At 46.7% G+C, this 72,089-nt stretch overlaps 1 protein-coding gene across 1 annotated transcript; it reads right to left on the bottom strand.

Annotated features, from left to right (window-relative positions):
- Nucleotides 1–33,614: 33,614 nt before the first annotated feature.
- On the bottom strand, nt 33,615–64,903 carry LOC119375209 (homeobox protein Nkx-6.2). Its single transcript, XM_037645397.2, has 3 exons — nt 64,379–64,903; nt 39,817–39,986; nt 33,615–34,292 (listed from the first exon to the last, which is right to left on the bottom strand). Exons 1-3 carry the CDS (start codon nt 64,854–64,856, stop codon nt 34,071–34,073), a joined length of 870 nt encoding a protein of 289 aa, XP_037501325.1. The 5' UTR covers nt 64,857–64,903; the 3' UTR covers nt 33,615–34,070.
- Nucleotides 64,904–72,089: the final 7,186 nt, after the last annotated feature.

The following is a 72,089-nucleotide window of genomic DNA, read 5'->3' as shown; positions in this document are numbered from 1 at the left end:
TAGCTTGTAAAGAAATAAGAGATCAGAACAATTTCGTCGGCAGTGAAGTGATGGCAGTGATAATAACTCAGCAGTTTTCTTTCTTTTTTTGAACGAGATCCAGAGTCATTTTTAGCAAAGCGATGGTTATATATGCTGAGGAATTTTTTTCTGGACGCGTTCAGTGGTGTTACCGCTGGATTGAGCAATGCCATTCCATATCACGGACGCATACTCAAGTTGTGGAAGACATATTGCCGCGTACAATATGTGGAGGGCCATGGGAGACCTGAATTCTCGAGATATTCTACAAACACATCCGAGAGAACGAAGGCCCCGCATAGCAGCACGCTTAACGTGAGCAGAAAAGTTTAACGCGCTGTCAACAACAACACCAAGATCACTGATCTCATAAACCTTGCATAAGGATACAGAATTGACAGAGTATTGAAATGACACGCTATGTGTTTTGCGAGTGATAGACATGAATTTTGTCTTCGAGGTATTCAGAGAAAGGTTGTTACCGTTGCACCATTCGGAAAAAGAGCGCAAGTCTGACTGCAGCAAGCGACAGTCGTTAGCTGAATGAATTTCCTTAAAAATCTTGATGTCATCGGCATACAAGAGGAAAGAAGAATTACAAATGGCAAAAGAAACATCATTAACGTAAATTAAAAATAGGAGTGGGCCTAATAGCGACCCTTGAGGGACCCCACTAGTCACTTTATACAAAGAAGACGTTTGGCCATTTACGGCTACATAACAATATCTATTGAGCAGATAGCTCTGCAGGAGATTCACAACCGGCAAGTCAACATCAAAGTGCGCAAGTTTAACCATAATCAGTGTGCGGCTGACTACGTCAAAAGCCTTGCTCAGTACACAGTAAATTACGTCAACCTGTCCTCTCTGAGAAATAGGTGTGGAGATCTGCATCATGAAACTAGCAAGGTTTGTGGTAGTTGAGCGGCCAGCGAGAAAACCATGTTGATTAGGAATCAATGAGTTTTTCACACTAAAAGACAATATGTTGTGAAGAGCTAGCTCGAAGATCTTTGATGTGGCACATAGTAGAGAAATCGGGCGATAATTAGAAGGATCTGTTTTAGAGCCCGACTTAAATACTGGAAAAACACCAGCACTTTTCCACATGCTACGAAATGTGGAAGTGTCCGGGCAGTTATTAAATATCGTAGTCAGTACTGGGACAAATATACTACCATTAGCTTTTAGTATGGTGGCGGGGATGCCATCTGGGCCACATGATAATGATGGTTTTAAGCGCTTAATGCATTCGCAGATAAGATTTTCATCCAGCGACAAAGCACTGGATGAGCTAACTGCCTTGGGCTGTTGTCTGATAATAATAATAATAATAATAATAATAATAATAATAATAATAATAATAATAATAATAATAATAATAATAATAATAATAATAATATAATAATAACAATAATAATAATAATAATAATAATAATATAATAATAATAATAATAATAATAATAATAATAATAATAATAATAATAATAATAATAATAATAATAATAATAATAATAAATTGTTGGGGTTTAACGTCCCAACATTCCATAACGTTCCATAAACAGCTTTTAGCCAGTGAACCTCTCCGGCGGCAAAGAAAGTGTTTCTTTCTGAAAAAATAACATGATTTGATTTGATTTGATTTGATTTGAAAACGACGATATGATTATAAGAGAGGCCATATTGGAGGGCTCCGGAAATTTCGACCACCTGGGGTTCTTTACCGTGCACCTAAATCTAACACACGAGCCTGAAGCATTTTCGGCACCACCGGAAATGCGGCCGCCGCGGCCGGGATTCGATCCTGCGACCTGTGGTAGCGCACCCACGGTCGAATGTAACACATGCACGGGAACAGCATTTTTTTCAGTTTCATGCGAAAGATGCCCCACACAAGCATCTGTTAACATTTCATGGCACACAGGGGTGGATACAGGATGTTTCCGAAGGGGGATCAGCGTCAGCTGAGAGAACCTCATATGTGTTCTTCTTGGGCTACAAATAAAAAAGAAAATGTGTGTGTGTGTGTGTGTGGGGGGGGGGGGGGGGGCTCAGGCCATCCGGGCCACCCCTCCGAATTTGGCGGTAATAGCACATGAAATGCTTGAAAAATACGCATAGGTATGCAGTACGCGCAAAGCATCCCACCAAATGCTACCTTGATAAACTTCACAATCCAAAACGAACTACGAACAACACGCTCCAGCACAGTCGGTCCGTTCGGTGAGAATCGATGACGCGCACGAGCTACCTAACATGTAACTGTTATCGTAATGTGATAAACAAAGTAATGGTGCCACCAACTGCGCAGGCAGGCGCGGGTAGCCGCGTGCAGTTTTGGAGCTCGTATACACGAAACCGGTTTGTCTGTGCCTGCAAGTACACGGCGCGAAAACTGTCTCGTTCCGGCATGACACGAAAGAGCGTTCTCTGATGAGTGCCAGTGCTCTCACATACCGAATCTAATTTTATTAAAAACGGCGAACGGAAACACGGCGTTAGTCGTAAGCAGTCTGGAGCAACGGAACGATCTGCCGCTTCTCGTCGGCCGCAACGAACTCTAACACATGGAAGCTAGTTTCCTGCAAAGCTTTTTTCAGTATCCTAATTTCTTCAATCTCAGCAACACGGCACACGAAAATTTGTCGGCATTGCCGTTCCTTTCAGCCGCCACACTAGCCACACGTCGATACGTACGCTCCGTGTGTGCACACGCGGAGCGCGCTTAGCCTTGAACATGGCGGAAATGCGCACGGCGGCCACTAGATGGCAGCAGATTTTGCATAAGGTCTATAGTGCATAGCCTGGCTGCGTACTCCCGAGGAGGAGGCGGTGCATCTCGAAGCTAGACATGTCGGTCGACGTGGAGTACAAGCGGCGACGGGCCCGTGCTTCGCTGTGCGAAGCTTTGCGCGACTTAGTGCAAACTTTCCGCAATTTTTTTCTAACGTTAAGTAAGGTTAGGTTTGTAGTCACTAAGTGAAGGAAAAGTTTGCTTACTTGTGCATTAACAAGCACGCTTTTACACGCGCGCCAGAAAACAAAAGCGTATTTCACTCGATGACTGCGAACACTTGCTGCCACAAAGCTTGCGCGATCAGGAACGCAATCCTTGGGAAATACATGTCCTACACTTGAGGTTACATGATCTCCACACTATAGGTACGCAGGAAGACTGCGCATGCACGTGAAGCAGGCAGTGATCACGGCTTGCCCAGGCCCCAGCCTGTGCCACAGATTACCTCCAAGGTGACGTTATGGGCTGTGTGTGCGCTCAGCCGTCCTCAGAGCCGCAGCCGGGCTTGAGTATAAGAACGTCTCAAATCGTCAGCACTTCCGAGGTAATCGATTGTTTTGGTAAAAGCCGTCTCCGTTTTGATTTCGTCACTTAACTTTTCGAAGTACATTGTAATTTTGTCTCTGTATGCCTAATCATGGGCGCCGGCATGAGGTTCAAAAAGGGCACTCGCCCCCCCCCCCCCCCAAGCCACAACAGCCCTTTCCCCTACGCAAGCCACACAAGTGTTCCCCCCCCCCCCCCCCCCCCACCGCGACACAACACGAGTTTGCACCCCCCAAGACAAAAATCCTTCAGATGCGCATGTGCCTAATACGAAAATATATAATTTTTACATCCCAAAAGCACGATATGATTATGAGAGACGCCGTAGTGGAGGGCTCCGGAAATTTTGACCATCTGGTGTTCTTTAAGGTGCACTGAATACGAACATATACGTACATGTTCTCTACGTTAGCATTCTATTCCGTCCTTTATTATGTTTATTATAGTACAAAGTCTAATAACATGACGGAGCTTGTCAGTGTACAGTATTTCGTTCAGTGAACTATCAAACACTGATATGTCTACTTGCCTATACCGACATCGCAAGTCAATGATTTTACTGCCGTTCAATAATATTTGCGCTATGAAAAGCACTGCTTTCTCCCCATCATGCATTGCCTTCACATGAACAAAACATTCCAATTCCCATGGTTGCGGAGGTTTGCTTTTTTGGCAGTGCTCCGTTGATCAATTGCCACCCTTTCTGGTTCGAATCAGCGTCTTATCTTTGCAGAGCGGCGAGTTTGCTGACGACATGTATGTTCGACAAAGCAACTAGAAATAAAACGAAAGAAATGTGCAACAACGTCAGCACTCAACAGTAGTGCAATACAGGTGCTCCGCTGAGTGTACTTAATCAAGTTTCGAGCAGAGAAACCTGACAAAGGCGATTGCTTGGAGAAGATTGCGTTTCCTTGCTTAAGTGCCATTTTATATGTATGATAGCGCAAGTGCGTTGTACCTGTATAGAAAACGACGCGCAAGAATACAAAGGGAAGAAGGGAAAAGCAAGAGCTGACATACATTGCGGAATCTCCGACGTTATGAAAATTCTCACTTCCGTGTCACATGCTGCAGCGCAGCGCGGTTGAACAGCCGAAAGCATGCAGTGTCTAATCTGTTAGGCACGAACTGAACTTTTTGTCACCTAAATCTCAAATTTATCGGCATTGCAACACGGGGACGCTAGGACTTTACTCATAATGTATCTACTCTGCAGCCATGGACCATAATGCGTATACCATGCATGTAATGCGAAAGTGCCGCATCACTTAGCGCCTTCCTGGAAGTAATTGGTGTCTTATCTTCCTATAGGCATACTTGAAAGCGGATTGTGTCTCAAAAGAAGCATGCACATGAGCTTCGCGCTTCTCTTGCGACGGTGCATTACGGTGATTGTGACCCGGCGCTCACGTGCCCTTCGAAAACAAAACCGCACCACAATCACACTGGTTGTCGAGTTGTGTAAAGAACCGGTGGTCTGTCCAGCACCACCAATACGACATGTTGACGCAAAATCCTCGCAGGCTTGGCCGTGACATAAAAGCAGGATCGATTGCCGTTCCTTTCTTTTCTTGTCCCGCTCTCTCTCTTAGTGCTTCGACCAACCACCCCTAAACGGCGTCCTCCTGTCTCGTCGGGCACGAGGATTACCGCGATGACATTGACGTCCATCGTTGAAAACAGCTCGTCTTGTAGTGGCGAAAAGAAAGAAGGAGTGAAATGAAGGTTCTTCGGCCTCGGAGCGACGCGAACGGACGTTACCCTTAGATACCCTCAGCGCCGATTCGATGAGGCCTGTCTTAATTTCCAAGATTGCGTCCACCGTCCCATCTCGGCGCGCACTCGGCGGCTGCGCGCTCAGCCGCGCGGCACGCGGGCGGCTGCAAGCGTTTCCCGGTCTTTCGATCACCATCTTGTCAAAACTCGATTTCGGGAGATTTAGTGAATAGAACAACAACTTTAATGCCCCCCGGAGAGACAGTTTGTTCCGAGATAAAACTTGCCTAACTCGATTTGCGACCCATCAAAAGAACTTTGGCCGGGCTCCCGTCGATGGCGGAATGAAAGTCGACTGATGGGTCGCTCGCTGCATGCCGGAGTCTCGGCTGTCGATGAAATTGCATTAGCAGAAGATGTATCGCGCCTCTGCTTTTGCTCTTGTTTCTTTATCTCCTTCGCCCTTACCTTCCTCCTCTTTGCGGCCCCTCTCGTGGCCTTCCCCGCGACCCTTCTCTCTGCTGATATACCCTCGATATGGAGCCGCTCTGCTCCCGCTCTCGGAAACGCATAGGTTTCGCCGCCGTGACCGCCGTTCCACTTCCTTTAATTTGACCCTCCTTCTCGTGCAGCGCTCGGTCGCGCGAAATTTTTGAGCCGCAGATCGATGCACGGCGAGCTTAGCGCACGCACGCTGGCGCGCGTGTGAATTCATCATCGAGCTCTAGATGTGACGTCTCGAGTTTTCGAATATATTATCTGAAACTTAAAGCAGTACTCCGCTCGGTTCCGAGGGAGCGAAGGAGAGCTGGGAAAGGGAGAGGCAGCTGTGTCTGCGCGCGATCCCGCGACTCGTTCGTCTGGCCCGATGCGCGCGCTCTTCTTTCGCGCCGCTTTTAATTTTAAAGCAACGCTTTATCCTCCCTTTTTGTTTTCTCAAAGGATAATAATGATTGCAGCCGAGTGGGCGAGAGCGGAGAAAGAAAAGAATAAACGCCAGGACTCGGCTGAAAATGAAGAGCGAAGGGCGCGTTAATGAGCTTAATGACCGCGCTTTCCTCTCAGGTACACCTTTCTGTTTCGCTATATATACAGCACGCGCTTTTCTTCGCTCATCGTTATCGATGCTGCGTTAGAAAACAAACGTGAGCTGCTCGTATTAAAACCGATAAGAAAGAGAGAGGAATGATAAAATATATTTTATTGCATGAACAACTTTCAGCAGTTACGCATCATGGACAGCGAATAGCTGCTATAGTGCGTACTGCAGCGATGACACAACGCTAATTATGCCAACAGCAAAACGTTCTGAACCCTAGAAGAACGTCGCAAGCTTATATAGACTGTTGGGTTTTCTCAGGCCGACACTTCGCTGCAGTTCCTCCGTGGCAACCGTGGCTATAGACGACGCTTATTCCTTCGCTTCCCTTTTATCATCTCGCTGATGGATTGTTGCTGTCTTGTGCATTGTGGAACGAGGAAGAACGGGTGGCTCATGAGCCAAATGCTGCTTCTACAGCGCTTGCGCTTCGACGATGCTGACACATATAGCGCATGCATGGATAATAGCTTGAGGTCAACTACAGTTAAATTTTTTGCACATATCTCACAATATACTTTACATGTAATATTCATCAATACCCGTGTCTCTGCCGCTTAGCGTCGTCAGAGCTTTGGGAACGAGAAAAGTATGGGCTTCATTAAAATGTCGATGGAGGAGATCAGACGCGAGACATTCGCAGGGGCAGCATACATCTATATATTCGTTCCATTCTTAATTGCTCTTTTTCTGAGAGCTTTCGTGAGTCATATCGCAATCATAAACAGATTCGGCTAGATGTCTGATAAAGTTAATCATTATGAAGATTTCGAACAGCCGAACTGCAGCTTAGTTCTCGCACTTCGTGTTCAATTTAAAAATAGGAATAAAATATGCGGCGTTCATGTGTCGACATATTTTGAACTCCATCGTCTCCGTTTACATGTTCTCTCAAGTAAATTTCTGTCTCAAAGCTATTTCTTGGAGTACTGTAACGGGCTTTAATTATAGTCGTTCATTGGTTAATGTGCTCGCTTATGCATACGATGTTAGCTTATAATGATGTGACAAGAAAAGCGTCTACAAAGTAATACGTTCAGCGAAGGCTTTTCGCTCAACCACTTGTGTTTCTACTATTTTATAACTAAAGCACTGTGGTCGCGCTGCTTGGTGCGGATACATAGCTGTGGATAGCGCAAAAGAGGCGAACCGTGAAGAGTTTATTGCGTTTTTTAGTTCGTATTTCGTCCCCCTTGCGCTATCAGAAGTTTCGAACCGAATATGACCAGGATTTGGGGACATGTGCACGTATAGCGCCATTTCTCGCCGGTGGCGGCGGCGGCCTGCTGTAACTGAACGGAAAACAGGCGAAAAAAATCATATCTGACGAAAAAAAGCAGTTATCAAAAAGGACTCCCGGTTCTGCACAGCAGGGACCCACTCGAACATTTTGGTAAAATTGCAGTGTCGCACTAAATATCGTGTGGCTTCCCAGAATACTTCATCATTCTCAGCCGGCCTTAGTCCAAGGCAGGACGAAGGCCTCTCCCAGTTATCATCCAGTTTACCATATATCCTGTGCGAGCTGATTACATTTTATCCCTGCAAACTTCTTAATTTCGTCACTCCGTCTAACTCTCTGCCTTCCTCTACTGCGTATCCCATCCCTTGGTAACCATCCCGTTGCTCTTACTCTCCATCGGTTGTTAGTTCTTTGCATTACAGCCCAGGTCCATTTCTTTCGCTCGATGTCAACTAGGATATCTGCAACCCCCGTTTGTTCCCTGACCCATTTTACCGTCTTCCGATCTCTTGGTGTTATTCCTATAAATTTAATATCTTGCAATTAGGCCCCATGTGTTTCTACTGGGTGGTGTAAACTGTTCTGGGAAGCCGTGCGCTTTGTATTGCAATACTGTAGTTTTACCAGAATGTTCATGTGGGTATCTGCTGTATAGAACCGGGAGTCCTTTTTCATAACTGCTCGGTTTCGCCAGATGTGATTTTTTTCGCCTATTTCCCATTCAGTTACGGCAGGGCGCAATTGCCGCCACCGAGAGATGGCGTCAGGCACAGATGTCCTCAAATCCCGGCAATGGGCGCGAGGATTCAGATTTGGTCAGTGAGTGCTCGGTATACCCCATTTCAGTTTTTCTGGTATTTGGTACGTAGTTCGCGCATCGTGCGCAACGTTGAAGTTCCTTTTGACTAATTTCACATCAGCAATTACGCATTAGTCTGGTTGTGATACAAGCCCAACAGCTGAGACTCGCAGTTTTCTATTTTTTATTTTTATTTTTTTACAAGAGCAACACTTTGCACTATGGTTTTAGATCTCAAGCTTGTTGGCGTGCTTCGAGTGCAGCACCATGCCCAATAAAATATTCAACTCTACTACGGTGTCACTACCCGCTTCGTGTAGTGCCCATGCAAGACGCTTGGGCGTAACTTGTGTCTTTCTAACTTGCGGCTTTCGGCATTAACCCAGTGAATATCAAGCAGCAATCAGAGGTAAAACCTTGCCGTATGGATTTATTTTTCATCTTACCTTCCGATTCCTCCTTAGATATACACTCTTTGTAAAACAATAAAAATTAGAGGATGCTTAAACATCGATTTAAGAGCGGAACGTGATATAGCGTTATACCGCGCTCCGTGTGTGTAGCGTACCATTAGTACGTGTCCGGCCAGTATACGTGCACCTGCCCAATGGCACGCGTTGTTGATGCTGTGGCTGATGACGACGGTGATGAATTATATGGCTGGGCTCTTTGTAATCGGCAGGCAGCTTTGAACCACCCGCTCGTTACGCAATTCACATCTATAGTGTCACACCTGGTGGGACTCTGCGTTTCTGCCTCTCAATATTACATCCATAGAGTTAATATACTGACTCTATGATAACATCTGTTAATGTGACTCTTCGCCCGAGATGACGCCTCTTAATTGCCCGAAGCTTTAAACTGCTTCGGTCTTTTTCCGAAGCAGTTTAATGCACTGGCGTGGTTATGACCATTTAGAAAACTGCCACGCAGAATGCCTGGGTTCGATTCCGGCACGAGCCTTGATTTTTGTTCTTATCATCCATCGGGGTTTTTCGCACACGACAACGCCGCCAACGCCGACACCACATTTTCCGAGGCACGGACTCTTTAACCATATCGCGTTCATAAGTTGCAGGAAGGCGAAACACCACGAACCACCAAGAGTATTTTTCGTGGAGCTCACATACACACCATGCGCAAGCTCCTTCGTAATGTTCTTAAACTGTTTTAAAGGGAAACTGTACCTCATTGTCCGTGAAAACAGCCACTCTTGTGACCACTGACTTGTACGAGAGGCACTAACGCATGTACAGTCGAGCGCGATTTGAAGGTTATCGCGCGAGCGTCGACCAAGAACTACAACAGCGCCACGTCCCACAATGCTCTTTCGGGGAGAGGGAGGTATCAGGAAAGCTTCACTTTCTTTTTGCTGTTCCTTAAGCTGCGATCGCTCCCGTCTGAGGAAGACACATTTTCATTTTTTTTTATGACAAGGCGATATACTTTGTTCATCTTAGCAAGGCGTTCAAACGAAGAAGTGCGAAGCACCAGCTTTACCAGATTTTTCCCAGCAATTTTATTACCATCCGAAAAGATAAGAGCCAATGAAGAATACACTTGATCGCAAAGAATGGAAAGCTTAAAATAGAGAGAGAGGGTGAACAGTTGATCGTATACGGACGATTGTTGTAGCATGGAACAGCCAACGAGGGCGAGAAAAATGTGTAATCTTGATTTTCACTATTCCGAAACGTGCCGCTAGGCCCCTGGGACGCTAGGCTGGTCAACGCTCGCGCGATAACCTTCGTATCGCGCTCGACTATACTTTATGTCTTCCCAGCACGCAGACAGAAGCGACAGATGCCAGGCCATTTTCGGAGGGTTTCATTCATGGGTTCTTGGTACCACCCGAGATACATACCACACGAGACTATACAACAAGTGTACGGGCCAAGCTACAATTTTTGCACGACGAGGCTTGCTGCTTTGTTGAGGACTAGCGTCATCGCACCACCATTCCAGTCCATGCATGTCTAATGAACCTGCTTCATCCTCTCCTGGAATTTAGGTACAAGTTTAGCACCGAGTATACTGAAAGTTGTGCGACAAAGTAGTCAGTGGAACCACCTGTGTTTTACGCAATCAAGCAATAAATCACGACGTAAGGCACGCGATATGATGTCGGCTCAGGGGTATCTATGACTTGTGCTCTGGAGGTGTGAGCAGCGTTTTTCATTTAAGGCTGGTGTTTAAATGAGCCCGACCGTGGATTTTATGATATGCTTACGCCATATCGCCTGCACGTTTCTGTTGCTAATAAATAAATAAATAAATAAATAAATAAATAAATAAATAAATAAATAAATAAATAGATAAGTAAATAAATAAATAAATAAATAAATAAATAAATAAATAAATAAATAAATAAATAAAATGCTGTTGCGGTGCACTTGGCCAGAACGTTCCCAATAAATCAATGAATGTACTTAAATTTCTGAGCGGAAGGACCCTCGGTCGATATTGTTTGGGACATGATTGTCCGAACTTTTACATTTCAGTTCACTGTCGTCATGCAAACCTGTTTAGAATAAGGAAAGTAGCAGCGCGAATAGAACAAGGACGACAAAGGAACGAAGACCACTGGACAAGCGCTGACTGCCAACTGAATGTTTATTTCAGGAAAACCAGCCTTTTATACATTCTCAGAATGAACATGCGCACGGCAAACACTCGCTAATCACACTCACAATCTCAGTTCTATTAAGAAGTTTATTTCTCTCTCCGAGAGTAGAAGAGAGGGCGAACTGATATAATTGTCACCTTCGTTATGGATCCGAAAGGCCTCTAAAATTTCTCTTTCCTTCTTAGAAGGATATGGCAGTCATTTAGTTGACCATTGTAAGAAGTGCGCATGTGTTCCCATGTTTGAAAAAGCGAAATTTATAGGAAAAGGAAAATCTATAGAAGGTAAGAGACGCAGACATTCGTATATAGTTTTTTTTTTTTCGAAACAGTTTCAAGCACTGGCGTGGCTCGTGGAAGAACACCTGCTTGCCAAGTAGAAGACATGGGTTCGATTCTTACTCAAACCGAATATTTTTATCATTTATTTGTTTGCCTCTCGAATTTTCGCTCACGGACGACGCTGATTTTTCCTTCCCAACCAGCGACGCCGACACTGACACCGGAATATGCGCGAAACGAGCTCTTTAACGCCATCGCGTTAATATTCCTCCGTATTTTTCATGCGTGTTGAGTACTGAGCGTAATAGAATTGGAAGCGGCTGAAAATCCGAGCGTCAACACAACCGAGGAGGATACACTGATCAGGCATAGGAACCCCCGTGCAGCGTATGTGTTATCTGTGTTTTGCTCTGCACACGTGCATACTCGTATACTCGTATACTCGTATACACGTATACCTCCTACGAGCGGTTATTCTGCTTACTACTTGCCGCGTAGGGAAATGGCGCTCGGCAGTTCCAGGAGAGCGGGCCCGCTGTCACCGAATTGTGTATCACCAGCAAGCCTGGCGATATAAAGCCTCGCGTCGCGTATACTTACATACGTCGACGGGCGGCGCCGTAACCGAGCCGCGACAGCGGGCGAGCCGGGGAAGAGCAACAGAGCGGTCGCTCGTGTTTCTCCCAAGAGTAGCCATAACTTGCCGCGGAGAAGTCGGGCCTCTCCACACATCCCGGGCTCGCACACTTGTCGATGTGGATTTATACGGGCAGCACGGTGTTGTTTCTCGCCGGCCCTCCGAGGACCACCCGATCATAACTTACGCCGATGGTCGACGCTGGGCAGGCCAGAATCTTCTCGCTCGTATGGGGCGGCTCAACGTCGTGCGTGCGTGCGTGGAGTTGTCTTTTTTTTTTTTTTTCTCGGTTACGTTGAGGCGCCGGTCTGTGGGCGATGTAGCCGCACCACGATGTTCTTTTCCAACCCCCGCGCTCGAGAGGACGCGGTGGCTCTTGTTTTTCTTTCTTACTTTTCTCCCCATTGTTTCTTACCCGAGACCGACGTGTCCGCGCAGTCTCCTTCGTTCCTCCTTCCGTGTCCCGAACGCAGTGCATCTGCAGACTCGTGCGTGCGTGTCCGCTCGCGCGTCGGCAATACCGGCCTCTGCGTTGGCAGAGCGCGCGTCGCTATAGGCGGCCGGAATCCCCCTCTCGGGAGTAGTTCCCCAACGAGGGTGTTATTTTAGAACCAAAAGCTTATGTTTCCGCCGGGCCAATTCGGCGGCAGAAGGCCGCTGCGGCTGTACGGGGCGTCTGAGAGACATCTAATATCGCACCCTGCAGCGTGAGCCTCAGTGCACGATGCTCGCACGGCTGTGTCCTATCCCGGTTCTTTTTACGCTCTCGCTTTTTTTTTTTTCACTCGTCTTTTTTTCGAAGGGCCTAGCGCGGACAAAAAGAAAAGGAAGAAATAGTCTGGTGACACTCTTCGTTGCTTTCCTGGGAACGCGTCATCTTGACGGGAGCCTCGCGCGAGTGTCCTCATCCACGGCCAGAGTTCCAAGCTAACGAGGTCTCTTCCCTGATGGAGAGGCGAGCGTTCGGGGACAAGAAAAGGCATACTCTCTTGTATATTTGATAAAGTGGGATTTTGAAGACTCAGCACGGGAGATAAACGAAAAAGAAGACAAGCGACTCACCGATAGATGTTGCCCCTTTTGAAGACGCAGCACGGCAGATAAACGAAAAAGAAGACAAGCGACTCACCGATAGATGTTGCCCCTCTTCAAAAGTAGAATAAGGCAAGGAAATAAGGAAACGGCGATGTAGTCATTGAAATTAGATGCGAAAAAAAGGGAGTTACTGGTGCTGTGCAGATTTAGTGAGCGCGTGGTAATGAGCCTTGTATGACGTTTGAAAACACTTGCGCCGAAAGCAGCGAAGACCCGAAGCCCGCAGACTCTACACTTATCCTCTTTAAGAATATATTTATATGCAAGTTAATGAAGTGATCCACTCTTACGATTTGGCAGCACAACCCATTCATTCCTGTCGTTGAAATAACACGCTAATTATCCATCCTGTTGTTTTCTTTAAACGGCTGCAGGTTTTATGACTTTTGAATGAGACACCCTGAAACGTTTCTCGAAGTAGAAAGACTTATTTTTATGAAGGCTTTACTAAATTTTATGTGGACACTATCCATCAGCACCATTAACCAGAGTTGTGTACTTATTTTTTCTTTATCACTATCGGCTAAAGCGTAAAATTAAAGATTTGCTTTATAAAGAAGTTCTTCACGTTTCTCTTTCCATATATATAAATATAAATAGCACCAACAATCACCCTTTCTTTTCGCAGTCATCTATAATTTTTACCGCATTAAAAAAAAAACAAAAACTTACTACAAGTCTGATCAAAATGACAAAAAAGAAAAACGACGTTTAGTATTGTATAAAACTGTAATATTGTATCAAAATAGCAACGATATTTTCAGCACAACGGCACATTGCTTGAACACTGGCGAAGTACATGTCGTTGATAGGCAAGCATTTTACGTTTCGACCTCCGGTTAACATCCCTGCCTTTCCACATTACATTTATCTCTCTCTCTCTCTACGTTTCAACTCGTGACGGTGAGAACGGCGCGAACGTAAAAAGCGCGGGACGACGAAGGAACACACACGACGACTCGGGCGCTATCAACTCTTTATTTCATTGGTTTGCCACGTATAAATATATACACGAGCCATCAGAGAGAAACAGAAATATAAAAGGAGATTAGGCGATATCCATTGATACAACTCAGCCTTTTGCTGATTGCCAACGATCTAAAGACGCAAGCTCTTTGTTTGATATAGTGCCAGTGATGCCACGCTCACACATTTCTTTCCCACTCGAGCAATGTTCATCGCCTCGATAATTCCCTAACACGCTTGTCTTCGTGACGATTGATTATTTGACTACATTCAAACAACAGGAAAGTTGGCCCTTGAAGAAGAAATAAACTGAATCAAAACGGCAAGTTGGGCGAATTGGTAGTTGACCATCGTTTGCTGAGGGCAGCGCGACCCGGACTGAGGACTGAGAGACACGTACACAAACAAGCGCTGACCGACAACTGATTTATTTCATCACACATGCAGTAAATAAGTACACACAAAAAAATGAACACGTGGCGCGTGTCTGTCGTGATAGGGATTCATTTGATTACATGTTTCAAAAACTGCACTTCTTTATTATGCAGAGCAACCGAAGTTTGGCTGACGCATGCGCTCTGATTTATATGTATGTGATATGCTTCCACAGTTTCGCGAAAGGTTTGGTTAAAATTTCTGTATATTACCCGTGTTTCATAAAGCATTGGCTCACAATGGCACGTTCTACAATGTATAGCTAAGTTCGTGCTGGCGTGATTTTTGACGGCTGTGTGGTGCTCCCTGAGACGAACATTAATGCACCGTCCATCTACGCACAGGTGAACTTCAATCATGCACAGCGTTCAGTGTCGATGTTAAGGATTTATATTATTCTCTTCCGCAAGATCAACTGATGAACGTTGTGAAAGAATGTATCATGGATAACGATGAGCTAGAGTTTAGAAATGCGAGCGGAATTTCTGTTGAAAGCTTTCTCGAACTGTTGTTTTTTTTTTTACCTACGCTCTACTTTTATTGTCTGGGAGGGGGACGTCATGGTTCAGAAACAGGGGGTTTGCATAGGTTCTCAGGTCGCCCCAACACTTAGTGAGATTTTTCTTGGCCGGGTTGACCGAGCACTCGAGAGAACTTTGGCAACAACCGTGGTTAAGTGCTTCAGGTGTGTTGACGACTACCTGATAGTCATCAGGTCGCAGGTAGGGGTGTGCGAATATTCGAAAGTTTCGAATAATCGTCGAATATTACATTCGAAATATTCGTATTCGATTCGAAAATCGTGTATTCGAAAAGTTTCGAATATTCGATAACTTCGATTATTCGAAAAATTCGAATATGCGATTCGATTATCATGCATAAAATAACTCGTCTTCCACATTTCTGCTGCGTTCATATTGCTAAAAACGCTGCCGAGAGGAGCGATAAACATCGTAAGTACACGGAGGCACGATATCTGCCTTCGACGAGCGCCCCAATACGTATGATTTATTGCTGGTGCATCTCCGACGTGCAGCGCTGTTGGCGATCATGTAACCGTACATTTTCAATATTATGCGGCCGTAACGTGCCGCACTACCACTCGTTCACTATGCGGGACCACTTCTGAAGAAAGACAGGGACCCATGTGACTGGTGGCGGACTGTAGGCACCTTCAGATACCCCAGTCTGCCAAAGCTTTGCCCCATGTACCTCCCTATACCAGCCACTTCTGTTCCAAGCGAGCGTGACTTTTCAGAGGCAGGGGGGGGGGGGTGTCTCTGTTAGAAAGGAGCGCCTGCTACCTGATCATGTGGAGCAACTCATATTTCTTCATGATAACATGTAGTCATTACTTTCATTGTGCCGTGTTATTTGCTTGTGTTGTGATGTGCATTGTGCTAGCCTGGACATTGTGTTTGGAGATAGCAGTGTATGTTGTGTTGCCAGTCAGGCTGTTAATGTTTTTTTTTTTTTTTTCAAATAGCTACATGTTAAATAAAATATTGTTACTGTGGAGGCATTTTTCCTTTGATATTCGATTCGATATTCGAAGGTGGATATTCGTATTCGAAAAAATTGATATTCGCACACCCCTAGTCGCAGGCAATCCTTAGGAAGGTTACCGATATCCTCGCCTCGTTCGAAAAGGAAGCAATGGGTCTCAGCTTCACCCATGAGATGCCGACTAACCAAAGAATACAGTTTTTAGACTTGCTGTTAACCTTCACAAATCATCACATATGCTGGCAACATCAACCCAGATCGAACAAACCGGTTTTGAATTACGCTTCGGCGCATTCGAAGCTAGTGAAAAGAGGCATAGCTACGACATGTTTAGGATCCGCTATCAAAAAGTCCTGCCCCCACCTTGCCAGTCTGAGCTTTTCGCAACAGCTCGACCGTCTTAAGAACGCCGGCTTTCCGCAAACCACCCTTATCTCAGTATGCGAACAGCTTGTAAAAAAGATTAAGAAAGTAGTAATTCATCAGCCACAGAATCAAACAGAAAATAAGTTTGCAGTAATCCTACGTTCATCAGGTCGCCCATGGGATAAAAAAGGCAGCAGGGCGATACGGCGTGCGGGTGGTCTTTTCCGCAAACAACTCGTTGAATAAGATGTGTAATCTAGTAAATAAACCTAGATCGGCGGGCAAAGATACATGCACTATGAAGCACAAAATGCAGTTCGTGCCATGCACGATGGGGGTGGTTTATGCAATCACACTGTCATGTGGAAAGAAGTATTTTGGCCAGACGGGACGGTGCATTAATGTTCGTCTCAGGGAGCACCACACAGCCGTCAAAAATCACGCCAGCACGAACTTAGCTATACATTGTAGAACGTGCCATTGTGAGCCAATGCTTTATGAAACACGGGTAATATACAGAAATTTTAACCAAACCTTTCGCGAAATTGTGGAAGCATATCACATACATATAAATCAGAGCGCATGCGTCAGCCAAACTTCGGTTGCTCTGCATAATAAAGAAGTGCAGTTTTTGAAACATGTAATCAAATGAATCCCTATCACGACAGACACGCGCCACGTGATCATTTTTTTTGCGTGTACTTATTTACTGCATGTGTGATGAAATAAATCAGTTGTCAGTCAGCGCTTGTTTGTGTACGTGTCTCTCAGTCCTCAGTCCGGGTCGCGCTGCCCTCAGCAAACGATGGTCATCTACCAACTCGCCCAACTTGCCGTTTACATTCAAACAATGGCTCGCATGGCCCGGATCGGTTCCGTGGCAAAGACGGAGTTCCACACTCTCGACAATGCATGCTTAGGTGGCCCTGTTTGGTTTCACTTACATTGTAGTATAGTATTCCCTTAAGCTGCTGTTGACACATGCCTTTCTGCCCAATATACCCATGGCCACAAGAAAATGGTACACCGTAAGTAACACTTTCACCACGAGCGACAAATTGTCTCACTTGGTCAATGTTGCATTGTTTCCCTTCCTTGTGCGCGCACGGACTGATATCGGGAGGACGGAAGAATACGTTGCGCGGATACCATCACTGCGCGTTCCCTGGAAAACAAAAGCGCCTTCCTTGATCGGGAGTGACCGCAGCTTAAGAAGCAGCAAAAAAGGGCGAGGGAAGCTGCCCGATACCTCCCTATCCTCTAAAGAGGATGCTGGGTCGTACGTGGCGCTGTTCTTTTGTCGACGCTCGCACAACAACCCTCAAATTGCTTTATAGACTGTATACGCTCGCCATAAACTGTGACGTGACCAAGCCAGCAGTCCTTGTGCTGGCCGTGCCATCAGGTGAACTCGGATCAGAAACTAGACACTTCGCAGCTGCATCTTTGCTATCGTGCGCGAAGAGCCAACCGAGTCTATACGTTTGATCGCAACGAATGGAAAGATTAAAATAGAGAGAGAGGGCGACGAGTTCGTCGTGAGGATGATTGTTGTAGCATGGAACAGCCAACGAGGGAGAGAAGAATGCGAAATCTTGATTTTTACTGTTCCGAAACGGGCCGGTGGGCCGCTCGACGCTCTCGCGATAAGCTCCAAATCGCAGTACATATACTGTACACAGGCGGCAAGCATGCGGAAAGGACAGGCCGGACGCTATCGTGGCCGTTCGTCCCGCCTGATCCGCAGTCCCCAATGAGAGATGGCTGCCCACTACAAGCGATGGAAATTCTGGTCTCTACACCATGTGTATTTTTCGCCAAAGTAGGTACGTACCCAGCGCTTTCGTCTCGCTGCACGCCCCATGCAACGCCTAACAAAATAAACCCGGCTCGTCAAAGCCACGTGCACGGCCGCGGCTCCGCCACACGGGAGCCAATAAAGTGTCCCCGCGTTCCTCCGCCCTCTTAAAACAAGTGCCGCCGCTGCAAGCGCGGAAACATGGGTCACGTCGTTTTTCCTTGTTCGACAAGGTAATGAGCACCTTCATGCCCTGGCCCCGAACATGACGTTGTCGTAACCGAGCCGAAATCTGGGGTGTGAGCATGTCGGCTGTGGTCTCACGATCGCGGACGACCTCTTGCGTGTGTGAGCCCGTACGTATTTGTGTAGGTGCGTTTAAATCCGCGCTACCTCTATACATTGACAGCCCGCCACGGTGGTCTAGTGGTTATGGCACTCGACTGCTGATCCGAAGGTCGCGGGACCGAATTCCTGCCGCGGCGGCCACATGTTCGATGGAGTCGAGAATGCCAGAGGGCCGTGTGCCTAGATTTAGGTGCACGTTAAAGAACACCAGATGGTCAAAATTTCTCGAGGCCTCCACTACGGCGTCCCTCATAATCATATCGTGGTTTGGGACGTAAAACCCTAACAATTATTATTATACATTTAGTTCAGTATTTCCTTCACTTGAATTTCGCTGTATATAGTATGCAAACTTAGACGTGAACCTACTGGTGGAAAAAGCCTGTCGTTGCCGTGACGCGAAAAAAAAAAAGGCAGAACTGAAAATGAAGAAATGGAAAAACTCGCAGGGTCTCTTATGCATTCGCCTAAGACGACTGGAAGGCGAAACCCATCTTCTTGTTCTTTTTCTTCTCCGTCGATGTATTGATCCTTTCCCGCCCCCCTCCGCAAGCTTTTTGCTCCTAACGTGCTTTTGCACTGCCTCCGTGATCGGCCCCCCTTTGGCCAAGTGACTGACATGGGCGATGGCTCCAACGCCGAGGACGCGGGACATAAGGACACTCCAACCACACACAACGAGATTACCAAGTATTGTTACATGGAGAGGCGGGCTTTCCCGGTCCCACATTAAAAACTCAATCGAGCTTACTTCAAACCCATTCGTACCCATCGTTAGCATACTTAAATGAAATTTAACCACAGAAATTTCCCGACGCCGCCTGCCCCGCTTGCGGGCAGGCCGCTACATTAGCTCACGTGCTTTGGGAGTGCGGGTCGCTCGGCCCGGCTTACAGCAAGGCCGAGTGGGATGCGCTTTTGCGCAGCCCAAACCCTACAGGACCAAATCCTGGCAGTCCAGTGCGCCCGCGACAGGGCCGGTCCCAATGTGGGAGTAGCCGGGTGGCGCGGGGCAACCTCAGCGTCTGCACTGGACTCTTAATAAAGTTGTACCAAGGTAAATGTAAATGGTAGCGAAGCTTCCATAGAAGCCCATACGTTCAGAAAATGGCTGCTCATCAGCTGCTCATGGGGCTTAGCGCCATCTGTGTGAGGAGGGAACACTTCCGGCGGAACAAAAAATAAAGAGGATGTGACGCAATATCCGGTAAAAAGTGACGTCATTTTGTTGGCACTAGCGCAGAATTTGACCTCAAAATATTTTTCTTAGGCCCCTGATCGCTAAGGACTCGCGCTGCGGCGAGCCGGCAAGCCCTTGGCGAATGCGCTTGAAGCCAACGCTAGCTAAACTAATATCGACTCTTGACTAAACAGCGGTGTTTAAGTGTACCGTCGTGCAATTCGCCTTGGTTTTACCAGGAAACTTTATTCTCTGAGCTTTTGTTCTGCGTTCGTGTCATCTTCCACGGCGTGAATAAAGTAGGCAACAGCGTACCTTTCATGTTTGCAGCGTTGCTTATTCGCTTCGCACCAGGGGCGTAGCCAGAAATTTTTTTCGGGGGGGGGGGGTTCAACCATACTTTATGTATGTTCGTGCGTGCGTTTGTGTGTGTGCATGCCTATATACGCAAGCAAAACTGAAATTTCGGGGGGGGGGGGGGGGTTTGAAACCCCCAACCCCCCCTTGGCTACGCCCCTGCTTCGCACATGCGCAGGGGACTTAAAAGAGCGAATTGCATCTGTCCTTCAGTTCTAACGAGAATAAATGACGCCCGGTCATGCCAAAATGATATTTCAGTTTTATTCAATTATCCCAATAACGTAGTTTAACACACCCTACACAATGAGCAACAAATGTCATAATAAGTACAAAAAGTGCGTACACTACGTGCACCATGTTTTGCCTTTTGCTCCGATAAATTAACCTTACGTGTAACGTGTCAAGACATGCGAAATGTAGTGATTATAGCGCGACAGATAACTTAGCGATCTGCTCACCGATAACAGGAAATACAGTAGGCACCGCGTGTTCGCGAAGGAAACCGGGCAGCAGGAATACTGATCCATGAAAATCCAGCAAGCACACTACTCCGAACCGTTGCCCCAGTGTCTTATCTAGAAGAGAGGACTCGCCAGGCGTACGTGTGTTGCTATTGCATCCTTGGAACACCACATCGTTTCCGCGAGTACCGAGGGAAGCGTTCGGCGGGAAATGTTAGCCGCCTCGTGCCGTTGTCCGTTGAACACCGTAGCCAACACGTTCACCAACGATGAAACGCACCTCGCAACTTCGCGCACACCAAAATCAAATTCTCACCACAATAATTCACAGAACTCACGCAAGTGCGAAACACCAGAACATCTGAGGGGGCGTGTCGCCACAGACGAACTTACGAGCGCGCCTTTCCATGCACCGCAAGAGCTGCACTGAATGACAATGACGTGCGCCTCTCTTCAGGGGGCGCTAAAAAACAGGTTTTTGCGTAAGAATTAAACACTGTCGTACATTCTTGACACATTGCACCTACGTAATATTGTTCGGGAAATAAATATAATTTGTAAAACATAAAGATTGCTTTACGTTTGAATAAAACTTGGTTTTTCGCTATTAGTGTTTGTTCCCTCCAAACATAGTCGCGCTTCAATCGCAGTACCCATAACTCCCCTTGCTGGTGTCGTTGGCAATAGGTTCTGAACCGTTTTTCGCCCGAAGCTTCGCGACCTATTTGAATCGACCTTGGTTGTACTCTCTCATTGTCATGTGATGACGTCATAATGTAACGTCACGTTATGTGATGCCATAGCGACGTCACGATGACGTCACACATGTTGGCTATCTGTGACGTCATCACGTGATGATGTTTTTTGCATCACTCGTGTTGACGCCGCCGACGATCAAATTTCGCGTATGGTGAGACATCTAAGGCTTTCGCCTTAAAAACAGCAACGAACTAATTCAACAGTTTGTGGCTGTAGTGAAACCTGCGACGTATTTATTGCTAACCTTTACAATATAACAATTACCCACCGTAACCAAAACTGGTGTGGCCAGATTGTGTTGTTCCACTGTGGCGTTATGCTGCTGAGCCCGGACTTCTAGATCCCTGTCTTATCTTCGTTTACACCGGGATTTACACCGGGCCACGATGGTCTAGTGGTTATGGCGCTCGACTGCTGACCCGAAGGTCGCGGGATCGAATCCCGGCCGCGGCGGCTGCATTTTCGATGAGGCGAAAATGTTTGAGGCCCGTGTACTTCGACTTAGGTGCACGTTCAAGAACCATATAGGTGGTCGAAATTTCCGGAGCCCTCCATTACGGCGTCCCTCATAATCATGTCGTGGTTTGGGGACGTTAAACCGTTAAACCCCAGATATTATTATTATTGTAGTGAGGAAGAGAAAGAAGAGCTTCCGCGTCTGTTGCTGTGCGCGCGATCTACCTTCGTGTTCTGCCGGTGCGACCTCGGCTGTTTAAGACGTCGCTCTCTGATAAATAAATCGTCGTACGACATCTGGTGGAGGTGGCTGGAATCCCTGGCCTCAACCTGGAACTTCGCAACCAATTTATTATCAGAGAGCGGCGTCTTAAACAGCCGAGGTAGCACCGGCAGAACACGAAGGTAGATCGCGCGCACAGCAACAACAGACGCGGAAGCTCTTCTTTCTCTTCCTCACTACATTATTATTATTACACCGGCTTAAGGAAAACACTTGCTGCACTGCCGGAGAGCTTGTCGAAACGTTGACTCTAGCAACATTCTTTCTTCGACCACTGGTCATGACTTGCAGTCTCCGTATTCCTGTGAATTTTCCGTTTGCTAAGAGTACGACGGTCGCAGGTTCGATTGCCCGGCCACGGCGACCGCGTTTCGATGAGGGCAAAATGCAAAAACGCCCGTGTACTGAGGTTTAAGTGCACCTTAAAAAAACCCAGCGTGTCAACATTTAGCCGGAAGCACCCCCCTCCTTTTTTTTTTCTGCGGTATCATTCATGGCCCAATTATGAATGCTGTGATGGGCGAGTCGGTGCATGGTCTTGAAATAAAGGCAGAGCGTAAAATGGATGGGACATAGAAAGACAAGAACACGGGACGAAAGCTCTCTATCAACCGGGTGATCTCGAAAAATTGTGGTAGATGTAAATCCCAGTACATTACAGGCACGCCTGCGCACATATCAACGGGCAAGATCTGCTACAGATTACGGTATAACAGCTCAAACTTAATCCTCCGCAAACACACTGACGTTTCGCATGGCACAATCTGCGCCCTTCTTTTTTATATGAAACGCCTTCAAAAGTCACCGTATGAGCATATGCCATATGTGCCACGGGCGTTTCATATAAAAAATATGGCTGACCCCTCGGTCATAGGAATCGATATAACACGAAAGTAAAACGTGTCGTCACAGAAGTAGTTGACTGTTTATAGTGCATTGGTATATGAGAGCTTGTACAATGTCTACTGCTGTTTGGCAGATATAGCACCGCTTCATGTGGACGCACCCACGTTGACGCCTAGTGGCACATCTCTGTACCGACGACTAACGACCATGATCACGATTTAACCCTTGCGGTAGCTGAAGTCCTTAACATGCACGCGGACACCGCATATGGTGAGTCCTGCGCAAAGATGGCAACAATTACATAATAAACACTGTTACTCGATATGCACTCGTTCAAAGCTTCGTGAAACGCGAACAGAAACGCTCCGCGCGTCGTGTCTTCCCTCTAGCCTGGCCGTTAATTCTCACGTGGGGAGCAGGGAACGTGGTGCGACAGCCAGGCAAGCGTCGGAGAGCTATTTTTCGATATGGATGGATGCTGTGAGCGAGGTTTGGGCTAAAACCGCTCGCAGTGTTAAAGCGTTGGCGAAATTACACCTCTCTTGGAAACGCGCCGAGTGAGACGGTCGTAGCAACGGCGCGTTTTTTTTTTTTTTTGCGAGCCTGGTGTCGCACATGTCACCACCCCATTATAAATGGGACGCTCATAACCTCCATCTATTCAAGAGCTGTGTGAAAGAAAAGTATGAAAGATAAAAGGCGCGTTCATGTAGCCTCCGCAGTTTGTTTGGCGGTAGCTCAGTAGGCTAAACGCGAGCCAGCCATCGTCGCGGACCGAGAGGTCATGTGTTCGACTCTGTCAACGGAACTTTTTCTTATAGTTTTTTTTTCTTTGCCACCTGATGGCGTTCATTTTGCTGACGTATTTCCGTGACGAAAATGCGTCATGAAAATCTTGGTGGACCCCGGCATAAAACACTTTCGTGTTAAAAAAGAAGGGTGCAGACTGTGTGAGCCAGCCGACAATGTATTTGCGGGGGAGTGAGCTTGAGCTGTTATACCGTAATCTGTAGCAGATGTTTTGACTGGCTTTTGCCTCTTGATGTGTGTACAGACGTGCCTGTGATGTACTCGACTTTTATAGTTTCCACAATTCTTCGAAATAAACCAGTTGGTAGAGACCGCTCGTCCCGTCTTCTTATCTTTATGTCCCGTCCTTTACAGCGGAGCTGTTAAGCTTTTGGTTATGCCGTTTCACATCGGCATATAATTATCATCATCATGAACCGGCACGCGCTATCATCTTCCTCTTCGCTCCCAGAACACGTGCGCCGATTTGTCTGCTGTGGAATGAAATAACTCTGATGGGTGAGAAAGTTCAGAGAGAGATCGAAAGAAAGAAAGAGAAAGTAACTGAGTTTTCTTGTCACACTAACACATTTCAGCATTCTTTTTTCCCGAGAACTGCAAGTAACTGGAATTCACTCCCCTCAGCTGTAGTCGACTCCACGTCGTTATCATCTTATCTACAGGTCTTTCAATCCATAACGTATATAGCTCTGACGTAATTCATGAACCTTGATGCTTTTGACACATGTATACATGCATCTATCTACTCACTAGGCTTTTTAGCTGTAATATCTAGTAAAATATATTGCTGCGTCTATTTTGCACTTGTTTGTTGTGTCTTGTTTTCTTTTTTCTATTTTGATTGAATGTTTGTCCTGATGCTCAGATGTACCATTTCTCTCCATGTATTCACTAAATGACGTTTTGTAGAAATATACGCCTTGTATGTGTATAATGTATCCATTTTTGTTCTTTTACTGTCTGTAGTGACTTGTAACCCACTCCTGCCTAAGATCTGAAATCCAGACCGGCACTATTCTAATAAATAAATAAATAAATAAATAAATAAATAAATAAATAAATAAATAAATAAATAAAAGAGAGAAATTATTGGCGAAAAATATTCTTGACGAGGCAGGATTCGAACCCACGTACCAACGATTCGAAGGCGAGCATCGTAACCGCTCGGCTATCCAGGCACGCTAGCAGAGCATAACATAGCCTTGTATAGTATAGTATAGCAAGGGGGTGGGAAAGGGAAGTGAAGGTGAGGAAGAGAGATGCGAGGGTGGGGAGGAGCGGAGAGAGTAAAGTATAGAAAGAAAAAGAAAGAGAAATGGAGAGAAAGAAAGGGAAGAGAAACAGAAAGGGAAAGAAAGACAGGAGAGAGAGAATCAAAGAAAGAGAGAAACACACAGACAGAAAGAGGAAGCGAGAAATAGAGAGAGAGAAGGAAAGAAAGATAGGAAGAGCGAGACAGAGAAAGAAATATACAGAGAGAGAAAGGAAGAAATAGAAATAAGCAGAGACAAAAAAAGGCCTAAAGGGAAAATTAGAGAGAAGAGAGGAAAATAAAGGAAGAGAAAAACAGAGAGGAACAAAGAAGGTCGTCCAGCTCCGCATTTCCTTCAGGCTTGGCACTTCTAGTACGAAGCTGCCTTAACTTTTTTGAGGTGATAGCCTTAGATGCCTCATCCTCATCACACGCGAAAAGTGACCAACGGCGTCGACACGAGTGATGCAAGAAATCATCGCATGATTACGCCACATAACCCGATGTCACATGATGACGTGCCACATAAAATCGTCGCTTGACTAAAAAGTAGCTGGCTTTCGCCTTCGAGTCTTCTTAGGAAAATACATAAGGGATTGTGTGACGTTTTGCGCATTGCAAAGTTCGTGGCCCAGAGTACCGTTAGGTATACGTTGAACCCCCCCCCCCCCTTTTTTTTTAAATGCGAATGCATTTCTTAGTCGGGCTATGTGATGCATCCGACGTTGTCCGCGGCGCCCTCTCCCATAGCAACAGCTGCGGGCGCGCGCGCTTATCCTCGCCCCTAGCAACCGGAGCATGTGGTGCGAGAGAGTGTAGGAGAGGGTAGGTGCAGTGCTTCACCGCTCCTTCTCTCGCCGTTCGCTCCGTCTCCTCCCTGCGCCCCACTCTCCCGTCCGCTCGCGCCTCACTCTCGACCGTTCGCTGGCTGGGCGCCTCTGAAGAACATCCGGAAATGTGTGCTCGAGACGCCGCTGTGAAACGCCAACGCCGAGCCGAGAACGCTGGCGCCCCACTCTCCCGTCCGCTCGCGCCTCACTCTCGACCGTTCGCTGGCTGGGCGCCTCTCAAGGCGATGGCAGAAGTCGGTGAAGGCGAATGTCTGACCGCAACGGTACCCTCTCTCGGCGCAAGAAATGCATTCGCATTTCCTCACGATTCCCTTCGGGGAGGTGGGGGCATTTTTTTTCTTTTCCCTTCTCTAATTTCGAATCGGGCTTCACCTGATCCCCCAGCAGTTAATTTCCTCAAAGTGGTACACTTCGGCATGCAAGACGTCCATACCAAGTCTTACACGAGCCAGTTTACTTAACTTTTCTGATAAGTTTTTGAAAGTTAGAAGTAGTTTTCATAATAACAACTTCTGGGGTTCTCAGCGCTCATACCACGACATGATTATGAGGCACGCCGTAGTGTGAGGCTCCGGATTAATTTCGACCACTTGGGGTTAATGGAAGCAGACAAAGGACAAGGTACGTTGCCCTTTCTTTCTTTTTTTTTTTTGGCAGTTGCATTTATTTATTTCCTGCTTGCAAGGTGCCGTTTAGTCTCGTTACTCGTTTCACTTCTCACTTTCTGCTGTAATCTCGTCAGCAGCAGGCCATCAAGCCCCTATCACTGCAATCTCAGCAGAGAATAAAGTCCTGTGTGGGTGGCATTACCGTGAATATAATTTTGACTTCTTCGGTTAGGTTTACGCTCTATACTCCCTTTATACCGTCGGTCATCTTTGCATTTAAATCTATTTGTTCGCGACATCGTACGCGCATGCGCGTCGAGGACGTAATCTACACTGACGACCGTGGGTGGGTCTCGGTCTCAGGTCGAGGGCCGCATTCAGGTTCACCGTTTCCGGCCCTTGCAGAGAGGGGCTCGCGAGATCGGGCTCATCGCGTCGTCGCACCTTGTCGGACACGGCTCGACAAGGACGATCGCGCGGCGTGCCATTCAAGTGGCGCCAGGGTCCAGATGGGAGCACCGGGAAAATGAAAAAAAAAGGGGGAGGGGGGGGGGATTGCTTGCGCTGACATGCGATCCAGAGACTCAAAAGGAAGTCAATAAATTTCAATGAAACGCCTGGAGGGCTCGCCATCGCGCCGATATCCTCTCGAGAGGCGAAACCCAAGGCGGTGGCGGAGACCCCGGAGCGAGCGGGAGCTCGTGCGGAGGCCCCGCTCCATTGAGCAACGGCTTCGCGCGCCGTGCTCGGCACAAATCAAGGCTTTCTTTTCTCTGCTGCTCTGCGTCGCGCGCGCGAGCTCCCCGCCGCGCTGTGTGCGCCCTTCCCACCGCCGCGTGTTTGCGCAGTCTCGTTCCATTGAGCCGGCGCGCTCGGCTGGGTCCGGGGCCCTTTCGGTTCCTCCTCGCTCCTTTCTCGGGCCGGAGAGGGCGAGGGATTAAGACCGGGGAGCGGTCGTTTGTCAAGCTAAAAGGCAGAAATGTCATCGAGTATTTCGGCCCATCGGAATATAATGTTGACTCGTTTGAATGGAAGGTGGAGCCCCTGGGAGATGGCCGCGCGCGCGCGCTGGCCGACGTCGCCCCATTTAGCGCTCACTGCCATGCCCGCGCCTTTGTTATTTGACTTCGGGCTTTGCCAGAGTGGCCGCTTTGTTAAGTGGGTGTCATTGTACGCCGTGTTGCACAGCCAGTCGCCCCAGGGCCGGGCCTAGGAAACCCGGTCCGTCCAGCGCTCTCTCCAGCGCATCAGCGTGGAGATTTCTGGGCACGAGAACGTTCCGGGACGGAAAAGCATTGGACAAATGTGGGCGTGCATTTAACGCTCACATATAAATTTACTTTAGGTGTTTTTAGCTTTACCGGCGTTTCCATAGACTACGAAACGTGTGACGGAATTGCGTAACGATTCTATTCGGATTCTTTTCTTTCCCGTGATAGTCTAGTGGTGCCAGCGGCGTTTCGCCTGCGTCATCACCAGAATCGGTCGATCGTGAGCCGTTGATGGGAAAAAAGAAACATAATAAGTGAAACAATGAAATTATTAGCCTCTACCGGCAGAGGATTCTCTAAAGAAACCAGTTCACACCTTTTGCAACAAGTTGATGATTGACATCCTGCGCCTGTCTTCCTTACGAGTAATGTAAGACCATGAATACGTTTATTTATTCGTGTCTTGATCTCACAAAAGGTAAACGATTACACCTGTGCTGAACCATGTAAAAAAGAAAGAAGAAAGTCAGATAGAAAGACAGCGAGAGAGAGAAAGAACGCGACGGAATTGACAACGCTCATGTTCTCCTGCACCGTCGATCCCGGTTGAGGAGAGCCAGCGCATGCGCACACTTTATAAGCCATGCGGAGTGTTCTTTCGCCTTTTCTGCACGACGGGGGAAGAACCTCCTCAGCGTGTCCAGATGTCCCCTGTCCTCGCTTACCGATCGCGGGGCTCGGCCATCCAGTGTGTACAAATTTTGCGGTATTAACTCGAGCGGCCTTTCAAGAAACAGGCTGCCATATGGACCCGAGCGTGACGCGACAAAAAGAGGAAGAATGAGGGGCAGACATCGAGCCGTGGGTGAGCCTCCTTTGAGACGCGGCCCCCGCTTGACTCGGCCTTTTCAGGCAGCGCTGACAGCCGTGCATGCTCACCGCCGAGGCGCAGTGGTCGTCAACAGCCGATCATCGGCTGCCCTCCTCGGAAGTCAACCGGGCCGACACAATGCGGCCTGCGAAAACCACCGGCATCTCTTAATAGGCCTTAAATATAATGGGGCCGAGCGGCGGTCAGTACGCGGGGGGACAGCGATTAAATCTTTTCACAGCCCCGGTGTGCGCGCGCAGGCAAAAGAGCGACTCCGCGTTGAACGGCTGCCGACAATGGGAACAACCCCCTTGCCCCTTCGCACCTCCCTCTTTCAAAAGGCGGGGAGAGAAGGGGCCCCCAGAGGCACGCACGCGGGACCCGCACCAGCGATCGTGCACCGTCGTTTTGTTCTGGTGCCGTTTCACGCGGCGACAATGTGCGCCAAAGAGGAAGCCCGCTGAACTGCCAGCGCCGGGCGCGGCGACAACAACCGCTCGCCATTTGTTAATGCCTGGTGAAGAGTCGGAGAGAGCTGAAGATTTATCAGTGACAAAAGTGCGTGCTCGCCGGTCGCTTGCCTTTGTTGCATAGGATGTTGATAGGGCGTCGATGAAAAGGTGATCGCGCCGGCGGGGACACGCACTGGAGCTCGAGAGATATTTCGATTATGTGGTCAACCTCCTTTGTGCCCGCCCTGGCACTCAATTTGTTATGCAAGGAACCCGTTGGTGGCCAGCTCGTGCGCACCGCAGGTCGCGCACCTCTACGTTTCTCACGAACGACGCAGCGCGCTCGCCGTGATGCTGCGAAAGTGCGCGCGCGGAATGCCCGTCTGAAAGCGCCGCTATATATTGGTGAGCCCCTCGTATTATCCGGATGCTCGGAAGCGATAGCCAACTCTCGTCATGCTTTCGAACCTCGTTGTGCGTAGTTCCGGTCTAACGCCGATCGTCTACTTCTTTCATATACCTTTTCCCGTTTTTCATTTTCGAGCGCTGACGCTTGTGTTTAATTCTGTTCAGTTTTCGATATTTAACAAAGGCATCTCAAGTAGCGTTTTCGTTTCCAATAGCGCTCTGCATGTTGTCTCCCCCTCGCGAATCTGTCACTACGCGATGTGACGTGGGAAGTGATCATTAAGTTATTTATATACAGGGAGGCGCACTCTTACTGGCTCACGATCGCAGCAAGATGGCCGTCACAGAGTGTGGTCTATAACATTTGCCCAAGCGCCGAAAGACACATGTATGCGTAGTTCTAGCGAAGGTAACAATGAACAGCGTTGCTCTGGTCATTCGTTATTATACTCCCGTATGAGGGAGGGTTCACAGGACACATTCTGAGTTCGTAGGCAGAAACTACCAAATGGGTCACATTTGCAAACAAGCAATGGATATCCTAAAAAAAAAGAATACATTTCAAGATTTATACCGTTTTATGGGCACTTGGAGAGGAATCTATGACGGGTAATGCAGGGGCTCACGCCGCTGCCTGTGATGACATACCCCGGGCTATCCCGCGAGGTTCATAAGCCCTGCTCAAACCATACGAAAGCATCTCAAAAAAAAAACAAAAAAAAAACGCATACATTCTTAGCCACTGGGTAGAAGGACTTACCCACCCCCGCACCCCAAACTCGCAACAGAAGAGACGGTCTTTTTCCGAAAACTTCATGCCTACACATTCCCTCACGGTATTCTCTTGCACTGCATGTATCCCACAAGCTACCGGAACGACTGTACCTATACTGCACCGCAACCAATACTCAACCATATGGTGCGAGATATGTGCCGCAACCGATCGATACCGCATATCACCCGACTAAACGTCGAGCTGTGTGATTCCGAGCTGACAAGCTCAGTCCTTGAAGACCAGCAACGTCTGGTGAACAGGGCCTATAGCTGTCGGTATACTGGTTTAGGGACGCCGCCAACCTTGGATGGCTGTAGGCTCTCTTTCTCCAATGAAGCTTATTCCTCATCCTATGACGTTTTGTCACAGCTTAGCTCTATTGAAACTTTCACGGCACTTGACAGTCACTGGTAAGTAACGAACCAAGCACTTACAGGCCTTCTGAAAGCACAAACAGCGTCCTTCAATAGTTGCGTAGCACTTTTGCTAAAGTGAAGCCGTAAATATTATGTACGTATACAGTGTGTATTCTATGAGGATCGTGCGGATGCAATGTGGACGTATATGCTTTCGGCACTAGTTTCTGAAACTTTCTTGAAAAGATAGTGCTTGCACACTTACTGCAATCACCACTCGAGATAAAAACATGATGTCTCATTTTTATGTTACATCGTAATAGAATTAATTACCAACTTTAGTGCGTTCAAACAGCTTTCCCATTTTTTTTCAGCTTATGTAACAACGTTCACTGTCGACCATTGTTAGGCCATCAATAGTTTCTTCTTCTTCTTCTTCTTCTTCTTATTATTATTATTATTATTATTATTATTATTATTATTATTATTATTATTATTATTATTATTATTATTATTATTCAAGCCTTGAACTGAGCGGAGCTATCTATTTTTGTCCAGTGTACATTCAAGTTATTATCAATGCGCTTCATTTATTTATTTTTTATCCTAGACGTGGCGACAACGCTAACATAAAGGTTACTACTACTGACCTTCAATCTTTTCACATGTTTGCTCGGCGCCAGAGCTATGCAAAAGATGGGAGCTGTTGCACACAGAGTGTATATTTGCACGCTGTGGAAGGCTGAAACGAGTGGCATTTTTACGAAGAAAATATCAAGCTTTCATACGCTTTGGAAGATTTCATTTTTTTATTGTTCTTATTGCTTCGGCAAAAAGACACTGTAAATAACACAGTCATGTCAATATACAGAACCAGCACAAAATCCCAGTGGCGCGTGCAGATTCGACAGGACAGCGACACGGGCAATTACGCCATCAGTTTTGATCCACCAGGAAGATATACAGGGGGGGGGGGATGAATGACACAATCGCTGAGAAAAGCTTTGCATGGCACACACGGCAGGAATGCCACAATTTTCAGCGTACTCAAGCCATGTACTTTGGACGCCGAAATGTATACATGTAGCCGAGATCACAAGAAACGCCATTGCCGTAAACTTTCGCCGTGTATCATCTATAGACACGACAGCATTTTTTTCTTAAGATGGCTCTGTTGGTTTCTTCGTCCAGCGAGAAACATGAATGCCATAATCTCGCAATGAGAAAAAAGGAATACACGGAGCACCACGGGTTTTGCGTAGACACTATCGCTTTGGCGTGACGCACTAAGTCACAATATTTCGAATCGCATGAGAGGTCCGCACGGATGACGACGCCAACCTCTGAACAACACTCGGCGAACACAACGACCAGCACTGAGTTGCAAACTAAGATTCCTGGACTGAAATTTCTGTTTCGAAAAGAAAAAAAAAAAAGAAAAGCGCTCTGTCTCGGCAAGAAAGTTGTCATTTCCTCTCTCTTCACCGTAAGATATTTTTTCCCTCTCACACATCCTTAATGACGCACTCACATTTCAAGAAAGCTGAAGAATGTTCTACGTTAATTTCCTAAACTAGATATTAACCATCCGCGTGCAATTTTAAGTCACCGCATCTATTTACACGTGCACGCTGGTACGCTTGAAGCCATGTAAACAAAGAACACAATGGGAGACACGGAATTACGACACGACGTTCGCCTGGGCTTCCAAAACAGGGTTGCACTCACGCTGCGTCCTATGACGAAAAGGGTTACAGGTCAGGCACGACCGATCGAAGGGGACGTCATGCAATTCGCTCTATACTGGGTTCTGCTGGGGCGTCATTACTCGGGTGCGGGATGCGCTAACAGCAAGTCGTGGTGACACAATTGAACAGCTGGATCTTCACAACACAATGCTCATATCTGCTTACTCGATGAAGTATCGTTGAAAGAATTTATGAGCAGTGAGCGATCAAATTCAGCATCAGCGTATCGGCAAGGAGTCTTGTATTCAGTCAGGAGGAAACTGCGAGACTCTGGCTAAAATATGCGAGGCGAAGTCGAGTGTTTCCTTGACGACCACAAGTTCACTTGTCGAAACGATGACCCTGAGCTGAGCCTACTCTGTTCCCCCACTGTCCATCAAGCTAAGATACCCATATCTCGAGACCTGTTCAAGCCCACACAAGTTACTGTGTGGACTTTACAAATTCATTCAGTGTTTGACGAATGCTTTCTCGCTTTGTCGGATTATTTAACATAGAATGTAAATTGCACTTATAGAAATATATTACATTACTCTCGCAACGATTCGTAGAAAAAAAAAGTAATAAACAAACCGCACTAAACATGCAAGGAAATTGAACTCGTGGATGACAATTTGCCCGCAAGTGCTTCACATGCGTTTGGTCACGTGGGCTGGGCAGAGCACACGAGTGCGCATTCTGTCGCTTTTGAGTATTTCGCAGTGCTGTCATTTTCGATCTTGTCACGCTGTTCCTGGTCTGAATGCTTCAGTTGAATTAGGCTCCCCTCTTTGAAATACAGAAAGACATCAGTAGCACAACAATTTAGGTATTAACGTCCAGATGAATATATTACGATGTTGCACTAACGCAGAGAAGAAACGCCGGTAGGCTTTTCAGGGTGAATAAAACATTGTGCGACGACTCCGCTATAGCACAAACTGTTCGAGCACTTTCAGAAAGTCGACTTACTAGTTTTCTTTATTTTAAAACATACCCGCAGCGCCCTTGTCGACATTATTGCGGGTCATTGATTTTTATTCAATTACATTTCGCCAAGGACGACTTCAAGATTGTTCGTTGTGTTAGCGCTCAAAAAAATTATTGAAATAGTATTTTTATGGGTGAACGTATTGAGATCACATAAACGGAATCAGCAAAGATAGCCTTCCTTCATTTAGCTCATTTTATCAGACCGTGCTATTTTCTGTTCTGACCACATTTATAACACTGGTGCACGACAACAAAAAGCATGTGCAGCAGCGCAACTATACGCCCGAAACAGGAATACCACACATATCACATCGATCCTCATTCACTTATCAATCGATTTCAGACATACGCGCTAGGAGCGCTGCAGTATTAAGAGATCTTGGCGGATCCATGATGCATGCAGGGTACGTATTTCATATGAAAGACCTAATCAAAGAACCACGACTGCGTGGCATGTAGCAGCAGATGCTTTCGCCATCAGTGCATACAATGATCGCGCCACGCTGATCATACGTGGGCGCGTTGTCGACTGCCCGCGCTATCTCTCGGGCGTCGTCGGAAGCGTCAGTTCGAGTGCAGCATCAGTCGAAGTGTGCGAGGAACTGACATGTGCGACGAGACTTGGGTCACAGTGCTCATGTAACATTGCTAGAAGCGAGCTTGCCCGCAGACTCGTATACATGGAGGGCGTATGCGCTCAAAGAGAGAAAAAAAAAAGTGCGCTGGGTGGCAATGTCCAGCGACGACAAGGTGCGCGCGCATGTCAGGAGGGCGCGACTACGAACTTGAGTTGAGTCCTGTCACTGGGCTGTGGCCAGACGAGTGGCCCTCCCACAGCCTCAGAGTCCATGAAGTATTGGCGCATGGAAGACGAGTCCGAAAGAACGGGCGAGCGGATGCTCAGGGACCGTGCTCGCGCTTCGCACAGTCTTTGTCCCTTTTGTTTTTCTTCTTCTTCTGTCACCCAACCTGAGGTGTGGCACATTGAGCGCGAAAGCGCGCACAGTCTCTTATTATAGTATGTACAGTCTCTGGGTCTCCTGGGAGAACAACTATGTACAGGGCTAATTAATGCACGGGGAAGGGGAGAAGAGTATTGCACTGTGTGTGTGTAAGCGGTTGTAGCCACTTAGATGGAGGCTAAGCTGTCGGGTCGGCGGTCGTCGCGGTGGTGGTGCCGTAGCAACGGGTCCTCCTGGCGCATTTTCTTGGCGTCGCCGTGCTCCATCTCGTGGTCCGACACATCGTCGTGGCGCAGTTGCTCGGCCTCGTTGTCGTGCTTCTTCTTGGCCGTGGCCATCTCGGCGGCGTGCTTCTTCCGCCACTTCGTTCTCCGATTTTGAAACCACACCTGCGCAAATAAATACGCGAGACACGTGAGTTTCGCTTCATCGTCGACAAAGCCGAAAAACTGTGCAGAAATGTCGCGCTGGCAGACACCTCTAATAAGCAAACCTCACTCATAAAAGTCAACGAAAAGAAGATATTGCATAACTGACAACCATGGATATCAGAAATGATACGAACACTTAACTGACGCCAGAAAGGCTTGCTAAAACTCATCAACAATAACATTCTAGGCATTATGCAAACGCCCATTGCTGCTCTCTCTTTAAGGAGCAGGAACAGAGAGATGAAAGAGTTCAGAATTCTTTAATTTCAGCTCCTTCGCGAATACAGCTACTCGATCACTTCCCTCAGTTTTGTTGGATGCCAGACGAATAAGCGCAAAATAAAAAAATGAAGCCCTTTTGGTTGAGTCTGTATATACGCAGCTGGTGAGCGTGTTACCGAGTGCGACAAGAGTTAATCAGCATTCTGCAAGTGCCTAGCTGTTCGGTGCTTATATTGTATGCCGTTAGTGGAGCTTATGGTAAATGAACAAAGCTTTTTCGGACGCATAGCATCAACACGTTATCAAATAAGGAAGGCATATGAAGCAAATGAGACGGAAATTGCAGTACACTACAGCAAAAGTGGCGCTGTGTTTGTGTGTAGGTACTTTTAAGGCGAAAGCCTTAGATGCCTCATCAAACGCGAAAATTCACCGTCGGCGGCGTCGGCGTCAACACGAGTGATGCAAAAAATCATCATCATGTGACGACGTCACCGTATGGCGTCATCATAACGTCACAGATCGCCAAAATCTGTAACGTCATCGTGACGTCACATGATGACGTCATCACGTGACATCGTCGCTTGGGTAAAGGTGGGCCGATCACGGAGGCGGTGCAAAACCAAGTGAGGTGCAGAAAGCTTGCAATGCCTTCGATCCTGGAGGCAATGCAAAACCACGTTAGGTGCAGCAAGATTGTGGAGGGGGGCGGGGGAGGATCAATATATCGACTGAGCACAAAGAAAAAAAAGATGGCTTTCGCCTTCGAGTCGTCTTAGGCTAATGAATAAGGGACCCTTTGTCTTTTTACACTATCTATGAAAACAAATACAAACTAAGCATCAGCACAAAAAAAAATGTATTGCAACAGAGACTTAAGCATATAAAAATTTCAATAAAAGCATTAAAGTCATTTCAATCAGTCAACGCCAAGTGGGCAAGGCGGCAGCTCGCCTTCAAGCCCCATAATTCCATTATTACATCTTATACGTGCTTGACGCGTTGTGGGCAAAACATGGAGCAACAAAAGAAAAATTCAGCGAATGAAATTTTCTCTTTTTTTTTCTCTCTCTCTCCTTTTTACTGTCGCGTTTACAGAAGTATCGTTAGGTTGAATATAAACTTGTGCTTGGACTCAAACCCACATTCTTTCATGTACAAGATGAAGGGAAAAGAACTGTAACGTATTTAATGGTCCTAATTATTAACATTCGTAATTCAGCTTTTTAGAACAACAATACCGCGCATTCAGATGAATCTACCTAGAGAACGAGGAAAGAGAGTTATACCTTAGAAAACTTAGCTAGGAACGAGACAGGCAAATAAACAGGTACAACAAACACGGCATTGTTGTATACCTGATTATTTATCTATGTGAGTTCGTCTAACGCATACAAATTTACTATGAATTACCATCTCGCCCGAGTTCGCACCCTGTCAAATTAATTCATTTACTGTATTCACAACAAAGAGCAGTGTATTGAACGCAATCGCATTTAACCCATTGCGCAAAACGACAATGGTGGCGAAACTGCCTTTTGCATCGAGACGCATTCATTATAACGCACTTGAAAAAACGACACGCCGTGCGCATAGTCTTGCCTGAGTGTAGCGTTTTTGGAAATGAGAAACAAGGTCCCGAAAAGGCACTCGCTTTGCCGCCCTTCGCGGCAGATGCACAACAGCGCTGACACGCACGCGTATACGCTCTGCAAGAGCTTGACGGCGTTTAGTGTACAATATATTCAAGGCAGAGCGAATCGGCGTGATAGCCTCCGGGGTCAGACGGGGACACACACGGCGAACGTGTCCACGAGAACAAGCGGCCCGCAATGTCCCCCCGTGCGCGGTAATGAAAGCCACCGCGGGCATCTGTTGATCGTCCCCCTCCATCTCTCGTCATCGGGCCCGTGGACGTGGCGAGCGCAAATGAGGCCGCCCGCTGCTTCCCGTATGAGCGGCCTGGGATACCAATGCTGCACGCCCCAAGGCCTCGCACAGCGAGAGGGGCTTCTATGGTGGCCCTCGATGCCGAATGGAAGGCGCTTCTCTTGTCCATAGATTGGTGGTCGTTAGCGGACCAGTAGGAGAGCCATTTCACGCCTATTGAGCGAACAAGGCGCGAGGCTGGAAAACGGCCTCATTGTCTTCTGATTGTCCACTGGTGGTTACCAGATGAGCTGATGTCGCGGGGACCAGCTCTGTACTTATTTGCTGTCTTTTACTGTTGTTTCTCTCTCTACATGCAGGAACACCATCGTCAGGCTAATAGCCCAGAGTCGCGTGTCGCGAGCAAGCGGGTTTAGCCCTGTCGCGTTTTTGTATCTGCAATGTTCATAGTATAATGCCGTAATCCCCAGCCCCGCGCCTGCTCGATTTCGACTGAGAGTAAGGTTTACCGCATGGGCAAACTGTTTTTCCGTGCGTCAATAAAGCATGGCTGTCTGTCACCTTCCTTCAATCCCAACTAAGAACAACCACGGGATGAAAAAGAAAGGTTGATACCCTTTTCATAGGGATCGGTCCTACAACACGAAAGTGAAACGTGCCTTCATAAGAGCAGTTGCAGCTTTGCCGAACGTTAAGAAATACTAGTGCATAAATTTGCAGTGTCTATTGCAAAAAATAGCAGCAGAATCTATACAGAGTGAAGCTCCTTTCGGCCTTTGTCTTTCCCCCAATGCCCCGATAGGCACGGCACGATGCATCTTCCCGGGCATGTTCCACGCAATTTCTATAACAAGGTATGATGTCCACGATGTCGACGATCGTTTCTGACTGAACTTGCCTAAGAGGTGTTCCTTAGTTAAGCCGTAGCTGGAAGTGAAGTGGAAACTAAGAGCGAATTAAGAGACATCTCGCGCAGAGGCTACGCAACTATAGCGGGATCATTTATTGACGTCATTACCGTGACGGAAATGACGCCGGTAAATTCTTGTTGGAGCTTGACATTAAACACTATTACGTTAATAGAATATCAACTGCGGAATAACTTCGTGAAAGCCAGAGTTCTTCAGAAATTAATGATACTTTGAAACACACACATGTGCAAGCACACATAAAATCCAGCTCACCTGACCGCAGCAACTATCCTGAGCTTCACCGCAAGAGAACCTTCTCATCCCTAACTCACAAAGTAAACGTCATTACTGTAATAGTGGACACTTCATGGACCGTAAAAGAGGAAGAACGATGACACGTATAAAAAAAAAACTTGGTGACATCACTACTTTTAGAGGTGCAAAATTTATCCACTACTATGAACATAGCAATGAGCCGCTCCATTGCCGGTGTGTAAATAAAACAGCCCCCAGAAAGTCGGAAGAAAGCGATGTGTCCGCGTATCCTCTCTTCTGCGTATCCGTATAAGCACACTCTCCCAGTAATACTGACAACCATGGAGCCTTGGAATGGGAAAGTGTCCATGGTTGTAGGGAGGGAGGAGTGCGTAACTAGATTTATACAGGCTCTCCCCTTGAGAACGCCTCACAGGTGAAAAAATTGATTTGTAAGTTTACCGCTAACTTAGCTGCTTCACGTCATTGTAGTATATATTGTTTAATTAGATCCGAAATATGAGCGAGATCTTCAAATTTGACATACGTCAAATTTGAATATACTTATTAGCGCCTTCATTTTCACTTGGCGTACGTCAAATTTGAGTAAACATATGACATAACAGCGCGCTGATCCAGCTCACATTTGAGCAAACTTATGTCTGGCGACACGAACTACTCGTACGTGAACAAGCGCTTGTATATACAGTGCTGCATGACGTGAATAGTGAGTGACCATCAAGACTTAGATTACATTTGATATTGAGCTCGTTTCTCCGTAGGGTTTTTAATGGGCCTATTTTCTGGACAATACGTTATGTTGTTGCAGAAGGTATGCCTAACATGGCCCCAAGCAGCCGTAGCGCGTCATGTATAGGTGTCATTTTTTTATAGAAGGCGTTTCTACGAGGACTTTAATGGTCCAACAATATTTAAGTATAATATAGGGAAAAAAAGTTGCTTTAAAATAATGTGTCGGGCGTGGCCGACGTTCATAAATGTTAAGAGCACACTACTTGATACTTAGTTAACTAATAGTCCCGAGTTACCTTTATGATTAATCACTTACGTTTGCATATCGCTATTGACGAATTGTAGCGGGGGAGCTTATAAGACATATTTACCTGGAATGGAATGTATAAGGGCGGTGCGGATACGTGCCATCAAACTTGCGGTAAGATTGCACTGTTGTTTTAGGATACTATACTTTCGTAACAAACTGTCGCTTCGTGCACCGAAGCACAAGAGTAATTGGAACGCCCAATTACTTCATCGCGCACTTTTGGGAATGGATTCATTCAGAGTGGATACGCCTTGCTTACTCACCGGTTACAATTTGTAATTGCATTATGTGCTGGAAAATAATTACAAAAAAGTTATTTGGTAAGTTTTAGTCAATGAACTACTAATTCACTTTGTTCTAGTTTTTGTGGATGTCCGCAGCACCTGAAGGTCTACATCTGAAGAATTTTTCTTTTTTTCTTTTCCTCACAAACCCTATTTTAAATGATTACTTCATGTCTTCGCAGAAACATCTGATATAATTGCGGCGTGTTTGTGGCCAGCTTGTTGCACGGCCGTTTCCATTCCACGTGCGTCCTGCCGACAGATAGCGTTCCGTATTTTCGGTCATTGTGGAACTTGTACGCGATCTAAGGGATTAAAAAAATTACAGATTTGGCGCAATATGGATGCATATGTTAACGCGAAGCCTTAGGCCACAGGGTGTATGTGACCTAGCATTTTAAGGTTTTCGCTTCGCCTGTATACTTTACTGTTATATTGCTATATGAGTGCTAGTGCTGGCACGTTGTTTACGTTTTATACGCCTTGGTGGCTTGCTTGTAGGGGCTATTAATAGTAAACTAATATTGAGCGCCAGGTTTCCGCATCACACAGGTGCATATAATGAACGATCCCAAGCGTAATATGTATAGCATAACGCGTCGTACCATCTGCAGTGGAAAGCGAAATACACCAACCTAGCAAGAACGAGAAATCGAGCGCACGCCGCTAGACTACAAATGCTACGCCTGATGCATACGAGAAACGGTGAGGGAGAGAATGGTTGACGTCACTGTCAAACCCTGTCAAACATTCACCCCGAACTGGTGCTGCGCGAGGCGTGCTGTTGAGGGCTACCCAGGCGCGGAAGAAGAAAATGAGAAACTTAAGTACTTTTCATTTGAAATGTTGCCACTCACTTTTACTTGACTTTCGGACATGCCAAGGGCGTAGGCAAGCTTGGCTCTCTCGGGTCCTGCGAGATACTTGGTCTGCTCGAAGGTCTTCTCTAAAACGTAGATCTGGTGACCGGAGAAGGTGGGTCGCGTGTGCTTCTTCTTGCCGTCCTTGTCCAAGCAGTTCTGGGCCACTGGAGAGACAGACAAGGAGAGCACCACGTTCACTCTATGCCCATTAATTGTGCGCACGACAGAGAGTGACCGCAGGCATGGCTTTGTCACAGCATGTACCCTTGTCTTTACCGTTTTACTTATAGTGCACACCATTCTAGTTTTCAGGGAATTGGCTCCGCCATCTTGGGATAGTAACAGCTGATATTCACGCTATACCTCACAACGCACGACTGTTCGGATTTTGCTGGCAATGCCATCCGCAGCCGCCGCCGGTGTCCGTATAGCATGTATAGCTATCGCGTACGAAAAAAAAAAATTTTAAAATCAGCAAGGTTTGAGCCGGAATCGAAACCAGGCGTTCTCTGTGGGAGTCAAGTATTCCATAACTGAGCGTGAAAAAGCGCGCCGAGACGGTACAGAAAACGAAAAGAAGCACACATACACACAGCGCTGTGTATGTGTGCTTCTTTTCATTTCCTGTCCTGACTCGGCACGCTCTTTCACACTTAGTGTGTACCAGCTGGCCCGCCAACAAGCAGTATTCCATAATACAGAGCACGCCAGTGCTTGACACTTCCGCGGAAAAAGACAGGTGTCACGACGGGCGAGAAGTCATGTTTGCAGATGTAATGTTGCGTGGCAGAAGCGTACAATCGCACCATGCAGGCGTCACACCACGTGAACTGCGTAACGAGTGAGCGGTTTAAAGCTGCCCACCCATTACAAAGGGTTCAGCCATAATTAATAATAATCATCATCAGCCACAGCGTAAACAAGCGCGCGGCTACGTAAGTGCACAAAATGCCCCATTGACGCGTAATGGGTACTTCGCAACTGTATACTTGCGCTGCGCGCCCTGAAGGAGCTTACAATGGACTCTAAGGCCGCTCCTCCAGCTCACGCACTGTAACTGTGCTGGATGTTCCGCGGAGGCCTGGAACATCCAGCAATGTCGCAGTGATTCAGACAAAGCTGCCCGTCGCATTCACGCGCAAACACGGACTTGCAAACATTCATTTATTTCCGACAAGGCTATTGCGAAAGCACCCAGTTACGATTGTGATGACCAAGGGAGAAGAGCGTTGTAATGCGGAAAAGGCGACGACGGCCTTTACGAGCTCTGTCGCAGTAAGAATGAACGCTCAAGAGAGTTGCTTGTTGGGCGTACATTGCACTATCGTACTATCAGAATCAGGTTTGCGAACATTAACATATGTTGCAATGCGATGATTTACAACAGGTAGATATTTTAATTAGACGTCCTTTACAAAGTATGAGCAAGAATACTGAGAGCTGAACAATATGACAAAAAGATGCTTGTTAGTTTTTTCTTTCGTTTGAAAGGAAAGGAACATTTAAAAAGTGTTTCGCAAGCCTCCTAACACGGGCGTGAGTCATTGAGTGTCTGGCCATGCGTTGTGATCGTTCAGACGCACCTTTATGTTCCCAGCAAGCATGGCAAGTTTCTCAACGTACTCGCACAGTTTTCAACAGGCAGCTTGTCCTTTCGAGTTGCAAATTATTTGCTGTATGTTAATTTGACAGCATGCTGGCACTCTTAGAAATTAATTTTAAGAAAGAAATTGTTCCCACGCTTTCGCTATGCTATCACAAAATAGGCATTCGTCCACTGCTCTCTGGCCTGTATATTTTTTGGCTTGAAGCCACCTGCGATATTATGCGCCGATAGGAAGTAAAAAAGAAAAAAAAAGCCTACCAATATGTCTGTCCCGTGGGAATATATTGCCTTGAAGTTCAGCTCTGCGTAGTTTACTTAGCTTAAAGCTTATCTATAAGATACGAATGAAATTGAAAATAATAATAATAAAGTAGACATGATCGAGGCTGTCCAGGTGAATTTAAAGGGCCTTTAAATTGACGGAATAGCATTAAAAGTGGCGAGACGCAGTTTACAGTGTGGTATTCTTCATCACGGCGATAATGCTTTCCTATATATACCGTGGTACATGACATACTCTTCTGGAGATGACAATGACATACACACGTTCGCGATGACGTTTACACGTGTATGCACGGTCCACTATGCAGCTTTTACGCCTGGGCCTCCTTTAGGTAGCGCACTTGGCTTTCTTCCGTCCGCATGCAAATGAAAGGAGCAACCACGGGGGCTGCACACTCCACAGCGCTGCGCACTCGTCGATGATTTCACTGCGACCGCAGGGTCTCGTGGAGGAACAAGCAAGCGGCCTCGAAAGCGAGGGGAGCGCCGCCGCGGTGAGCGATTATTTGCTTGCCGCACTTCGGTGGGCGAAGAATTGGCTGCCAACGCGCTCCGCGGGCGCCTGCTGCCGCGGCCGGGGGAAAGCGGCGCCGCAGCTGCTTTGCCAACGGCTCTCGATATTGGGTTGCGAATCGCAGGACGCCATAAACCAGCTTCAGTCCTAATGCACACGCTCATCGGCGCGGGGTGTATGGGAGGGGGGGGGGGGGTTCTCAGAGAGAAAGCCCCCTTCGCCCACATTTTTGACAGCTCGCTGGCCCGGCGTCTCTCGCCATAAGTCAATGCGGGCCGCGCAGAGCCGCGCGTCAAATATATGATATTGACATGTCTCGACACCGCGCGGCCCTGTTGCGATAGCGCCGCGTGGTTGTTTTCGCTACATTTTGTGCTTGGCCCGCGCGTGTTACACGAATTGCGGGCTCTCCGGTCGACGTGAGCCCGCACTTCCCCGCCGCGGTCTCCTCGCTCGGCGCAGTGGTGGTGGTTTGTTTCGTTCCGCGTGCTATAGACACGTGTTCTCTCGATAAGTGGATGCGGGAAATGACTGGAATGATTTTCTCGCGGTTAAGGCGTATTGAGCGGTCAGAAGACGGAAGGGCGCACCGTTGTGTGTGTGCGCCCGACGCTTGTGCGACATATACCGCAAAATGCGCGCACACACGCACAAGAAACACGCTCCAGCGGATGTGTATATCGGCGCGCCGCATAGCTGGACGGGGCACGATGATGAAAAGCTGTTCAGCACAGTTTAATAGCGGCGAATTTCAATGTGTGGCTATACTTGTCACGTGTCGCCAGGCGCTGCCGCGGCTGTGCAGCCTTATAGCCGAAATATTGGGGGCTCCAGAACGCTGCAGCTGGTGTGATTCCGTTCGCAAGTGCGTGATTTTCTTTGCCGAACAGATGCGGATTTTATTCTGCTCATGTGCGCTGCACAACTACAGAAGCTAAAAGTTCTGCCACGAGAAAGAAATATATATTTCTGTTATGCAACGTCAACGTTGAACAACTACATTGTGCCTATCTTGATATGGCATGTGTGGGCCACCACGCATATATACTCTATACGTGAAATGATAGCAACGCTATTCGGCATGCTCGACAGATGCGGAATTCGTACGAATAATCTAGCTAAGCTGACGGCAAAATGTACAAATTCACTTAGTTATAACAACATGTATTTACGCCTCTATTGGCAAATATTCCATGATTCAGTGCCACATGAACATTCTGCTTTGCAGGATATCACATACACATTTGTGTGCGTTTTTGTTGTGGCCCAGCTGAGGCGACCCTACTATACGTATATATATGTTTACGCGTACGAAGCTTCACACGTCAGACATTTTCATTTTGTGTCCCCGCACTTTTTATATATCTCCATGAGTGTTTGACTTTGTCCGTGACTTCGTATACTGATGGAGATTGTTTTCATGCGAGCCGCCTCTTTCCTTTTTTTTTTTTTTTGTGCCGATAAACAACAAAAATTTCCGTAAGCTTGAATCCCAGGCATCATATTTTCGGATGAGAATGAGTGGTATTGAATACTGAATCGGTGCGTGTATTGCTGTGTAAAGAAAACCTAAGCAGTGCCAATGTGTTGTCGACAAAAATGAAAAAAGAAAAAAGGGGGGGGGCGGAAAACAAGAACTATACCGTACACAGAGATCACGCCTGATTTCATTTTCCTATTGATTCTCATCGCTTTCGGAGAATGTTTCGGTGAAGACATCAGAAGTGACGAAAGCGATGGCGTTGTTTTCACCACACATGCACTAATAAAGTGCACTGACTTATGCTCATCGCTAATAGTGATGATTCGCTCTGAACGTTACGCCACACTGGAGTAAGTGTATTTCCGAAAGTGATCGACGGAGAATAAGGCCGCAGGCTTGGCGGAAATAGTTGTCCGGCAAGCAGGCCCCAACCGCACCTGCCTCTCCGGGACGCCCTGACAGCAGCGGAGAAAAGGGAGAATTTATAGCATAAGCACGCACGGCAGGCCCGAGTGTTCCGCGGACATCCGAGTAGACCTGGTGGGCGGTTATAGACCGGTCGGCCAACCACGGCTATCATTTAGGGTCCGTAGCGAGCTGCTGTCCCGCACAAGCCGCGCTATATAGCCGAAGGGGTGGCGCCGCTAACCGCGCGAGGACAAATGGCGGCGTGTGGATAGATGGCCGCCCATCTTCGCCCTCCTCTGCCGTGTAGTGCCGGTGATTAATCGCCGGGAAACGAAGACCGCCAGGTCCGAGTAAATTTTGAGAAAGGCCCTCGGTGTGCTGGCGATGTACAGCTCCTCCGCAGTGAAAAGGGTTGGGCCGGCCGCCCCTTCCCCGGACACGCGTTGAATTAATTCAGACCGGCGCCCCTCCGCACTATCGGACGCGCAAACGCTCGAGACGTCGCTATAGATTGAAGTGGTTTTGATTTGTCAAAACAATGTGTAGGTTAGATTCACCGAAACGATGTATTGCAGGTGTTCTTGTTTAGCTCTTGCCGCTTGACCTGCTTAGAGGATGCAAAACAAAAACATGCCTCTTGCAACATTTTGCAGTGCGCTGTCTGAACGTCATCTACTGCACGAACGAAAGTTCAGCGTTTATCTCAACACGAATCGTGTGGTCAAAGTCACCTTAGCCGTCGCTCAACTTTTTGGAGGTCTATTTCTTTGCGTGAATGGTGGAGTTATCGAGATTACGATGAATTCTTACAAAGTCGACTCCAACCGACACAGGGAAACCATGTCGGCCTATCCGACGAGTCAGAGCATAAATGCGTAAGAAAACTTTCAACTCTAACGGTGAGATTTAAAAAGCTGGTAAGTGGCGTCCAGTTTAAACTGTGTTTGATATGACTCATGCTATTGAGCAGACCGTCGACCGCCTTAATCAGGACTATACCGCTCCCCGAGCGTACTGAAGGCGAATCCTTTCCGAAATGCGTGAGCCTCTTATAAAGGATAATAGAAAGCAACATCCTGTGATAGCTAAAAACATGCGAACAAGTCACCGATATATGAGTAAGAAATCTTACCATTCACTATACATATGGCACCTTAATCTTCCTGACCGACTCACAGCATCGCGTCGAAGTGACATTGCAGAGCGACAAATGCGTGAGATAACGATTTAATCTTCATACGGTGTACGAAAAACGTCAGAAGTTCTTATTTCTTCAAGCATGAATCCGAAAGCTTGTGCGTTGCTACGTGAGCTCGTCTATATATATAGATTGGGCCGCTTCTGTTCCGTGGCATCCATGAGACTTATAGGAGAAATGAAAAGCCCAGCGCCGCAAAACTGGGGCCGGAAGGAATAGGCACCACACTGCCAGCTGATCTGCGCACTTTAGATTGCCACGTATGTACTTTCGCCCGGACAAAATGTCGGTGACTGGCACCATTACAGATGCTACTCGTACGTGCCGCGGTGATTCATGCACCCCGTCATACTCATGCACTTTCAAGGGCTATGTGCACGTGCATTGCTGCCGTAGGTTTTCTGGCACGGCCACTGAGTCGTCTTTGACCTCTGAAGTGGACGACTGCTCGTATACTATCACTGAAGGCGCCGTCACAATTCTTGTTAAGCGACATATGTAACTCATAACTACATCATAACTATGGTTCACAATACTGACACGACGATAGACACGAGCGACTATTGCAAATCAAAGAAGTCTAACCATTCCCTCGTTACCGTTCTGCAATGCACGTAGATTATGATTTAAATGCATCATCTGCTGCATAGGCACGGTGAATGATGTTCAGACGGCGAACGAAGGGAGAAGACGTCGGAGCCTCCGCGTATTATTGCCATTGCGCTTCATCTTGTTCTTGGACATTTTCATCATCGAGTAGAGTGTATTAGCTGCACTGCATTTGCAGTTTATATGTCAACATCCTCTATGAATTGTCTACTTTGTTCATTGCCTTACTTACGGCAGTAAACGTCTTGTAAGAAACAAAATCGGAGGTATGAGCGGTCACCGGCCTTCGGCGTGGAAGCGCGAATGACCGGCAATAAACTTTCTGCGAGCCCCGGATAGAAGAGAGCCATCTATCAGCGAATGATAAGGACAACCCGAATCGATATGTCGCCGCAGAAGCAGCCGGACAAATGGGCAGGCCCGTTTGACTGATCACGCTCAAATGTCTCGCGCAGCGCAGCAGAAAGACTGCGCTTGCGATTGATGGTCTATAGCTGGACATGCAGATGCTTCTCATGAGCTCCGAATGGACAGGCCTTTATACCGTGGCCACGGCTCGCCTCGTCCAACGACTGCGAAGCTGTCATCGATTAGAGCCACGATCAATATAGTTTGCGCCAGCAGTCGGCGCAACTGCCTAATGAGCCGCCGTTCCTTTACGAGGGGCTTGCGCGGCTGTAGAGTGTCGAAACCGGTGTAGTATATATATATTACAGTCAACTTGCAAAACACGTTTTTACAGAGAAAATGCGGTGGTCCTTTGTTTTGTACCTGTAATAGCTTATTGCTCTGCGCATTTCTACCAGATTAACGAGCGCAGATGTATGCCTCGATGCGATGGGTCATTGCGTGGTGTTTTCCGTTTTCTTTTTCTGCTTTCAAGTGAAATAAGTAAATATGGACGCATAGGTAAGCTGTCAACAGGTCGACTTGAAGTAGTTCTCCACTGTATGGCATCAATTAAGATTTTCAGTCACGAAAATAATTTTCACTTTCGATCCGGAAACAAGAATGAAGACATGCGACGGAGAATGCGCGGTTAATTTAACAGAACAAGCCGCAATATAAGAATAAAATTGCGCGATCCCATGCTAAGCGAAGGATTAATGAAACCACTTTGCTTTTTCATGTGCCCTATCATTCCAATTCTCGAAACAGTCCTGGAACCCATTCTCGGGAAGAGCTACTGCAAGTACATTGCAGTTGATGTCTTCTCTCATTTAAAACTCACATGAGGATGTATATGGAGAGTAACTAGCTTGACGGACAACATATGCTGTATTTTGCCAAAAAATCTGGCGCACACAATCCGTATAAATGGAAACGTTGTCCTGCAGCAGTTTCTAGGTCTTCGAATTTTCCCAGGGTATCCGCTACAGCAGAGCATATTCATTTCGCGCGGTTAATCGACGATCTCCGATCATCCTACGTTTGCACTTCATAAACTGCTGTATCATTATGGCTGGTTCATGGAGATTGGCTCACTCTCTAGAAATGCATGACTGTCCTTTATGCGGCTATACTGTGTTTTTAACCCCCTGATGACCATACAGCGCCAAATTTCAACGCTTTTGTAATATTCGATATCACTCCTGCTTGTTTATCACCAAAATCATGCGCAGTATTTTTACTGAAGTGCTCGAGCCATGTTACGCTTTTGCTTAATATCGCGTTTACACGAGATTTGCCGTGCACGTCCCGACTGCTCATGCGCAACAGCCGACGCAAGTGAAAGTCACGCTCCCTATGGCCAAAGACATCACGAACTCCTTCTTAAACTTCGCACAGTGTGGTACATGCAGCCTGCGTTCTTCCTTTCTCTAAAATAATTAAGGCCGCATATTGTTCAAACAGGTCTCACATATATAAGCCGAATGATGTCTGCGGTGTGCAGCGCGTAATCATTGTGAATCGCGATGCTACGACTATGGCGTCCGTCGAGAGTATCAATATACAATATTTCAGTGTTTTTGGTTCAAATGTAGCTCACTAGGGCCCAGTATACGAATAATCGCAAAATAAAATAAGTAGAAATAAAACACCTCCGTTTAACAGCAGCATCACACGGTGACAGCGAGTAAGCACAGGCGTATACGCCGCGAAATATTGTCCTCGCTCAACGCTTATCGACGTCCCAGCACTCAAATTCTGTCTCGAAACACACGAAAACGGCGTCCGCACAAAAGCCGAAAGGATGCGGAGAGAAGGATGTGCCGTTTTCTACCATCGCAATATATATACGCGTGAAGAGCGAGACAAAGCAGAAAAGGCGTTTCTTCGCAGAATCTAAGCGGCCGTGTGTGTATGTAATACATACATGAACGCGGACCGACAGGGCGAAAAGAAGCCACCGAGAAGAGATGCTGCGTTGTGCTGCTGCGTCCGCGATCTTGCAGCCTCTCCTCGCTCGGCTCGGGAGAAAAACATTTGAGGCAACAAAGCCGCGGCAGCCCAAGACGCACACCGGCCAAGCGGATCGCAAAGAGGAGCAGCATCGCATTACATAGACAGCGAGCGCTGCTGGACAGACCCATGTGGGGGGCTGCTTGTCAGTGCCAGTTTTTCTATCTACTCCTTCTTTACCTTTTTCTTTCGCCAGAGCCTGGATACACCACTGAAAATGCTGGACCGCTGTTCGTTTCTTTCTTTCTTTCTTTCTTTCTTTCTTTCTTTCTTTCTTTCTTTCTTTCTTTCTTTCTTTCTTTCTTTCTTTCTTTCTTTCTTTCTTTCTTTCTTTCTTTCTTTCTTTCGTTACATCTATACTTCTTTCGGTTGTCGCGGCCTCTCTTCTCGCCCAGCAGAGTGCCTTTAGCGTTTCCGAGCGAGTACCGTTTTTGTTTCAGACGGATTAATCTATACGCGGCGGTTGCCCTGGCAACGCGAGGCTGGACGTCTTCGGCGAAGCTGTGCGGAGGCGGCTCTATCCAGGGAATTCTAATGCGTCCCCTTATCCCGGACCGCACGCGTGTTGGCTATATAGACCAGGCTGCGGCCCCATCAGCTCACCGCTATGCACTGCACCCCGCGGCTCACGACCCACACGGTTGCGGCGGAAGAGGCATTTTCGGGCGGTCGCTTTTCTGCCAGCATACGATAATTTAGCGGCGCAGACACGTCATGAGCTGCCGTACACACACCAGTGCCTGCTCCGTTTTCGCGCAAACAACAATGTCCGAAACCTCAAGGTTACCGAGTCAACATTTTCGGGTATGTGATGTTTTGAATTTTATTTAGCAAAATATTTTTCTTCGGAACCTGAGGCAGATAATGACACCTCGTCGGTCAAGCATGAATATGTATGTGTCTTTCTATGCACATACAACATCGCGCAATACGCGATAACAAATGCATGTTTAGAAAAATGCTGCGCGCACACCTCAGTGCCATTCCACCCCAACTCAGGGTGCTTAAAAAGTCGTATAGCAGGTATCCTGGCAACCAATGTCACGAGTGCGATACAGTCTGTACGACCAAGGCTGCGCTGGCACTTCAACTGGAAACTTTACGAAGCAAAGGACGCTCGATATTGGCAAGTAAAGGATTCCCTGCACCCCACGCGGCTAGAAAAAAAAAAAAGCAGCCGTTCGCCAGGCTGCTGTGGAGCGTGGCAATAATGATGTGGACGCGGTGATCGTAGCCCCCGGAAATACGGCCTGTGAACGCAAACGCACACATACATATGGCGCTGCGGAATTGGAGCTCGGGCCACGGGCGGGTTCAACGGAGCCGAAAGTGGCGCCCTTAAAGGGCTATTTCTCATCGCCCTATTACGGCAGTAATGGCCCGTATACACGAAGGCTCGCCCCCGGGACCATAACCGCGCTGCGGATGGCACAGTCACGTTCACTGACGCGAAGCCAAAGTGGCGTTTATGGGCCTCCGATTCGCGTCACAAATGCGGATACAAGGTTGCTGGTCATTACGACGCGTCAGAGGCGATCGTGACGGGTTTATACGAGCGCTGTCAATGTGGCCACGGTCTCTTTGAGCAAGACAAGAGCCGCCATACACGCGATGAAGGAGATCTCGAAAGCGATATGGTGTACCGTGAGTTTATTGCTGACATTATGGGTGCTGGAACGGGCGTTGTTTAGCAGCAATGGAAATGAGCGTTGTAATGAGACTTGATAGCCCTTAACATCCAGTAATTGTGCGCATTATACAGCATAAACCTAGCCTTGCACGACAGCTCTCTTAAATAGCAGATTTCATTCATTGCGTTAATAAGCGGTGTATTGAATTTCTGCATTTACACTAAGATCTTCGACCCACAACTTCCTTTCTTCTCCTTCTAACCTAATGCCGCGACGAAGACAAGAAGTGGTATTCGACAAAACACCTACGCAGCATTTGGTAAATATTGAGAAAAACTTGAAAAAATGTTCTAATGGCATGGTGCCACCTGATTTGAAAAACAATATTGTTGTTTTACCGATGATTAGAGGCGCAGGCTACCCATTTGCTTTGTGGATGAGTTCGTAGGTTACTTCGTGGATGAGTTCGGGGGGGGGGGGGGGGCAAGTGCCCTTCCCCCTTGCCGTAACTATTAATAGACTAATAAAGTCTATTTCGACTTTATTTTTTCTTGTTTGACCAAGAGCTTGTCTAAAGACGCCAACCCCACCGCCACGGAACGTTTCCATAGGTTCTCAAGGTGACCGCTCGGGATGGTTATGCTGCACACGCCCATAGCTCATGACCTGGTGCATATCGAGGGTTAGGTCAGGTTAGGCAACTGTGCGCGCCAGGCTATAGCGACACTCATCACACTGGCAAGCGTCGACAGCCCCGCACTGGTGCTCTACCCAACTTTAGACCGAAGCGGGCCTGGACCGCACGCGAGGGAGCGAAATAACTTTGGAAGCAATTTTACAACTTCTAACGGCGGCTTTCCAACGACTGGGCGCACGAAACTTTAAACGCGCGCCGCTTCAGTGGCCATCCGAGATATGCGCGCCAAGCTGGTGCGCTCGGCGCGTGGCCTGGGCTTCTCGGGGACTAATTTGTCCCTCGTCATGGGTCTTTCATTAAACCTAAGGTCTGCGCGGCCAAGGCCCGTCCAAATCGCTTCGTTCATTAAGTCTGCCCTCTCGCAGCGCTCCCTTCGTCGCCCCTTGCTTGGGCCAAATTTCCATACTGCGGGCCTGGACGAGATGAGAGGCCAGCTTGGGCCAATCACCAGCCACCCGACGGCCGTCACGTGACAAAAGGGGGCCAAGGGAGGCACGCAGTCCGCGCCGCCAACGACTTCATTTAAGCAGCTCGCGTCGGGTTCGGCGGCCCGCCGGCACCTTCGCTCCTCGAGGGGAACAAAAGCAGCGTAAAGATTGGGCTGCTCGTTATAAAGCCGCCGATCCTTGTAAGGGCTGCTGCTGTCGGTTGCGCTGCTCCATGCAGTGCTGATAGGCGGCCTCTTCTTTGTTCCGCGGGCATTCAGTTAAGTGTCAAGCGGTCAGCCTTTGGCGCCGCCAGATGGTGCCCGAACGATCCTCATTTGTCCGAGCTTAATTTATTTGCGACCCCCCTCCCTCTTTCCAATCCGTGCGCAGCTCTCACGAAGGCGCTCGCCCTCTTGGAGCGCAGCGTCAAGGCGCGCGAAACAAACACGGACGCGTATACGATGGGCGAATTGAAGTTCCTCGCGAGGGAAATTATCCAAACGCAGGGCATACTTCCAGTGGACTTTGTAAGCATTACGTTGCCTTTGTTTTTCCAGCACTTTTGCAATGCTGGTCGCGCGGACTAAATGACCATTGTCACGGTAATGAAAGCAAACGCGAACCAGCGTATTCTGAATTAATTAGCTGTTGCAGGGCCGCGTGCCAACCGAAATGGAGAGAACAAAGGGCCCTCGAAGTCCCTTTACTGCGGAAGAATGGCGCGTTTTGAGACCAGCGAATCACGTCATTCTTTGTGTCCTTCAGCTCGAGACGTAAGTGGGCTAATAAGCCGACGTTCAACTCTTTTAATATATGCGCGAACATGGGTTATTTTCTCTGACGATGATATAATATCGCGTACGCATGCGACGGTTAGAGACCTTAAGGGGATGCTTTGGCGTGAAACCTAAATACATTGGTTTTCTATTGCTCCCGAAAGTAGGATTCAGGCTTAAACGTGCTGGCTAAAGGATTTATGGATTTATTGTATGAGCTATCGATGAGGGATTTATTGCTCCAGTGATAGGAATCATATAGGCGCGGCGCCCGTAAAGAACATGGCGCTACCAGGATTATCGCTAAAGATAAGACCGGTGGCTGTGTTTGTAGACAATAAATATTTAGCTCGCAGATAAGCACACTGCCCAGCACAGCTGTCTTCCAAGCCGAGACCTACGTTTATAAACCAGAAGGCGGACGACTAACTGACCGTGGAATGGCAAGTTGCAGCCGTATATTTCGCAACGAAATATACGGCTGCAATGTTGCCAGGATCTGCCAGTCTGCACGACGGAAGATAAGAACAATGGGAAATGATATAGACTGATAGAAAATGTGGCCCCAGATATCTTTCCATTACATGATGATAGATATCGGTGGTAAAAAACATTGAAATTGAGGCATAATGAGAGTAGCGATTACATAAAGCGATATTCTGCTTTATGGTAATGCTCGACCTTCTGGCCCACAGGTATCTCAGTTGTGAGCTGCAGTTTGGTTTTTCCACCGTCGGCGTCGCTTTTGCTTTCAATAAGCTATTGATCGGTCTCTATACCGCTTGAGCGATTGTCGGGCTTATGTGTTTGTGATTCCGTTTTCATGTTCGTTAGTACAAACACATGTCTTTAATAGCGACCTGCTATGAAGGTGCGTATGAGCTCTCTATTTCTCTACTATCTCATGTCTTTCAACCTCCCCTTCCCCTGTTTCCCAGTGCATTATGGGTCGAGCATGGGACCCTTCCTTCCGGTCAACCTCCCTGCCCTTTGCCTCTCTGTTTCTTTGTCTCCATGTCAATAACATCACGAAAATGTAGGGCTGTACTAATGGGTGTTCTTTTTTGGGCTTTTGTTTCAAAGGAGGTGCGCTCGACTTCTTAACACACAACGCGGTCTACAATAGCCTTACCGCTTGTTATTTGTGCTTTCATTTATTTATGACACCCCTATCATAGCGTAATTGCTAGGGATATAGTACGTTGAAATATGTTAACATCTAAGCTGAATATGAACTCTCCGCTGATAGGAAAAGAAAACTGTAGCTAAAGGTGGCCCTGAAATAATTCCGGTTCCTCAGTGTCTTTTTAAAAAAGTAGTAAAACGTTAGTAACTGCGGCAGTTACTACCCTAATGTCAACTTTACTGCGTGTTGCTAACGTTTCGTTATTGCAGAAATATATGAGACGCAGCAAACATTGTCATTACTCCTCAGAGTGTCAGGGTTAGAACAGTTACTACTTCAATGCGTGACGGGTTTAAACGTTACTACCTCTATACTGACCGTAGTATGTTATGCTGCGATTGTGACAGACCTATGGAAAACTTAGGCAGACTATAATTTTCTTGATTATATCGGAACAACTGATTTGTGCTACTTCATGACGCACGTACATACAAGGCATAAGAATCCGGTTCAAAACGTCGATTATATATATATATATATATATATATATATATATATATATATATATATATATATATATATATATATATATATATATATTTCGCTAAGTTCATTGCTACTCACCGGTATACAACGTGTGCTACTAAAGCAGGGCCATATATATAGCCTTGAAGTTGCTGCTAAAGTGTATGTCGCGTATACAGCAGCCTTGATATTCTGTGTATGCGTGTGTGTGTGTTTTCGTTTATGGTTCGTTCATGTCTCTATGTGTACATGGTTATCTGAAGATGTCGTTGTGGTGTGTATTTACCAGGGCTCACATGAAGTAATTAGCGGTTATTAACCAGTGTAACAAGACAATGCCGTACCAGTTTACTTTTTTTATGTGAGCTTGAACTTTTGTAGTAGATTCGATGAGCAAGGTAGTGACTGTCGCGGTAATAATGTTACTAACTTTCCATTACTGCTTCCATGTACGCAGTAATTATAAGTAGTAAGCGCCATGGTAGCAAATTTACTAACTTGGCAGTTACTACCTACAGTTACTATAGTAGGTAGTGAATGTTGTGACAATCATTTACTGCCTCAAAATTAGTAAATACGACTACCTTAATTTTTTTTCGAGAATGAAGCATAAGGAGTGTGTGAGTCTTTAAAGCGAACGTCCGTCCTGCCTCACCATATAAAGTACCACTTGACGCGAGCGTAATTTAATATGCTGCCATGGAGGGTTGGTGTAATGTAACGGGTTGACTGCAGTGCTATAGATTAGTTCTCGCGCTTGGGATACTCCGCCGAGCGGTACTCCGCAGACACTATCACCACAGTCAGCTGGTTGCGAACGAAAATAAGAAGGAACAGAATTGAGCGAAATATAAAATGGTTGCACGCATACTATGACAATCACAAGAAGCAAAATAGCATCGAAGCTTTCGGCGTAATGATCTTCAAAAAGTAATTCTGAATACTTATGGCCTATATAGTGTGTATTCTATCAAACGTCGCGGTGCAAATTTCCTGGGATAGCAGAAGGGCTACATACCATCGCATAAGGTAAAATGAACAGGTGCTGCGTGTTTCAGCTTTATAAATGTGTGAAATTTGCGACAGTGCACCATAACTGCACTGGTAGAGAATCGCAGTCTACGTCCGGTGCAGCACTCGTCCGGCTCCCACAGATGGCATGCTTTCTGCTCTATCATTTCTTTTTTAAACCTATTTTACATTTGAATAGGACGAAGCAGGTAACGCTCTCTAGCCTATCTATCTTTTCGTTTCATATAGTTCCAATTATCTGAAATGTTGCATGTCCGCATGTTCAGACGTATTGAGTAATCACGTAGAGAGACTTGCCGGTATCCCTTGCGCCCCACTCATGAAGAGAATAAAAGGCTATGAAAATTATATATACAGTAAAACCTCGGTGATGCGAATCTCCCGGGGTTACCAAAAATATTCGTATCATCCGAAATTCGTATCGCCAGAAAACATAGAAAATTAGAACGCGACAAAAGAAAGTTGGCATACGTTTTGATTTAGTGTTTCTCAGGGCCGCAGCGACGTCATCAACAGTTCTGAATGATTGCCAGTAAACTTTTTCGACTTCAGCGATCATACTTGTACTCGTAAATATACGGTGCGTGCGCGCGTGTGTAATTAATGAACCAGATGTGTTGTGACGCGTGACAGCTAGTAACCCCTTCCTAATCGTACTACGCTTTTCTGCATGACATCAAAGTACTGCGGCGAAAGTAACTTAAGCACTTTGTACGCGATAGGTGAAGGCCAGAAAATTTTAGAATCGCTGTCCTTTGTTGCTGTTATTTTCTTATCGCGGTGGTGTTGGGGGCGCTTTTCGGGAGAGTTACGGCCATGTCTGCACAATCGGGAGGTTTGCTGAAAGTTCGGGAGTCTCCCGTGCAAATCGGAGAGTTGGCAGGTGTGCGCGTACGTTGCGAGGCCTAGCTCCTTCGCCAAGACCGTCCGCTTCGTCTTTCGGAGTCTTCGTCCACCTTTCATGGGACTTCATGATGGACCCGCAGCCTAAGTTTCAGTCTTGTTTCACAGAACGTCTGATTGCGAGCACATGGCTTGCATCGACGTCGCAGGCACGTGTTAACGCAGTACAAAGACGATGCTGCCTCGAGCACAGCAGCACGCGTGAACGCGTTGAAAAAAAAAAAGAAAGAAAGAAACGCGACGTCAGCGCCATCTGTAATCTAAACGGGAAGGCGCATAACGGCCTCCAAGATTCGGGCGCACAATCTCGGAGGCAAGAGTTGATGGTCGCGCAGCGCATGCCCGCGCCTGCGCGGGACTGCCGCGTCTTCCGCGACAGTGCGGGCAGCACCTGTTCGTACCTGTGCGCCAGCGTACGTTCGTATCAAACGTCGCGGGGTGAAAATCGGTTCGCAAAAACCGCACTCCTATACATTGCAGGCTAATGGGCCTTGGCCGGGACCACAGAAAAATTCGTGTCACCCCGAAATTCGTACGAGCCGTGATCGTATCACCGAGGTTTTACTGTATATCACATGATGTCACCCCATGCCATCATCACATGACATCGTCGCTTAGTTAAAGGTCGGCCGATCACGGAGGCCGTGCAAAACCAGGTGAGGTACAGAAAGCTTACAATGCCTCCGATCCTGGAGGCAGTGCAGTACCACGTTAGGTGCAGAAAGCTCTCGGAGGGTAGCGGGCGAGGATCAATAAATACATCGACTTAGAAGAAAAAGATTGATTTCACCTTCGAGTTTTCTTAAGCGAACGCTTAAAGGGGTCATGAACCACTTTTCCAAGTAATGATCTAATGGCCTCAGTATCGGAGTGTACTGCCTCCCGAATCGATTGCCGCAAAAATTTCTCGAATCCGTCAAGAATCAGCGGAGTTACGGGGGTTTCGCGCACGCTCCCAGCGCTTTCTCTCTTTTCTCGTGCCGACGAGCGCACTGGAAGCTAGACAGGGAGGGATGGCATGGGGGAAAGAAGTTACGCCAGCGCGCGTCATGAAACGCGATCGCTCTCCCGCTGTGATTCGCTTGCGCGAGTGCGGCTACCGTGTACTGAGGAGTGCGGCGCCGGCAAGTGGCGGCACCCCGCGGCAAGAAGCGCATCTGATCCGAACGCCGCTCTCGATTTACGTCGGCTATCGGCCAATAAGCATGCTATGTCTCTTGCGACGTACAGCGGACAGACGCCCCGCCCACCGACGAGAGTGAGAACCGGCCTCTGTTTGAAAAGAGGGTGCCTGGGGAAACGGCAACTTCGCGCTCCGCTTGTGGCCATTACGCGGCGCGAACGACTGTAATATTTGGCAGAGCAGTTCATAGCCGTGTCAGCTTTCCGCAGGATGTGTTTTTTCAATCAGCCCAAGGGGTGCTTCATGACCCCTTTAAGGGACCATGTGAGTTTTTCAATTCTATGATCGAATCATGGTTTTCGACTTCCAAAATATGCAGAGTTGTGGGCTGTATGAAAGACGGTGTGCTGCAGGGAGCCGGATTAGTTTTTGGATTCCTCAACGCTTACCCAAACATTTGTAAGTGCAGGGCCGTTTTGGCATTTACCCACTGCATTATTCCACGTGGTCCCTGTACGAGCTCGATACCAGCCGCGGTGCATTCCTGGATGAACCACAATCCCCACCAAAAAAGAAAGGAAAAGAAAAAGCACCCATTATGTGAGATGTGGGTACTTCGAGCAGTCAAGATTAACCCGGAGTCACCCGAATAGGGTGTTAATCACAGCCATGTCACTTGTCTACTGCGCATAGTTACCTTTTTTAATACTATCGGTTTTGCATTCCACCCACTGCCTAAAGCTGCCTCCTGTTGCCGCGAAGTGGAATCTCTCGGGAGACAACTTTCTCTAGAATGGTTATTGCAAACACGGTGCCTAAACACCGAAAACACATTTGGGCTGCACTTTTGCTTCTCTTGTAGTGGTTGCTTCTTTTTCTTTTGCGATTAAAGTACATTATATAAAATTTAAGCATTATTCATGTAAGCATTCTTAATTTCTACTAAAAACTTTGAAGTTAATTGTATGATTTCTAGCCTTAATTACTTCATGGTGGAAGGGAAACCAGCGCAAACACAGTGACAGAAAAAGAAACAAACACGAGCGCTGCCTCGCAACTGAAATTTTATTTTAAAATTTACACAATATAAATAGAAATACTAAAAAAACGCAATACCACGCCGAAAAGGCAACAACACACACGTGGAGCACATTCGCTGGGAAGACGTCTGTAACGATTAATGAATAGAACGAAATTCAGCATCACGTATAGGGTAAGTGACTCCAGGCTAACGCACGAGCCGTCGTTTTCTAATGTAAAAAACCTGTGTTAGTTCGTGGTTGTGCTTCACGTTTTTGATGCTGCCTTTTCGGCGTGGTATTCCGTTGTTTGATTTTTGCATCTCTATTTATATATTGTGCAAAGTTTAAAATAAGTAGTTGCGAGACAACGCTCGCGTTGTTCATTTCTTGTTCTGTCCCTGTGTTTGTGCTCCTTCGACCGTAAACCAAATCCAACTAGCCCGATATGCAGTTTTAATTCTTAATTACTTAGTCATGAAACTGTAGTGTGTTTATCTTTATAAAATACACACATAAATGCGAGAATAAGTGCGCCAGACATGACGTAATCGTTCGTCTGAGTCTTCTTTTGTTCTTCTATGTGCAATATTTATGTTACCGCTATCTACAATTGTGTGCTTTTTGCAGAAAGCTCACAACTTAAGAAGCCTAGCGGCTCATGCAATGGAACGCTACCAAAATTCTGCTTGTCTTTTTCCACCAAATGGTCAAATATTTATAGTGCTCACTCTAATAAAACAGCAGTGATATCAGTACTGGGAATTTAGAGATAGCAACAACGACAACAAAAGAAAAAAAAACAATTGTAAACTTAAAGAATTACTTTCAAATGACACCCAGTTAGATTGACGTGGTGTTGACTGTCATTTGTCTTGGCTTTCACCTTTACAAGTATAATGTGCGCTTCAAAATTGAGTGTGTATCTTAATACACCATAACCCGATTACCACATTTAAAGGGGTTTTCTACCTCGCTTATGCGTGCGGTACGTTTTTCTTTTTCTTCGTTTTTTTAAAAGTTAGCCAAGTCCACCGTAGAACAAAGTCTACATATTTTCCCGCTTCCTTTACTACGTAAACGGAAAGTACTTGGTATTGTTACAAACTGAACGCCTCATCTCAGCAAGTAATTGCTGCTTTTACCTAGGCGTCCCTCCCTTCCACCGTGCCCTTCCTTCGCAAGCTCTTCACTGGCTTGCCAGCAAGACTACATTGCTCTCTTTAAAAACAGCATATAGCGCTCTGATAAATAGACACTGCATTTGTCTGATCTCTCTAGACGTCTTCCCAAAGCGTTTGCGGTAAATACTAGACCGAATGTGGGTACGCTGTGTTATTGCAGACTAACCTAACTTTTCATGATGCATGTGGCATTCAAACAGCCTTCGCACTCAGTTTTTTTTTTTTTTCAACGCAGCTGCCAGCTGGCAAGGGTGGTTGCCCAGGAGAACATAGAAGCTAAAGACGATTAGGTCATTTGATCGGTGTTGGGACGAGTGAGCAAAACTAAGCACAACGGCCAAGTTCTCCTTGCCTTTTTGTGTCACTTGATCTTGTTTCAGAGCAGCGTAACTCCTGCGCAGTTATACTTGTTTCATTATTGGTCTACCCGGAATTGTTCTTCACTGCACCAGACGCTGCCACTGCTTCGGCCGAGAACGGGTTGCTAGCAGGCGCTTTTAAGTTGTCATTCAGCGTATACCGTCACCCGTTAATCGGTCTGAACAAGTGCAACGCCGGCAGCATTTAGTGAATGCCAAGGCTTTCTTTGTTATAAATGCGAAATGAAAGAGTCCGAAATTTTACGTAAAGCGTATACTGGTTCACTCAGCTATACTTACTGCGCTATATATATAGTCTGAATGAAGGGTAAAGGCGCTCGCTGATTCTGTCGACGTGCCGAAATGAAGTTTGCAGAAAAGCTCCCGATGAAACGTGTACACGTGTCAAGCCTATATACTGTGTAAAATGAAGAGCCGTACTGTCAACTCTCTCTCTCTTGCCCAAATGCAGAGCCTTTTCTATCACTCCCAGGTTTGCTCGTCATGCGATATAAATGGGACCTTTGTGATCGATCGCACCCTTCTCAGCAACGTTGCTTTCTCCTGTCCTACGAATTTCAGCTGTGTAGTGTCTAGAATATCCCTCCTATGCATTTTGGCTTATTAAACTATTTCATATACAGCATCGGAATAAAAGCGCATTTATAACATCGTATCATTAGTAGCACTGACATTATTATGACAATAAGTTAACGCATAAGATGGAAACACACTTTTTATCTCTTAAGTGCTCAGCTGGTTTCTGCCCCCATGACTGAGTAATGAGATGATCATTGGGCCAAATAATACACATTCCCTCTTTACAAGATCAATCCATCGTGTGACTTCGATATACCGCGAGACTTAAACAGACAAGATGAAATATGCTTGCACCGCATCACACTAAACGTCGCATACTCTAACTACTTTAGGAGCAAGATTAAGCTGTCGGATTCACCAATGTGCGTCCAATGTAACGTCCCAGAAGATCTGAATAATGTTCTTTGTGAATGCAAGCGATAAGCATCAGAGAGTCTCTGAAGGCGGCCTTACATTTTCAACGGGGCTCGTGCTTAGAGTTGCGACATATTCTGGGCCCATGGAAAAGCAGCACCTGTGCTCTACGCGCCACGAGAGCGCTGTTTGTCTTTCTTGCGAACCACGAGCCTGAACGAAACTTTGTAAACAGCGTAGTCAACGTGTGTGTGGCTGTATGTGTTATGAGTTTATCAGTGTTTATATCACAATCGTCACCCAGCACCTGGAGTAGCATGTCAGGCGAATAGCCAGGCAAACATCTCCAGCTTTTCATTAAAATGTTTCTCTCTCTCTTCTCAATGTGTACTATTTAAATTAGCGCTGTCATCCGTGCTCTTCTTTTACTGGTCCTCTGTATTTTGCACTGCTTGTATGTGAAGCATACACCTTCTCAAAGGCGAAAGTGGCGATCGCGCTCTGAGTGACAGATGAGACTCAGAAATGTTTATATCAAGAATGTTGCCAGTTGGTGATAATGGGTATATAGCGAAAACTATTGCACTTAAAATTTGAATTTATGTTGACAAAGCATAAGTGATTTCTCATTTAGCGTGTTGGCGAATTTTTCCATGCTTGCGCTTAATAATAATTGTTCGGGTTTAGCGTCCCGAAACCACGATATAATTATGAGAGAAGCCGTAGTGGAGGGCTCCGGAAATTATGACTACCTGGGGTTCTTTAACGTGCACCTAAATCTACGTACACGGGCCTCAAGCATTTTCGCGTCCAACAAAAATGCTGCAGCGGCGGCCGGGATTCGATCCCGCGACCTTCGGGTTAGCAGTCGAGCACCGTAACCACTAGACCACCGTGGCGGGTCTTGCTTGAGCGTTACAAGGGTGATACCATAAAGCATTCTTGTTTTGCTAGCTAGAGCCTACTATAAGCTTCGACATTAAAGTTACAACGATGTATTTATGGGGAAACAGGCCCACTCTGTTATGTTTTGCCTATACCTTTCCATCTGACTGTAGCGATTAAACAATACCAACTATCGCATACAAGATAGCCTTACATATTATGCTACATTATCGCGACTTGAGCATATATGAAGAGGAAGGTTCTGGAACAGCCACAGGCAAAGCTTCTTGACAAATGTATAAAGCGCCATGGGCGGAAAGCGTAATTAAAAAAAACACAAAAAAACACGCATTTGTTTAATAGACAGATTTAGCTTAGTGTCCGCAGCAGCTCTGTGCATACGCAGGTAGCCATTGGAAACGGCTGTCTGCCTGCGGACGTCCATCTAAAACTGTCAATTATTGATTTGGGACAGGAACGCAGTAGGAACAGAAAAGGCATGCATGTACATGGCGAGCGCTCATGTATATGACTGAACATTTTAGTAAGAGAAAAGCCACCCCACATACAGTGACTAGCGCATACGTAGATAGACGAACTTTCTCTTTTTTCATCATCCCTCTTTAAAACACACAACTGAACGTCTGTTCTGTTGCTGAAGAGCCAATTTAAATAAATAACCCCGCCCGACAACGAAAAACATCAGGCTGGCTACTAGTAATTAAACGTTCAAGCAACACGAGGCAACGCTGGCGACTGATAAGCAATGCCTCCACGCATTTCTTGAGGCCGACAACGAAATTGTTTTTTGTCCGAAGCACGAAAAACAAGTTCTTTGCCAGCGGAATTCCTGCAGTAAAGCCGACACATAAACGACTGCTAGGCAACTAAAGAACGACCTAAGTTGAAGAGCACATGGGCATTGGAAATCTGGTTGCCAGTTGATTTCTTGTCATTTCAAGGCACGGCAGTGACAAGGCTGGTAGAGAACTCACGCATGAAACTTGTCTCTCGACTAAAAATAGTGTGGAAGTGGTCGAGGCGTTGGAGTCACGAATCATCTGAGTTCGTATGATCATGCGTGGGATCTTGATTTGTAGGAACGCTCTACAGGTGATCTTTTTTTGCTAATAGAAAAACAGCTAACAAACCTACACACGAGAAGGATCAAGCAAGCGGATATCTGGTCAAGCTTGCAACTTGTTGTATCGGTTTTTGACATACACGTCTTTGTTTAAAGGAAAAAGCCACGTTGGCGCATTTCTTGACTTGTGAAGCACATCTGTAGTCGAAAGTGGACGGTCATTTTAGTTCTTTCTGCCATCCGTCTCTGTCAGAAGGTTGTCATGAGTCATGACATACCTGTATGCTGACCGGTGTCTGTGAGGCATGTCGTGTTATAACAATTGGTATTCTGGGCAAGCCGGCAAGATAAAAGCAGTTGCCAACGTTTTCAACCCTGAGTTGTCAGGGTACGAAATCAAGACTTGTACCTACTTTGAGAATATTTGTGGGATGCAACAAGCAGGTCTATGCATGGAAGGAAACTATAGGTGTATTTACCGCAGCCTGCATAGGTGGTCTGAAGTAATTTTTATGCGTCTGCCATAACATCCCAAGCACAGTCCCCACCCCATCATACCCGCATAGTCATCAACAAGTGAAACAGTTGTTACTGTTGTCATTATTATCCATTTTCTCTTAGTGCTGGTTGTATTAAAGCACGGAACTTGACATAGCGATTGACAGAATTATACAAAATACAGGGTAGTTCTTTCAAGCTTGGAGCAGGCATGCTCCCCTGATTGATCATATCTATTGGCAACAGTTTTATACCTGCATGCTCTTCGGCTAAAACTTATTACCTAAGTTGTCGCTCGAGGGAAATAACATATTACGTAATAAATAACAACACATAAATGGCACCATCACAATACTGGCGCATAAATGCCCTAACCTTAACGAGTGAAGGCTTCCATTATCGTATATACGAATTTCCTTTGGATTGTATCGAATAAGCTTTGAGTTTACGTGACGAACTTGGCAGCGTGAGGGAAAGCGATGCACTTGAAGGCACTGGGTAATTAATGACAAGGACGTGAAAGCCTGTCGCGGGTTTTGTATTTTACTTATTTTGAAACGAAATGTTTCACGTTGTAGTCTAGGGTATATAGGTCACACGAGCTAGATACCGAAGCTCTTGCATATCTTATTGCAAAGGCACGTACAGAGAATTATATCTCATCATTTAATCAAACTTGAAACTTTGTTCTAATAGGGTTCAGTAAGCCTGCACTTCGCAGTGTATACACATAGATGGACGGATGGTGTGAGCGTCCCCTTGATGCCGGTGGCTTGTGTGACACTACGCTAAAAGAAATTACTCTTATTATATATATATATATATATATATATATATATATATATATATATATATATATATATATATATATATATATATATATATATATATATAATTTTTTAACATTCAGCACGATGCCTTGTGTATACCTGCCTTAAATTTTTCTTCTATATAGAAAAAAAGGCTCCTAAACTCACAACTCCAGTTTTTGCTCCTTACGGTAAAGTAAGCTTACTTTTCCCACTATTTATTTTTATCCCTTGTACCTACTCTTTCGCCAGCAATCCTCCAACCGTATTTTACTTATTGCTATTGTAGACCTCTTTACCTTTTCAGTGTTGTCCCTAAAACCCAAGGCTTCTTGTAGTGATGGTGGTGATCACCGCCGCAGTTATTGCATCTTCACCCTTCATCGACAGCTGTTTGATGTCATGCAATCAAAGACAGCCATACCGACTTCTTTGAGGTGATTTGTGGTTATGCGGCGTCCCACAACGCGATCAGTAGACTTAGTTTCGATCGGTACTGAATAAACATTACCAACTTTGCCACACCACACGTGCACGATGTGTCAAAGCCCCCATCGCTGCGCGATTGAAATTCAAGCATCGTATCGTGCAAGTTGTTCGCGTCGCTAAAACATGCAAGGCAAGCGCTCTGAAATGAGAAAGTTTGGGCTGCCAGCCACCCACGCCTCAGCGGCGGGCGTCGGTGTTTGGCGTGCCATGTGCTACGAGGGAAAGTATCACTCGGGTCAGGGACGCTTTAGACAAAAGTGCTCGGCGACATCGTACAAATCGAAATTCACATAACAGCGCGGTTAAATAGATCCGATGTTCACGCTCACTGAGCACGTGCACTGCATCACGTGTACATTGGGCACGTGCCTTCGAAGCGTGAGCGAAACTTGGCAGCGCCATAACACTACGATTTTGACCCAAGGCGAACTCCTGGAAGTATTCACAAGTGAAACGGTAAAGGTGTCTTTCTCCGAGAGAACATTTTAGTGACGTGCATACGCGCATGCAAAAGTAGGTACGAGTGCTCACCTGAGGCGGATGCAAGGCGGTCTCTCCAGAGCGCCGGGTTCTGGACCACGCCGGGCCAGTAGAGGTGCGGCCGGCCGGGCAGCTCTGCCAGGCCCATCTTGTGCAACGCGCCGTTGGCCGGGTTGAAGTAGACGCCGGCGGCGCCGAGGCCGAAGCGGGGCAGCCCGATGGCGCCGAGACCGGCAGCCGCGGCGGCGGCGGCTGCTGCCTGCGGCCGCCCCAGGATGTCGTTGATGCCGTGCGGAGTACCCGAGGCGCTCGAGTAGGCGCACGAAAGCGAACTCTGCGCCTTGAGTGCCGACGAGCTGGCTGTGTACGACGCCTGGCTGGCGCGGATGTCGGTCATCGAGTGGAGTGCGGCCAGCGGCGGGCTGCCCAGCAGGAAAGCGTTGGACCGGGACGACTCCATGTTGAGCATCGACAGCATGGACGAGGCACTGCTCGCGGGCGGATTCGTGCCGGCGCCCAACTCCAGCATGGCACGCGCGCTCTCAGCAACGCGGGGGATCGCGCCGCGCTGCTGCTACCATGGGCGGTGTGTGTTTGGTCGCCGAGTGCCGTCGACCGCCGTCCGCCGTGGGCAGGCGCCCCGCGGCGGCCGGGGGCGGGGCTCGCCGCCCCATTGGCGGCGCCCGCGACGCCAATCGCGCGCCGCCGCGCAGCCAATATGCCCCGCGCGCGCGCGCTTATGGAGTGCGCGCCTGTGCCCCTCTCGCGCGGGCCTCCTCTCAATAAGCAGCGTGACGGCCGGGATGCTGAACGCGGCTCTTCTTCGCCCCATCGGCGGGAGACTCGAACCGTAGCACGCCTAATGAAATCCCGCCGACGTCGGCCGGCTCACGTTGCGACTAGCAGGGAGGGTGTTAGAGATGCGTGAAGATCGGCGTTGGTTAACTAAGCGGAGTCGAAGCACTCGCTACATGCACACCTGCGCACGCCCGGATGCCTTTTTATTCAGCGTTTCGCGTGCGATTAACTAAATATTTGCGGTAGCAGCTATGGCGCATAAAGCACGTTTACGAAAGCTCATGTATACAGTGAGTAATATGAGCCTACCTAATTGTAAACAATATATATATATATATATATATATATATATATATATATATATATATATATATATATATATATATATATATATATATGGTCAAGTAGATCCTCCGTGAGAAGTCACAACGTTGTTATTTCGACGTTTCAGCCAGAGTCTGGTCCTGATGAAGGCCAGACTCTGGCTGAAACGTCGAAATAAACAACGTTGTGACTTCTCACGGAGGATCTACTTGACTACTTGCAACGCTACGGCCACTCCACCACCATGCCTGCCATATATATATATATATATATATATATATATATATATATATATACACTGTCAGGCTGACTGGGCAGGTTTTTTTCTCAGACCCCTGTGTGTGCTTTTTGTATATAGCGAAATATAAACATTTGATATGTTACATATATAGCTGACCTAGTCAAATCGTCATGCTTTTATGCTTCTTCTGTAAAGGAAGGGGTGGGGGGGGTTGTGCTGAAGGAATATACATTTTTCGGGCTCACAAATGTTATTTGACAGAGGTTTACTTGCAATATCACAACAGTATAAATACGAAATTAATCGTATATGTAGTTTTTATATGAAGCACTAGCTCCAATTTAGGAGATATTTGTATATTTTTTTACAACTAAATGTATATCAATGGAGGTGATGGATGAAGAGACGCACTCAACGTGAGCAAAGGCATTTCTCGATAAACTCTCCCCACCGCCACCACCCTCAAGTGCTCAATGGTGGAGTACCCTATCCACTATCGGTACTCACGGCAAAGATAAACGTATTCATATATACAACCGTTATTTATGCATATGCAAGGTTGTTGCACAAATCGATTGTCATTGCTATAGGCGTCAGCTTCATGATCTAATAAATGAGTACTTAATAATAAAGAAGATCCGATGATAAGGAATCTAACGAAAGTAAAGATCTATATAACTGCTACGGAGTTACCGTTATCGGTGCCATTTGGACTATACTATATCTGACGTAGACTCACCGTTTCTGTTCTTGTCAGATCTCAGTCAATAGCACGAGCGTTCTCCATCAGATTGGAAACAGTAATGCTAAGAATAAGCAAGCATCGTGTATACCCTAGGTGAAATGTGAAACATAAACATAAATCAAGTAGAAAACGAGCAATTAACAGCAACAACAACAAAATCCTTGGAGTAATAAATAGCGGAAACAAATACTGTACAGGCATTGGAGGTTAAGAGCTGCGTGCGTAAATTGAGCGTACCGTATTGACACTGCCGTTATCATTTTTTTTTAATTTGGGGACGGGTGCTCCCAATTGAAGGACGTAATAGTGGTCCTTGTAACAGTTCTCTCTCTCTCTTTTCTCCTTCTTTTTTCTTCGTTTTTTGCGAGTTCTGTTCACGAGAACTTTTTTCGTTATAAGGTGTTCTGCCGGCGCCGTCATTATTCTCTCACGCGATATCACTATACTGTAGCTGGCACCCCCTTTTATAAATGAAATGTTCTTGAATACAAACGGCTTTGCGGGTTATCAGCTTGGAACTATAATCGCAGTTTCTTTAGCTCTCAATAAAAATGGAAGGCCGCCATTCACTGATATTAGCCCTGGAAAGCTGCGTAGCACAATATACATAATGATTTGCCATTTGCGGCGCCATAATAAAAGAGCATTGAATGATAGTTATATGGTCCGCCGAGAAGACCCGAACTATGTGCTGCTGGTAATAACGTGACGGGGACGGAAAATGACGCAGCCAATGCGGAGGAATTCTGTTAAATGTCCCCCATAAGGCTTTAGAATTTTCACGTACTTCAGACGTGTTCGTGTAAATGGCATTGAGTACATCAAGAGTATACCACTTATATAATCTGCTCCTGCATGTTTAGTAAGCGCTAGCTCTTATACACTAAAGCTGTTGGTGAGATCGGATTATGCCAGCCAGTTGGACATACACTATTACCGAAAGGTCGCCTTCCAACAGTAAGCAGCTATTAAAGGAACGAAAAACTGTTATGAGGCCCCCTATATTAAAACCATACACTTCCAAAGGCTGCCCTCAGATTATAGAACTAGCGCGCTATCCTGCGAAAATGGCCAGATAAACTTCGACTCGCAGACATGCAAATGTATTGTCCGCGATTGTGAACTTCACCACCGAAGGTCTTCAGGCAGACTATAGATATTATACGGCTGCTGTGAAGGAGACTTCTACATCCAGAGAAAAGCTGTTTGCTTTATTTACTCTAAGTTTAAGCGCACCGACTCCCCCACACAGCTCATGATAGAAAATGACATTCCGCTCCTCGAAACACGCCGGCAGATGCTTCGCCTCAACTTTTTACAATCATTAAATAGACATGAATTATCCATAGAACCCGAGTTATGTGTCCCCCCTGTCCACGAGGCGTACACGTCATGATCACACACATGCATCAACCCCTCATTTCGCTGGGACAGATACTTACAAATATTCCTTCTTCCCTAGAACAGTGTCGGAGTGGAACTTCACGAATAAGCCTTCCTAAATCAGCTTGTTACACATGTCTTATGTTGTGTTTGAAAATGTGTATATTCTTTGTATCACCGTATTCATGTTTTGGCATTATGTTGCCTTTCTTGTACGCATATTATGGTCCTTTCTGCGTTATGTTTGAGGTTTTATATATTGTTTGAACTAAATGTATTGAAATTTTTCTAATGTACTTCCTGTTTGGATGCAAAATGAGTGCCCTTCCTGCAAGGACCGAATTGTGGTCTGCCAGTATTTTATAAATAATAAATAATATCCAGCACTTGTATCCCTCCAATGCCGCCCTCGTCCGAAGTAGTGGCTACATCGGATATATAAGTAGTGAAGGCTAACTGTTCAGAATTGCCTAGTATTCACAATTTGTCGACGAGTCGAAGCATGCTGTTCATGTATGCTGACGCGCCCTACACCTACTGATAAGGTACTGTGTCAGTTGCGGATCAGCAAGTCACATCCGTACCGCGGTCCTTATAATGAACATCCGCGTGCTTATATAAACAACAGCCAGTACACAACGTCTTTTCAATATGCGATGTACATGCTGGATACACTGAGTGCATCACTGGCATCCCTCGAGTATACAAATATTCCGCAAACTACCACCATTACATGCTCATAAATTACGAAAAATATGCCCTCAAGAACCATGAGAAGATCGCTAACGTCGGGGAACTGCTTTGTGGATTCCTTGATGGTCTTGTGCTCTCTCTTTCTTCTCCTTTGTCCTTTATTCTCCCAGTTTCACCCTTCCAAAGCGGAGGATAGCAAACCGAATATTACGATCTGGTTAGCCTGTCTAACTTTCCCTTTATTTATCTCTCTCTCTCTCTCTCTCGTGTACAATGCGTGAAGCCCACTGCATGGTAAGGCGACTTATATTAAGGAGAGCATTCTGTCTGCGCATGCGTGTTGGCGGAAGCCGAACATGGTGGATGCCGGAGTGAAGAGGAAGAAGATGACCATGATGTGACGTGAACCACTGGTGGAGGATATATCGTCATCAACATTTGTGAGAAATATCATCAAGTTTTGAGATCATCATTGCCCCTAAAACGAACTTAGGCTGCCTCAGGCACCACTGGTCCTGCATCAGAATTGGTTTAATCTAGCTGGCGAGATTATAAATAAATAAATAAATAAATAAAAAAATAAATAAATAAATAAATAAATAAATATGTTTCCCAAGGACGAAATCTCTTCAGATGACCGAGATGGTGGTTTGACTCCAACTAACGTGGCTTGCAATGAAGTTTAGCATGACGCCAGAAAAGGAAGATGACTTATATACAAAGAATAACAAAAGCTGGGCAGGGGCCTACCGCTATAAATCCAAAAGCGTGAAGCGTGATACAGAGACAAAATAAAAAAGTTTACGTAGAACGATCGCACCGAAAACAGAGGCATACGGCAGAGCACGCACTAAGAAAGGTTCGACGATGACCGTATACATCTGTGTTCCCGGCCACAGACTCGTTTATCTTGATACTCCGCGTGCCAGAAAAAAATGGTAGCGTTAGCATGCGCACCCACGACCATTTACGCTCGTGCTTGTGACTAAAACGGTGAATGCGGTGCACCTGTCCGTGCAAACACTGCGGTGAAGACCCCAACCGGGACTTGGAGCGATCACTCCGATGGGCCTATATAGCCAACCGGAGGTTCGCCCCGTGTCGAGAGCAACAGTGCAGGCAAATGAAGACGTCATAAAGCGGGCCCCATTTTTCAATGCGGACGACCCTTATATGCACACTCCGCTGTTTGCCGAGCCGGGCGCCTGAGCCTCGCTTTGGCGTCGTTCCCCTCCTGGCAACGTGACGGTAGACGCGGGTGGCGCGTTAACTCCGCGCTTCCCAGGGAACTTGCGTGACCGCCGGCGCACGGTTCGTTTTATTCATCGCCATGGTCCAGCCGGCGCTCGCACAAGCGCTCCATTGGCGAATCCTGTTTGCTGATCATTCTCGCCGGCCCCATTATGGTGATTGTAGGCGCCGTTATTATGTCCTCCCAATAGACACATATATATATCGCGACGGCGTCATAGATCGCCCGGAGCGTTTTAATGCGCGAACATTCTCGCGCGGTGACCGAGTAAACGCTAACAGGGCAAAAATCGCCGCCACCGCGTGCTCGTTCGCTCCCCTCACCATTTTTTTTTTTCGCTCTTTCAGCGGCCGCTCTTCTTTCCTAGTCTGACGTGTTTTTTGAGTCGGGATTTGCCCAAAGCTAAATCCCCATTTTGCAGGGATCCCGTGTGTGGCACATACTCGTCTGGCAGCTCGGGTGTTCGTGTCTATAGTGCCCGCCTATGTGTATACATATATACGTATGCAAAGAGGGCAGGCGGACATGTGCCTCGTAGCCTTCTTTTAGAGCGGACAAAGTGGGCACTGCCGCCTGCGTACAATGGCCGCGGGTCGCAGTGTTTGCCCATCGGAGCCGAGGTAATCCTTCGGTTGGCATCCTTTCTCGATCCTTTGAACGCCGAGCCCCGCGAAGTCAAACGAATCCGGCGCGTCGGCTGCCTCCTGGCCGCCTCGGACGGTGTGACTCCATCGCCGCGTTCCTTTGTGCGCGAACTTTCTCAAACAGCAAAGCTCCCTGTACACATCGGTGCTATATGGCTTGTGTGTCATACATGATCTCGCAGTTTGGTTGCAGCGAGACTTGATTTTCTATGCGTTGAAAGTGTGATACAGGCCGGGGGCGCACGAAAAGACGATACCGCTATTCGCTATGAGTTACACGGCTCTGAATTTTGGTGGTCGTCGTACGAGAATGTAGATGAAAAGCACTGCTTCGACACAGACCTGTACTTTCTCAGCAGCGAGAAACGAAAAACACCAAGTCCGGCCATAAGGAAGCGCAATTTAAAGAGTGATGAGGATATGGTAGGTGAAGCATTGGGATCTTACCATGGGTGTTTTCAACATATATAACGTTTTTGACTGCATCAAAACTTCAAAATTAATGTAATAATACACGGTGACATTAATGCTAGCAGTCTAATGTGTTCAGATCAGCGTGAACTCGATTTTTGCAGCTATCAGCGGATATAAAAACATGCTAATAAACATTTTAATAATTGATCTCAGGTGGTTAAAGCGAATGAATAGCTTGGGATCAATCCTCGATATTATCTGGCTAAGTAATTAAGTGTTCGATAAACACAGTCCTGTGACAGTTACGGGAACCCATGTTTCCCGTTCTGTGACTTCTTGAAAGCGAAACTGACGCGCAAACGGCACCCCACTTTTAGTGAAACAGTCCCGTGAGCCGCACACACTTGTTCGATGATCTACTGCGTTTTTCTTTTTTTTTTTACAATCGCTGGTAGTTTAAGGTTCAATGCCGGCAGCAGAGAAGACGGGATGCATGAATGCACGACAGAATGACGAAGCATATTTAGCGCGTCACAGGCAGCAAAACATTGCCAGCGTGCGCACGGGCGGGGGGGGGGGAGAGGCGCAAAATCTGCCTCGTACATTGACTTAGTAGGGGGGTGGGCGCTGCGATGAACCTTCCCCCCCCCCCCCCCTGATGGGGAACCCTGCGCACGCCTATATATATGATTGCCAGGAATGAACACGGGTGATCCGCATACATTTTAGTGACGGTGGCAACATGGCTGGTGAAAAGTCGAAGCCATAAGGCACGTCATACACGGGCTCTTTTTTCGAGTCAAGGCGACCCCATGTTCACAAAAACAAAACAAAAACTGTCTTACATGATGGCATTGTTCTTAATTAAGCAAAAGTTTCACCCAGAGATGATGCCGGACAGATATATAAATAACGAAGACGCATAAAACGCTTTGGGAGTTTGGCGTCCGTAAATCGCAAACTTTCAACGTGAAAAATTTGTTCTAGCAGCTTTTTATAAAGCTTGTTGAGAGAAACTTGTATTGCTGAGCCGCATAACCGGCTTCGAACTCCTTATTTGGTTGAACGACCTAAAGCCAATAAAAACAGTTCAAGTGACGCAACTTATTTAGTTATATACGCTAATAACTGCGCATATTACTCCTGAAAGGCTACCAATATGGACAGTTGAATGGTAACGCTAACGTAATCTTGATTTATAACGCTTTATTAAAGAAAATGGTGTATCTAAGGAAAAGAGTGTCGGATTACGTCCGCCTGCCCCAGGT

The sequence above is a fragment of the Rhipicephalus sanguineus genome, chromosome 1 (assembly GCF_013339695.2).
Source record: "Rhipicephalus sanguineus isolate Rsan-2018 chromosome 1, BIME_Rsan_1.4, whole genome shotgun sequence".
NCBI lineage: Eukaryota > Metazoa > Arthropoda > Arachnida > Ixodida > Ixodidae > Rhipicephalus > Rhipicephalus sanguineus.
Note: the sequence above shows the minus strand (reverse complement) of the source record. Positions and strands in the feature narration are given on the sequence as shown.

Coding starts and splice junctions, on each gene's coding strand:
- LOC119375209 (XM_037645397.2), bottom strand. CDS start 64,856: ATGCTGGAGTTGGGCGCCGGCACGAATCCGCCCGCGAGCAGTGCCTCG. Junction 39,987..64,378: donor CCGCCTTGCATCCGCCTCAG/GTGAGCACTCGT, acceptor CTGTCTCTCCAG/TGGCCCAGAACTGCTTGGAC. Junction 34,293..39,816: donor TGTCCGAAAGTCAAGTAAAA/GTGAGTGGCAAC, acceptor TTATTTGCGCAG/GTGTGGTTTCAAAATCGGAG.